This window comes from Tympanuchus pallidicinctus, unplaced genomic scaffold, assembly GCF_026119805.1.
Source record: "Tympanuchus pallidicinctus isolate F22 unplaced genomic scaffold, pur_lepc_1.0 scaffold15, whole genome shotgun sequence".
Classification (NCBI taxonomy): domain Eukaryota; kingdom Metazoa; phylum Chordata; class Aves; order Galliformes; family Phasianidae; genus Tympanuchus; species Tympanuchus pallidicinctus.
Window position 1 is genome coordinate 30,784,616 of NW_026294669.1, and position 72,089 is coordinate 30,856,704.

Here is a 72,089-nt window from a genome sequence, read left to right on the forward strand (position 1 = left end):
GGGGAGGCAAGGGGGAGAAAACAGGGTCTAAAGGCTGTCATGATGCGTCCATAGGCGCGCTCCCGCTTGCAGGACGCCCGCCATTGCAATCGCGAATATAATCTTTTATCAGAGATACCGTCCTGACAAAATTACTTGGAGATTTTCAACAGCACTAGACTTCAAGCAATAAGGCTTCCACACCAAACCTTTTCAGAAAGCTAATTAAGAAGATGGCTCCCCTCACACATGCATCTGAAACAAGCTATCTTTCCAAGCGAAACATAGAATAATAAAACCTATCTGTGCCGGGGATGTGACGGCAGGGTTTTTCCCCTCCTGTCACAAGGAAATGCCAGATGTTCATCTGGCAATAATACCTCCGTTCAAACACACCTCTGGAAACCGTAACAGTAAAATATAAATCTATCCTAGAAGAGCTACGGAGGAAACAACTCCCAGGTCACCCTGTTGCCACTCACACCGTGTCACATAACAGAAGACACAGGGACGGGATCTGGCGGCCGTGCGGCTGCAGCCCGGCGGCGGGCGGCTTAGCGCAGGTAACACCCGGCCTGCGGCAGCGGCCTCCCCTCGTACTCGTTCCTTACTTCCTTCTTCCAGCTGTTGTGTACGCATCAGTCCAACTACGCTCATCTCACACACACACTCTCGCACCCCGGGCTCCCACCCGCAGCGGCGCCCCGCGTTGCGGCCCCGCCGGATGAGCGGCGGAGGCGGCCCGCAAGCCCGGCCCCAAGGCCGATGAAGGCCGCCCGGAGCCGCGTGGAACTGCAGGCAGCGGCCCGCCAGCCTCGTCTCCCTGATCTTCTCCTTCTTCTTCTGGTCCGCCTCCTTGCTGCCCCCCGCAGGCTGCTGCTGCTTCTTGGGGACGTGGCGGGACAGCCGCTCGGCTCCCACTCGGAGCCTGGCGGGGGCGAACATGCAGCCACCGGCCAGGCGCGAAGCGACTGGCTCGCGGGGCACGCCGGGACTGCGCCAAAGGCCCCGCCCTGAGGGAGGGCATCGGCAGCGATCCGTGGGGGCCGCCATGTTGGGACTTGGCTCCCGGGAGGGGGCGGAGTGCGCCTTCTCTCCGCCGCTCGGGCGTCCCGCGGCGCTGGCTGCGGTGCGGCTGCAGGCGGGCGTCGGAGAACAAGGAGAGAAAGGGGCGCGATGCAGTCGGCTTTCCCGCTCGGCTGTTAGCAGAGGGGCGTGAGGCAGACGGCTCGGTGCCGCGCGTGCTCGAGCTCCAGCAGCGATACCGCTGCGTGCAGGGAGCGGAGACGAAGCACGTAGTGGCGCTCGCGCATCTTTGCAGCTGTAATTTTTGCTGCTGTATGTTCCTTTTGCTCTTTATGAGGAAGGGAAAAGTAACCGAGAGAACGCTAAAAGGAAAAGAGACGCTTTATCTCGTATTGCCATCTTCCCAAGTGCACGCAAGAGAACCTGCAAGGGAAGGAGTGAGGGAGAGAAAGGCTCTCAGCTACAGCCAGGTGCAAAGCACCGCGTGCGCGGCCCTGCATTGCCCCTCCTCGGGTCAGCTGGGAAACTCGGCATTCCCTGAGAACTGCCCTAGAGGAGCAACTAAGGGACTGCGTTCCACCTCACTAGGACTGAGGGAAGGAACCCGCTGCTCCGTGGAGCATTCTGACACACGTGAACCCTGGCTACCGGGGGAACTGTGCTAAATAGCAGCCCTTAGAAATAAGCAGCCTTTTCTACAAGCAGAAGGTGCACCCTGCTCCATGCACTACACAGGGGTCAGGTTTAGCATGCCAACAGCTGCAGCCTGCCTGAGAGCAGACAAGCACTACAACCAAGGCTGCCTGTGAGCTTTGCTTCCTCAGGGAGCACAGAGTCCTGCAGAGCAGCTCTTCTTCCACTGGGACAAGTTATCATCAGTGCACTCCTGCAAGGTCCATTCTCCCTCCAGCAGATACCAGTTTAGAGTCAGTTCTTCCTGTAAGTACCAGTTCCGAGGAGAAAAGGCAGCTCCTACTTGCCTAGAAAGAACCTTACCTTCTTTGTTTTGTTGGTAAGGGAGCTTTTGGTAACCCCCTCATAACATTACACAGCTGTATCCTTCCTTACATCCTGATCCATAAAGCTCCATATACAACCAAAAGCAGATATTCAAATGCTTCTTTTGGTTGTTTATTTACAGTATTGCAATATCTCCTTTTACATTCCTAAAATATGTTGAGATTTCTATTATGATGCTATCCCCCTCTATCTTTGTTTTCTATACAAAGAAGAATATTTTCCATGAGAAGAAGCTAGCATCCCACAGAGGATTTTATAAGATAAAGTGAAACATAATTGGTTAATTAGGAGACTTAATTGGTTAATGAAGGTGGTGTTGGTCTGGCTATTAGTAAGAGCTGCCTATATAATGTTATGTAATGCTATGTAATGCTCTTTTCTTAGAGGGTGGGATATATGTATGTTTGTATAGATGTATGCGTAAGTAGATTTATCTGTTGTTTTTATATTGATAAGCTTGATAGTTTATGTAAAGTTATTATAGGTATGTGAGTGTTTTGTAATTTTCTGTTTCGTTTGTTTGTTTGTGTGGTGGAGTGAGGGTGATAAGTTCTGAGATCAGTTTATCGGAGACCTGAACCAGCTTTGTATGAGAGGTTGTTCCTTTTGTTGGATGGGGATCACATCTTCTCATGTTGGGGTCCAAAAGCTTGGAAATGTCGAGTTGATTGATGTTAATGAAATTTGAGTGTTTATTTGTGTTTCTCCAGTCGGAGCAGTTCTAATTTTGTGCTTTCTAGTAGTAGTAGTGATTTGGAGATAACTATCTTAATAGTACTGGATGAGGATGATTTCCTTAACCACTTATTCTTCTCAGAGCGTAATATTTAAAGTGTATTGTATGTGTAAGTTCTTGAGGTGTGAATCATGACCTTAAGGGGAAAAAAATTTTCTAAATACATGACTTAAGAAGAAAACAATTTATTTGTATGCAAATAAATTGTCTGAAAACAGTTATTTCTTCATCTTTTGTTTTTGGGTAAGGTTGGATGAGGAAAATAGCCTAAATACATGCCTGCAAGGTGTTAATTATCACAAGCCTCATTGTAGGCATTGTCTTAAATCCTACTTAAAAGAAAGGCAGACTTTTCTTCTATGTTCCCCTATACAAAATTCATCAAAGCTGTTCTTAGGACTTAAAAGGACACTGAGTGTTTTCTGCCTTTGTGTGCAAGTGTGGGACTATTACAATGAGCTCTGCGTGCTAGGGTTTCTTCTTTATCTTTGGGCCAGTATTATTTTTGCTGCAATATCAGGTGTATAATCATTGAGTATTAATGAACTTAAAAATGACGATGCCTCGTGACACATGAAAAAAGAAGTATCTTTTGTGTTTTTTCCTTTCTACTTTTTACTTACAATGTTTTAAACTACTTCGGTGGCTTTCTTTAGCTGTTTAACTTGTCTTATTCCACAGAGTAGCTAATTGCTTTTACAGATTCCTGGTTTTAAGTCTTCTGTCCCCATAAAATGGCAGGAATTAGGCTCATGTAGCATTCTGGAAAGCTGTGAGGTTCATTTACTCACCTTTGCAGTGAGACTGAGAGTGTAGGCTGAAGCACTGTTCTCCTTGGATGAAAAGGGTTAAGTTATCACTATTATGAATCTTTTGGTCACGCGCTGGGAATGGGCTTTAGAATTAAAGAACAGTTTAGTGTGGAAGGGACCCTTAAAATCATCTAGTTCCAACCCCTGCAACAGGCAGGGACACCTCCATCTAGACCAGGTTGCTCAAAACCCCATCCAGAATAAGTGAAGTATGTGCTATGATTTTTCCAATACTAGTGAGAGATTTCTTAGTTCTCGTGTAGAGATGTAGTTCTCAAATTCTGTACATGCTCTTGCCATACCTGCTGGCTTGATTTGAAATGATGGGGATAAGCTAATAAGTAGAAGATGCTGTTTGCTTCATTGCTGCTATTGTTTTTGGCCTACTAGATCTGATGAACAAAATGAGCTATGAAGTGAGTCGAGGTCTGTGTGTGTGCGGATACACAAGTAATATATGTGTAATACCGAGCAGCAGCCAGAAGGTGTCAGAATTGCTCCGTGTTCCAAGGCAGTTGCCTAGAAAACTGTGTAGCTGGTCCAGTCATTCACCAACTGCAGACTGTTATGGAATTGCTGTGGGGGCTCACAAGCTGCAGGCTGTGCTAAGTTGCAGAGTCGCCCTCTACAAACGGATGAGGTACATTTAAGTAATGTTTTTGGAGTCATTGCATTTTTTCTTTTAAAAGGGGTTCCTTTGTCTTTTTGCACCAAGAACGAGGGACTGAAAACAAGCTTGTTCTCAGGTATTTCAGAATGTGGGAGTTGAACAAAATAATTTTGTAAGCTGCAAGATTGAGAGACAGGTCTAGCAGAAAATATCTGGAGGGTGACAGCCTTGCACGTTGTTACCTGCCTCTCGCTCACCTGCCGTGCTCTGAGAACCGCTTTGGTGTTCCTGGAACATCAAGATGGGGGTAGGAAGGGCAGGGGAGGCGTCTGCCAGGTTCGGTGCTGCTCTGTCTGGATTTGCACGAGGGTAGCATCAGCTGTCTATGTGGAATAACCTGATTGTAGCAATCCAGACATCACTGAAGGTTTAAAAAAAAAATCAATGTCACGTATTTTCATGAGGTGTAAATACCGTGTGGTTTGCTGATTGAAGAACGTGAAACAACTCTCACCTTATCCTGCATTAAATGTGTTAAAGTCTGAATAAGGAGAGATCACAAGAGTGAGTGCCCAGCTAGCAAGATCAGAGAGGGACTGCTGCTGAATATTTTAATAGTTAAGGTGGAAGTAATGGTGAAGTTTGGATAAATATTATGGACCGTACTGAAATACATAGCTTGGTGAATAATGAGAATGATAGTGCTGTTTTATGGAGTAATAGGATCATTTACTGAGCTGTGGTAATAGAACATTAACCTTCTGAGTAGAAATGAGTCTGTGCTTTCCAGAAGAAGGCAAGTGGAGTGAAAATGAAGTCTCTGTTAGTAAAGTTCACAGCTGGAAAAACAAGCTGTTAATCTAGAGATTAAGTTAACTTAGTTTTTTTTTTTTTTTGCCTTCCTAGGTAAAGTTTTGGAAATTTTAAGTTGCGTGCAAGTTAGTTATTTGGATTTGGGATTAAAATCTCTAACAGCCTTCAGTGCAAAGAAGGTTGTGCTAATTGACTGTCCTGTCAGAAGCTGCAGAGTCTCTTGTACATCCCGGAGACAGACTGTGCTACCGATTGCTAGGCTCCTGGAATGAGCTCCTATACAAGAAGTGCAGACAGCAGCTCTGATCCCTGACCAGTAGTTACTTGGTCTGCTTCTCACAAGGATCTGTGTTCCTGGATCTCTTCTTGAGGTAGGTTCTGCTGCCATTTGTTTGTTCAGTGGACAGAATTTCATCAGGTGTCGTGCCTCTTTGATCTCTGCTGCAGTGAGTCACAGATCTGGAGTGTGTGGTTACAGAACGGCTCAGCTACTTGTCCTTCCTTGCTATTGTTAAACTAAAAGCTTACTTTTCATCTATCTATATATATATATGCACACATGCTTTTAAATGCAGAGTTAACACACGCTTGTGCTACTGACATCTGTAGTGGTGACATCCGTGTTAGACACCAAACTTCTTGTAAAAGGGTCCTGGAAAAAGGAGTAGGAAATTAAGAAATAGTTTCAAAATTCAGGAGACTACTTTCTTAATTGGAATGCCTACAGTGTGACAATTATGTGTCTAATTAGTGTATACACAGCTGCCAGAATAAATTAATAATTGCCCATAGCAATTACAATTCTTGTTTCCACCTGGAGACCTGGAAGAGCTCCTGAGTTAGAGCTTACGAGCAGTTGGTAGGAAATGTTAGTGGGCATCCTTCCACCTTGGTGTGTTTTGGTCATCTGCAGATCTTCCGAATTGCCTTTTAGAAGGATACGACACAATGTACAAGTGTACAACATACTAAAACTAGACTTTTTTCGAGCAAGGTGCTCTGCTTGCAGTTAAGTAATTCTTCATTCTCCACTTGACTCTGCATTCTGTGCACCCTTTTGTGGTATGAAGTGGGGGAGAAATATGGTTTTGTTTTGAAAAAGGTTTTACTCCCATCTCTTGCTTGTGGCTATTGGAATTGCAAGGCAGTAAGTGGTGAAGAGTGTTTTTTCCTTTTTATGTCTCTGTAGTGATGTCTGTCAATATAGCAGAAGTATTTCACATGGAGTACATAAGAGTATCAAGAAACTTATTTTTGGTCTGTGGATTAAACTCCCGTAATGGACTCCTGCAGAGGTGGATGCTATTGTAGATAGATTCCAAGTTTTAGTGATTTTTTTTTTTTCTTTAAAGTGGATCTCAATTGCATTAGAAGTCAGGATAGCTGAAGAACCACTGAAGTCCTTATTGCTTTGTATGGCGTTTGTGACATTGCTGAGTTCTGACTCTGTTCTGTGAATCTCCGATGTGATTTGAGCTTGTATTTGATATTCAAATTGCTTCACCAAGGTCTGATTACCAAGGAGCTGCCTTTGTTTTTAATTGTACCTTTCTTGGAGGGCACTGATTCTCTGCCTTAGGGAAGAACGTTCTCCTCACTGTGTTCTCCACGGCGTGTTGTGGGTGAGGAGCGGCAGGCACTCCGGTAGATGGCAGTAGAGGCCTTTTCTGTAAGTGGAAGGAGGCGCTGGTGCAGGATGGTTGTGCAGCAGCCGAAATTTGGACGTGTGAGGATGACAGTAACTGCTGGAAGAGAGAAAGCTCAGTTGAGCACATCATAAGCATTTCTTGAAGTGTTCGGGGGAGTCTGTGTGTGCACATCTATGTCCGTGCAGTCCCTTGTGTTCACGTAGTGACAGAGCAAGGTATCTGCCTCTTAAGGTGCTTTCTTTTGATCTAAGCTAAGCTGTGGTCAAGTTGCTACAGGAGAGCTAAGAAACCTAATGAATAACAAAAGGTCTCCATCCAAGTGTGGGAATCGAATGTTGTTTTTGCATTAGAATTAGATAGTGTTATTTTTATTTCACGATCTCTGCTATCATAGTTCTTTATGGGAGTCCTTCTACTTAACTTGGGGAAGATCTCTGATAAGGATATCAGGATATTCTTGCAGTGTGTATGACAAAGAATACATCTATACACCTATATACAGAGTGTGCGTTCCTGGGAAGGTTCGTGTAGAGGATAAGTGATGTAAACTTATCAGAGATCTTCCCCAAGTAGAAGGAGATCGTGAAATAAAAATAATATTATCCAATTCCAATGCAGAAACAACATTCAATGCCTACAGCAGTACAACTGAGGATGTAGAGGAAGAGCTGGTTCAGGTAATGTAAATGAACTTCTTGCTGTGCAGTTAGGGAAGTATGAACGTCTGTCTGGATTTACAGAGTGTGTAGGGGAAGCACTGAAGGAAGTACTGTTGGAAGAGAAACGTGTGTAATTCTTAGAAATCACTACAGATATATGGCAATATTAACCTGCTTAATGAGAAGGTAAAACACTTAAATACGAGTGCACGTGAGTGTCACGTATACAGGAGGGGAAGAGCAGTATGTATGGCTGTTCAGTTTTCACACGTGTACATCTGCACTAATGTTTGAACATGCAGATGTGGGACGAAAAACAATAGAAACAATAGGTGGTAGCAGCAGCGTTTAGTGCGATTTTTGCAAAGCACACTTAAAAGTGATGGGAGGGGGACACACTGTCCACTCTATTGCTTGCATTGTTTGTGCTGCCAGAGGAAACAGTTTGTGTTTAACTGAAAGCCCAGGAGGAATGGCAGGTTTTTGGATTTGTTTTTTTTTCTTTTTTTGTAGCAACTTGTTCTAATTCTTGGTCAGTTTCAAGTAACTTGTCTTTAAATTTTTAGGACAAAACATTTGGTCTGAAGAACAAAAAAGGTGCAAAACAACAGAAATTTATCAAGGCTGTGACTCACCAGGTTAAATTTGGCCAGCAAAATTTGATTCCCACACAAGGAAGTGATGGCTATTTTATAGAGTGTAGTTTTTGAAAAAGATCAGTTGATCTGCCAATGTTTTACAACAAAAGGCAGCATGGATACCGCTGTTTTACAAATACCTAACTGGGATACAAAAAGCTTATAATTCAGTGACTTGTCATCTAGCAGCCTGATGGATAAGCCTACAGTATTCCCCTCCCAATTGCCCCAAACCCCCCGCACTTCATTTTACTTCGATCTAATGTGGTGTTATTGTGGCATCCTGCTCTGCCATTGAAAGAATCCCATTCTGTATGCTTAATGCTTGTTTTATCATGCCCTCTTGCTTATCTCTGTGAAAGGGAGAGCTTGGTACTTGCTGAAGAAAATCTATGGGTTCAGACTTGAAAGTGTGTGGGTTTGTTTATGTAATGTGGTTTTAACCTGTTCAGAGCAGCTCTGTGTTCAGAGCTCTGCATAACTGGGTTACTGTGCTCACTTGGTAGAGCAGCAGCGCTGCTCTGATGTAGAACTGCAGTGTGAGATGACTCACTGATGAGAATCAACGCCATGATTGGCATCGGGAATCGATCGGATTGATCATAGCAATGAAGATTTTCCATTTCTGAACTAAGAAAAATATCATTAAACTGATGGAAGCTCAAGATGAGCCTCAATTCTTAAGCACAGGAAAAAAGGAGTTGTTGCTTGATCTTACTGGTATTTGAGTAATGCTTCAGGTTGTTTAAGGAAAATGAGCAGTGTTTCCAGCATCGCAATACTGAATTAATTTCACTTTATTTCTCTGCGGTCTTTTTAGTATTATATGCAGAATAATTCATCTTATCTAGATAGCTTTTCCAGCTGATTTAGGGAGAACAACTAAAGGAGGGCGTACAAATCTATTTTGCTTTGGTACTCTTTTGAACCATGTTATCAAACACTGTTGTTGACAGTCTATTTTAATAACAAGTTTTCTGTGATCTAAGATCAAAGCATTAGTTGTTTTTGCTTTCTGCATACATCCTGCAGATAGAAGTGATCAACAGTATTATGTGTGCTGTAAATTTATAGGTATACAGACTCGTATGTATAGATATGCACATACCTGCATTTGAAACTGTATGGGAACTGCTGAGTCACAGCCTGAGCCTCTGATTGATCACCTGAGGTGAGCACTGAGTCAGGCAGAGGAGCACAGGTGAAGGCAATTCAGCTGTGCTACCGGAAGGGATGGAGCCTGGCTCCACCTCTCCTAGACCTATTTAAGAGCTGGCTACTAGGGAGAAAGGATCTCTTCTGGAGATCAGTTCTGCTGGAGTTTTGTGAGTGAGACCTGGATGGGGGTAAGCCTTCTATTTATTCTCAATTTGTTATCATAGAATCACCAAGGTTGGAAAAGACCTAAAAGATCATCCAGTCCAACCGTTCACCTATTCCCAATAGCTCCCACTGAACCATGTCCCTCAACACAACATCCAGTCTTTCCTTGAACACCCCCAGGCTCGGTGACTCCACCACCTCCCTGGGCATCCATTCCAGTGCCTGACCACCCTTTCTGAAAAGTAATACTTCCTCATGTCCAGCCTGAATCTCCTCTGCCGTAGCTTGAAACCATTCCCTCTGGTCCTATCACTAATGACATGAGAGAAGAGGCCGACCCCCAGCTCACTACAACCTCCCTTCAGGAAGTTATAGAGAGCGATGAGGTCTCCCCTGAGCCTCCTCTTCTCCAGGCTGAACATTCCCAGCTCCTTCAGCCTCTCCTCATATGGCCTGTGTTCCAGACCCCTCACCAGCTTTGTTGCCCTCCTTTGAACACGTTCCAGGGCCTCAATGTCTTTCTTGCAGTGAGGGGCCCAAAACTGGACACAGGGCACAATCACCTCTCTGCTCCTGCTTGCAACGCTGTTTCTGATGCAAGCCAGGATGCCTTTGGCCTTCTTGGCCACCTGGGCACACTGCTGGCTCATGTTGAGCCGAGCATCAATCAATACCCCCAGGTCCATTTCCTCTACGCAGTCCTCCAGCCACACCGCCCCAAGCCTGTAGCGTCGCCTTGTTGTAGCCGAAGTGCAGGACCCGGCATTTGGCCTTGTTGAAACTCATCCCATTGGCTTCAGCCCAGCTCTCCAGCTTGTCCAGATCCCTCTGTAGGGCCTCGCTACCCCCAGGCAGATCCACACTTCCAGCCAATTTGGTGTCATCTGCAAATTTACTGAGGGTGCACTCGATGCCCTCATCGAGGTCATCAATAAAGATATTGAAGAGGACAGGCCCCAGCACCAACCCCTGGGGAACACCACTCACAACCGGTCGCCAGCTGGATTTGACTCCATTCACCACCAATCTCTGTGCCCGGCCCTCCAGCCAGCTCCTTACCCAGCCAAGAGTGTACCCATCCAAGCCTCATTAAATATGTTGATATTCTGTATCCTACTATCACTTAAACTTCTATAAACTGCTTCTTCCATGCTCTTTTTCTCCTGTAACTTGATAATGAATGTTACTACAGCAGAATAAAAAGCAGCGGTAGTTATGTCCTTCACAGTGTCCTTAACTTCTATACTTTTAGATGCACAGATGCTGATGAAGCAGGAAGTGATCTATGAAGGTCACATTCAATCCTGGAACTTTGCCCCTGCTCCCTTGGGTGCCATCTTGATTGTCAGAATCAAATTGAAGGAGCAAAACATTTAAACAGGGAAGTGGAAATCAATATGTCTTTAAAATCAGTTAATGGTAAAACATAGCACTTAAACCAGAAAACCCCAAAATCTCACCAGTGAACAGCAGCAAAAAAAAAAGTAAAGTAAGTCAATGTGTGTTCTTCATTATTAAAATCACTCTTTGAAAGAGACAGATGAAATAAAATGTAGAGATGCATTATCAAAGGATGTCTTAGATGGGAAATGGGGATTCACATCCTTATATTGCACCCTGTTTGCTAGTTGGCATTTTGTACAACAGGAAGATATTTGTTTGACTGCTTGAACAAATAGGTGCTGAGTGAAATACTGGGTATTGTGTTCTGTGTGCTCTGTTGTGGATGTCCCTGCTGTGGAGCCATTCAAGGCAAGGGTGGGTTATGCTTCAGGACAGCCTGACCTAGTGGTAGGCAACCCTGCCCTTTGGAGATGAGTTGGAGTTCAGTTATCTTTAAGGTCCCCTACACCTCAGTCGTTGTAGGACTTTGAACTTGTTCTTCATGTCTTTATTTTGTTGTGCTAAAATAGCCGGGATGATTAACTGTAAAGCAAATGAATCCTAAGAGGATGATGGAAGATGTTAAGAAATACGTTCATTTAATAATAACCAAACTAAAATACTGATTTCATGACTCTAGTAATGACAGCAGAAAGATTCTCTTTTGAACTTCAAAAGCTTTTGTATTACAAATTTTGGCATCATCGAGGACTCATGTCGGATCTACTGTTTTCTCCTGTAGATACTTTATATATACCTTGCTCGATATATTATGGCCAGTGGTAGAGGCAGGATGTGGAGAAAGGGTGGTTGATAGTGGAAATTAAAAAAAAGACTCAGCTACAGTGATTTATTTGGTTGATTTCCATCAGCACATCTATGTTCTAGGTTTAAAGTAGTCACAGTTCATTCATAGTGACTGTTCTTATAGTAAATTCAGCTGCTTTTCATTCATTAATGAGGTAGTAGTTGTTTGTTTACTATCCTTCTAATATTGCTTTCTGGTTGCTATTTATTTTTTTGGTCTTCAGAATATAGCAGATGAGAATGGAAAATGGGAAATGAGAATATTAGCGTTGTAGAAAGCACAAACAAGTGATGATCACTGTATTTCATTTCTCCATTGGGTTAAGTGTGTTAGCCAGGGGAAGGATGCCTTGTGATTTGTGTATTGTCAGGTAATTTGGAAGAGAGCTAAAGAGCATGGGCAACTTCAGATAATATACGTATTTTAATAAACTGTAACTGTGAAACTTTTAGGTGCTGTAGAGTTATTTAAAGATCTTATTTTGTCACGTTGATTTCAAGAGTATTACTCCACTGAGTTAGTAGAAATGGGAGGTTTTGGCTAGCTTGAGTCAACTGTAATAAGATTTCAGCCTGATAGTCAAAATGAATGTTACCTTTAAGTTTGAACCTGTACTGTTGAAGCTTCATAAACAAAAGAATTTAGGTTTTGTAACTTTTTTTTTAAATTAAATTAAATGTTTACTTACATTTGACTTGAATGAAGAAGTATGGTGTGCTATATGAATCATTTTGAAGGCTGTTTGGAGACAATTCAAGCTAGTTTTCAGAATAAATCTTCTTATCTTCTGTCTCACAACTTTCTAAATTACGGGTAACCTAAAAATTAGAGGCTAATAGCAGGGGCATGATGGTATAGCAGTGTCTTGCCTGCCAATTAGTTAACTGAGGTTCATTGTTTTGGAAAAAGGGATTGGCAGATAACTTAATCATTCTTTAACAAAACCTTCCAATATTTTTTTAAATACTCTAATGAGTTCAGTCCCTGCCTTAGTTTAAGAACCATGGGCCAAATATGAAAGTTTAGCACCTGGAGAAACTTCTGAAGGGCTGTAGATTAGGTGACCTGTAGTGACTGCTCATCCCACTTAGATTTTCCTCTGAAATGCTTTTATAACCCTACCGATGTCAAAATGGGAAGCTAGAGAGCCTTGCAACCCTTCAGCAATGTTTCTTGCCTTGTAGCAGCTATGAAGAAGTTGTCATGGGCTAGGACTTGGGCAGAAATGCCTTTCAGGGCACACCTGATCCTATTCTGTGATCTTTTGTATCTATTTTTTGTTCAGTGCCTCCAGTGAGGTGATGCTGGTTTTGTGACTGAGAGTATCAGTTCTCCCTTGTGTGGTTTTACTCACAGAAGAGTCAGTGACATAATTCAAGTGCATTTCCATGGGAATAGAGCCAGCGGTAAAAAGCTGCTTCAGCAAAGCAACTTCCTTTGTGTGGTTTTTAGTTAGCTTTCTTTCTGCTCGGGGTTCCTGAACAGACTCTCACTAAGCACCATCGTGCACGCAAATACCCATTAGAAGTCTCACCTCTACTGAAGCGTTTTCTGCTGTGTTTTTTTCCATACCAAAGCTAACACTGCAGTGACAAACTTCAGATGCACAAATAATTCAGGTCTGGTCCTGCTAGAGTTAGCTATTACTATTTGCAGTGTAACACTTGTACTGCTTATAAATTAACGTCTAGGCTAGATAGATCATGAGTTCTCCTTGGCTGATGATGTGTTAGCACCTTCTGTGGGATTTCTGTGTGTTTCCATTCCATTTTTTTCTTGCTTATAGGCTTGAACGCTGAAAAACTACCACTGCATCCCCTCCCCTCCTCTCCTTTCCTCTCCTCTTTAGAAGTTGATCATGGTTAGTTCGTAAGATTAATTTAATGGACTGAATGGAAAGATGCTGTTTAACAGTATGAGAAGTATTGCATTAGGTTTGGAGAACAAAGTTACTTAGGTTTCTTACTTGCCTTGATTATTAGTCACAAAGATGCTCCGTATTTTCTAGTACTCTGCTATCTATGATTAAGAGATGTGAATTGTTAACGTTGGTAATCTACTTAATTGGATTTAAAATGTGGTCAGAAAGGTAGAATTGGGAATTTTCCTAACCAGATGAAAATTGATCAAAGTAGAAATAGAAAAGATGCTCTGGATTTACTAAGTTACTTTACAATTTAAATTTTCAGGGGGAAAATATTTGAGCAGGAACCTTTCTTGTTATCTGAATTTACCTGCTTAAGATCAGCAGACTGTATGCTTTTCCTGCACTGATTGTGAAGACAATAAGATCAATCTACTTAGCTTCTTAAATCCTGTTTAGCACTCCTGTGGTGCTTAGTGTTTAGTAAGCCAGTGTAGTGATTAGCTTGCTATCATGACCTCCAGGTAAAGCAATAGTTTGTTGAAAGATGGTGTTACGATTTTGAAGCAGGAAATATCGATTGAAATACTTAGTTAATATTGTGGAGATGATCATAAGCTTATAAAAATCATGATCATAGTATCGCCTTACAGGCTCAAAAGGCTATCAGACTGGCTGTTTATTACTTCTCCAGTTCTAGTGTGGAGTGCTTCTAAGCTTAAAATGACTTCAAGATTGTCGAAATTCTATCTGAAGCATAGATTTTATTTTTAGCTTGCTGATAGGATGTGACAAATAAGGTATTCAGAATTTGCATTTTAATGGACATATGTTCTTATTTAACTTTGAAAGAGGGCGTTCTATTGTATGTGAATGGTGGTGGAACTTGAATATCCTGCTGAGAAATAAGCCTGTAAACACACAGAATGGTCTTGGAGCTCTATATTTGTGACGCACGTGTCTGCAAAGGGCAAACTGAGCAGTTCAGTTTCTGTTAACAGATGCGAGTATGTGTGTGTTAGCTTCAACATTACAGAAATCAAGGTAGTGTTTTTCCTGAGTTATTGTGTTTCTCTCCAAATGTACTGAAAGCATTTCCAAGAGCAGCAGGAAGCATACAGTATGCTTCAGATCTGTGTATTTTTATTTCTGTGAACAGTTGAAATGAGTTTTGTGTGTCTAGGTTACATAAGTGCAGAAGTCAGTGTTAGGGAAGTTGTCAGCATTATTATGAGATGTAAGGTGTAGAACTGTTTCTTGAGATTCCAAATGGATTGAAAGTAATGAGAAAATTCTTGTTACGTCTTGTGTGACTCAGCTATCAGGTGACATGATTTGCATTTGCTTCTTAAAATAAAAAGCTGCCTTACCATAATGAACCAAGGTCAATGTGGGAATCAAGTGTTGTTTCTGCATTAGAATTGGATAATATTATTTTTATTTCATGATCTCCGCTATCATAATTCTTTTTGGGAGTCCTTCTACTTAACTTGGGGAAGATCTCTGATAAGTTTACATCACTTATCCTCCAGATGAACCTTCCTAGGAACGCACATTCTGTGTATAGATGTATATTTTGTCATACACACTGCAAGAATATCCTGCACGAGAGCAAACCAGAGAACAAGTGATGGCCTGCCCGAGGAAGTGCCTGACATTGGGAAGGCCTGGCATCATCCCCCAGTGCTCTTTGTTTGACAATGATGACCTCAAAGAAAATCACCATATCAATAGGACAAGGGGAGCACCGAGACTTCTTGGAAACAGCAGGATGACTGCTGACTGGCACCAGATAACAAATACATTAACAAATAAATAGCAAATGTAAACCTTCTGTAAGATTGTGAACCTGGAGTATGCAGCTAGTGGGGAACAGAGGAGGGGGGAGGCAAGGGGGAGAAAACGGGGTCTAAAGGCTGTCATTATGCGTCCATAGGCGCGCTCCTGCTTGCAGGACGCCCGCCATTGCAATCGCGAATAAAATCTGCTTTTATCAGAGACACCGTCCTGACAAAATTACTTGGAGATTATTTCCAACAGTCAAGCATAAACTGTGCTGGCTGGGCAACAAAGTTCTCTACAAGAAACCTTTATCAAACTCCACCAAAAATTTAGAGGTGCCCAAATATCATGAATGCATCTCTATTATTTAAGCAGCCAACACACAGCTCCAGTTCATGTCCTAACTCAGGAATTGCCTTGTAGAAACTTGTAGTTGACTTCTGTGATTATTGAACCTGTTCTCAATTGTATAGTAACTGAATTGCTCAAAAATGATGTGTAACCTGATACAGGTATTTGCAGACAATTCTTCAGTCATTCCATAGTAACTTAAAAGAATGACACTAGTAATCATGCTTTGGATGACTTTTTACCTGTGCATTACAGAAATCACTCATGTTATGTTTGAGAATTGATACCTGAGTGCAGTGCTTCTATTTGCTTGGGAACATCTGTAATTTTGCAGTACCTGGGGCAGAGATGGTGTAAGAGATGATTCTTTTACATCATTGTGTCAAAGCTAGCTGGGGACACAGATGAACGAGTCCAGGCAAGTCCAGAGCCAAGGTTGGGAAATCCTTTGTCTGGAGAACTTAAACGGACAAGTCCTGGGCAAGGGTGGCGAAATCTTTTGTCTGGGGGACAAGATGGACAAGGCCACAAGGAGAGAGAGATGAGCTGCAGCTAAATAGCTGTGAAGTGCTCCTTTGTGTGGACTTATCTCCGGATGATGGCCATCTCAGGGGGTACTCAGTGACTCTTGCTCCAGGCCTATCCTTGTCACATAGGCAGGAGAACAAGGAGGATAAAAGGGGAACCGAAAACCATGAGGATAGCTTTCTGGCAACAGATTGCTCATGAAGAAGACCAGAGGTTTCTGGAGACAGATTGCTCGTGAAGAAGAACGGAGGATTCCTGGCTATCAGATTCCTCACCAAGTGATGTCTGCATGCTCAAGAACTCTGCTGGGCCTGCTGCCTGAGCGCTGCTGCTTCCTTAAGGATTGGCTCCGTGCCCGTCTCCGTTACCTGCATGCTGCCCCCTGCTGCGTCTGCCTCAGACCTTCAAAGGTCGTGCAGCAGGACGCTGCTGGATCCTGGTGGTGACTAGCCGTGCTTTACGCAACTCTTGCTTCTTTCCCGTCTTTTCTGTCGCCTTCCTTCCCTTCCCCGTCTCCCCGATTAGGATTTGTAATAAACTGGTTGGACCAACATATTTCTGTTTCTTAATTTCTCGCCTGGTATGCAGATATTAAAAGAACCTCATCTCCCTCCTATAAATTGGAGCGAGACAGATGAAAAGTATTGTACACGAGCTGCTTACTAAGTTTATGGTGTCTTCCACAGATAGTGATTTCTGCTTTGCTTTTTCATAGCTTATACAATTATAAGTTAGCAGAAATGCTGAGGAAAATAAGGGATATTTCTCCTTTTGTCTTTGAAGTACAGTAAATTCTGGAAGATGTCACTTGGCTGTTATGTAGCATTTTAGTTCCAAAAATATGAATACATGTTTGACTTCCCTGTAGACTCAACAAAATAAGATGAGAATTAACATGGATAATTTAGAAAAGCAGTTGAGACTTCAGTTTTGTAGTGTAGTTTTATTGGATGTGAAATAGAATATGGTTGTTCCAGAACAGCAGGCATCATTGGCGAGCAGTAATCCTTCTAGGTGATCAAAATCCTGGAGGGGATTTCATGCATATGAGTGAGTTATTTAACTGGCACAGAGTTTCTAAGCACTACAAGAGAGAAAATGCATTTACAAGGAATTGGTCGGTTGGTGCATCAAGCCAGTAGTTTGTCTAAAACTGCCAATGGAACACAGGAATTACTATAGCTGTGAGGAATGAATTCACACATAGGTCATACATTCATTCCACATTTGTGCAAATCAGAAACATGCTCTATTTTCTTAGGGTATGTTTCAGGAAATTTTCAGTATCTGTGAACAAGTCATCCAGAAATTCAATGTGTGAAGTACAGATGTTGATTACTTTATTTGGGCATTTAATTAAAAGTATTCTATATAGTAGTGTATCTTGACAGTTTTCTGGATGACTGTAATGAAGTGCTGTAGTGATTTCTTTATCAACAGTAGTATGGAGTCTCTATCGCCATAGATAGTTAACTGCTTTTTCTGTGGTTTTTTTGTTTTTTGGGGTTTTTTTAATCCAAAGCAGAGGAAAACTTGTACAAAATACAGATTGCATGTATTGTAATAATTTTTAGATTTTGCAGCGTAATTCCTGCAGTTTTGTTTGATGGCTTCTCAAAATAACTACGGTTTCAGACTGCTTAAAATAACAAAAGAAGGTCTGCAAATTGCCTCTTGTGCACGAAGGTGAGCGAGGCCTTCAGAGTAGCATATACAGGGGTACACATATTCAGAGATAACAAAACACTTCAACTTTTTAGCTAACTTATTTTTCTTTTCTGATTCAGTTATTGACAGTACCAAGTATTTTTCATAGGACATTCATTCTGAAGAGATGAAAGTCTTGTATAAGTCTTAAATATTCATTCGCTTTGAAACGTGGATAATTCTGTATTAGAGATTTAGTATGTAGACAACAGAATTTGTTTGCTGTTATATTTAGAAGCTACAATGACATTGCTTAGTATTTCAAGAGAGACATTTTTGTAACTTGTTACAAATTTCAACTGTGCTGCTGCTGAAGGTTTAAAGGAGTCAGAACGTAATTTGCTCTAATCCCTTGCTGATTATATGGATGTTATTTGCATTTACAGCCATCTTGCAGTTTGAAAATTGATATTCAAGCTGGCCAGGACTTGCGTCCAAGGTCGGTCAGGAACACTGTGATTGCATGACAGTTCAGATTGGATGCAAAACTTGGCCTTGAGCAGTCAGTAAAGGTTCTAGGATGTCTTCCAAAAGGAGAGGTTAGAGGTCACAGATAAAGAGCAGGAAACTGTAATTGTATCTTATTTAGCTCGGGTGTCCCTGGAAGTTCTGATTACATTAAAAATCCTCAATCATCTCAGTGTTTGTTTTGCTGGCAGGTACAGAGAATCTGCAGCTGATGGAACAGCACCTTCAATTTGTTCCTTATGCTGTGGAATTTAGGAGGCTCATGCACTTCAATTAAATGAAATTGCAAAACTAAATAACAGCTTGCCATCCGTCTGAACTTCTCAGATCCATTGGCAGCTGTGTGCTCTGGAAGGGGGAAGATTACAGTAGGCAAAATGGATGTGTTAAAACTGCTGTCTGTGTTCAGAGTAGGTGTGTGTGGTGCAGAATGTCTCCTGTACCTAATATCTTCCTCTCTGTCAACGATGTCTTCTGAACAGAAGTTACCCTGACTGGGGCACAACAGTACCTGTCCTCATCGGCTTCTTCGCGTACGCTGGAAGTGCTGAAACCCCTCATGCTGAAAAAAGTTTACTGTGCTCTTGAATAAATGTGGCATTTTATTTGTAATGAGATAAATCACAAGACAATGATCAGAAAACATGTGGCTGAGATGGAAATGGCAGAGAGAGAACTAGGTGCCTGGACTCAAATACACAATGTGGAAATCATCTGTTTGTTGGCTGTTCAGGCATGTTTGTTGTCAGACTCAGTTGGACGAAAACCACCCATCTGGAGCCCACGGTGTTGTCTCCCTCTCCTGTGAAATACTTGAGTAGGCTGGCTCAAAAAGATAATCAGACTTCAGTTTGTTCAACAACTGGTTTTGCGACTTGAAATGTACACGAACTGTGTTGTATCGTTGTACAAGTTGGAATTTAATTGAATCCTCATGCTTAATCCTTTAGGAATCTCTCACACCTTTTCCCAGAGTATCATGTTCAGTTCTGCTGGTCCTGCACTGAAACCCACACATAGAAACCTCAGTAACTGAGAACTTTCAGGGAGACACCAAGGGCTGCTACTCCAGCAAGGAGATGAAATCTTTGTTCCAGTGTATGATTATACAAAAATATTCACCAGTGGTTATCTTTGCTGAGGTGACGTATCTGGACTGAGCTGTAGCGAGTTTGAATGAAATGAAAGCAGGAAGAATATATGGAGTTTTGTCTCTTATCTGTCCTGCGCTTTATGAGAAAATGGAATGAAGATTTTCAGTGAAGGGAAAAAATAGCAAAGCTGTCAAGCATCAGGCATACAAAATAACTCAAGTAATTTTTTTTTTCTTTTGACAAGAATGTATGAAAGATTTTGGGCTTGATATGCATTGGAAATGAGAGTGCTGGGTCTTTCCATATTTCAGTTTTTCATCCTCAAACTTTGCTCAAAGCATGCTTTCTGTAAGTCTGAGAAAGTTATTGTCATGTTTTTAGAAGCTGATAACTTTCTACTCCCTGTTGCCGGGTGTTGCTGAGTGCACCTAAGTGTAATAATGGTTCAGCTCTTCACTCTGTACCGCTAAGACCAAACTAGGCACTACTGTTCACATTAAATAATTAAAAATTTCTGAAGTAGAGCGTGTTTAAAAAAAAAAATGCAGTGCATACATGGCGTTATGGGTAACTTCTTACACTATGTGGGGACAAATTCTTTTTCTGTTCTCATTTATTTTTTACCTGAGTTTTTGTGCCACAGAAGATTTTTTTTTAATCTTCTAACGCATTGAACATAAATTGTCTTTAATTGACTGGCATTTTAAGTTGATGCATTAAAGCTAAGGGTTTGAGTAATGATTAGAAAGTAGCGGATAGCCTTACTAAAGTATTTCTGAATGATCAAAATCTTAGGCTGCTTTAATTAGGAAATGAAACTAGCACTCAGGTTGAATAATCTTGATATTTAATTTTTAATACTCTAGATAATGAATTTTGTTTAGTAGTACTACACTAACAAGTCCTCTTCTGGACAAGTGTTCTAACCAGGAAGGTTTTCTCCTTATCAGATTGATGTTTGATTCTTTCCTCACATGGAGAAATCCGTCCGTGTGACCACAGGTATGGTGATTTGATTTTGCAGGTTCTTCCTTCTCAGGCTATTTTACATATAATTATCTTGCTTTTACAACTCAGTATTATTTCAGCTACTTGTTTCAGTGTGCTGTATTTACACCCTGCAAGGTTTCACTCAACTTCCTGCTTTGGTGCTTCTTTTCTTCCAGTGTAGACAGATGTTGAGATGATTCTGCGATCGCAGTGTAGTACATATCCCACTTAGTGCTCCTGACAGCATTAGGTAGGTAGAATGCACAAGGTACAGGAGACAGCCCTTAGGCAAATCAAAATATACATTATTTACAGACATCTCAGCTGTTCTGTGGCCTGAACAATCTTCAGATTCGGATAAAACAACAGAGAACAGAAGGAGGTGATAAAAACAAGAACATTAGGATTCATAAAATGCTTTGCATAAGTAGTAACAAACACTTTCGTAAGGGCAGCTCAGGTGATGGATCTGGACAGTGAGTTGATGGTAGCTTTCCTCCCTGAGAGACAGTGTATACCTGAGCTTCAGAGAGCTTTGCGACACGCTTTAAAAATCAGGAATGATTCCAATACTTCGCTCACGCAAGAGAGTAGTTTTTCAGTCCATATTCTTGGGTTTAAGCCTGGCAGTCAATTTTGAAAACAAAAGGACTTTGAGGGAAAGCCCCTGACATTAATAAGGGGGGGAGGGGGAAAGGAATATATAGAATTTTATTTTGAATCGCTTCTAAAATGGAGGCATGATTTACTTGTGGAGAAAAGTCAGTGCAATTTGAAACATTATCATGATTTCCTAAGCTGTGCTACAGTGCTAAATTCCTTTTGTAAAATACTTCAGTTGCAGTTCAGAGGTAGTACTATGCAGTAATGTTTCTCCAATAGCACCTTACGTAACAGTTCAATAATGGTCAGTGATCTAGTGGCATGATAGAGGAAAAATGAAACAAGCAACGCAGTGGACGCATTTAAAGCAGGATTCAGCTTTTGTTTGTGTTCCATTCCTGCCCGCTGGCTTCGGTTTAGCAGCCTGAAATGCAAGCTGGAGGATGTAGTGTGGTTCCTTGTTTGTACCCAGAGGTGTACAGTGATTACTCTGTAGAAAGCCAGCAGAGCTGGGGAACACACAGCCTTCTAAGGTGGGGGCCGCTGTGCATGTTGACAGATATATGATGTGTCGTGGAGAAACACAGCCCGGGCCATTTCGTAATTTGTTTCTGATAAACTAATTTCTAAAATGAAACGTTGCTTCCTCTGCATATAGATTTAAGCTGCTACATTGTTTTGGCAGGATAGTGTTTATACATTTTATTGTCTTTTTCTCCCTCTGAGTTGGTGGAGCACGAGTAGACCTGAATGTCTTAGTTATTAATTATTGCTGGCTAATTAATCAACATCTCCAGGTTCAGATGATTGCCTTCTGGAACTTAGCTTAATTCATCTCCATCAGGCAATACATAGGGACTTTAATTGCCTCGTGATGTTGTCTAGAATAGATCAGCTAATACCGTAAGGGTCTGATTGCATTTCTTTGAGCTAAGCAGTGTATGTATGTGTTCTGCCCTTATTCTCATTGCACACATTTATCTTAGCGGTGTCACGAGCTGGATTGAGGGCACATCATCAGAGTGCGATCAGGAGCAAGTATGTTGAAGTGAATAGTAAATTTAGGTTTGCAATGTGAAAAGAATAACCCTACAAGGCACGTTGCGTAAATTTCTGCGTGCTGACAGATGGGCCACTGGAAATGCTCCTTTCAGTGGAAATGTTTTAAAACACCAAGAGAAAAGTATAACTGTAACACTTTGCATGCTTATAAGATGAAAATAAATAAATCTCCACATATTTCACTCACTGGAATTCACTTAGCTTCATTTTGGAGTGCTGGCTATGTTTTTAAATTTCAAAGTGTATCTGATTATTTATCCACTGTTTGGGAGAAATGATTCAGATCTGTTTAATGTAGATGTTCTTTCTATTTTAGACCCAAGACATTTCCATATTATTTACTATTTTCATTTCTGTTTTGAATTTCACTGACACTAGAAAAAAATACAATCCTATTTCTTTAATTAATAAAGCCATAATAATTGCATTTTTATTACTTTCAATTTAGATGCATTCCTGTCCCTGTGGGTGACTGGTTTTGAACATACTATGAGGTGGAACACTTCAAATAAGAGGGCAGAGCAAACCTCTGTTGAACTGAATAGACTTCTTTGCCTAGACTTCAAAGGAGAAAAGGAGCATAATTAATTACAATTGAAGGAACAAGAGGAAACTAGAAGCCTTGATTTGAATGTGCTTTGGAGCAGAGCCCAAAGAGAGATAAGAATAATCTGCAGCAGGTTCAAATAAGGAAGGTGGGGTAGCAATCTAGATACATAGTACTGCTGTATAAACAGACATCAGCTCAGCGTAGTATGAGAGGAAAACATGCTAGGAAGGACCGTGGTGGGAGATTTGTGTGGCTTGGTGTCTCGGAGGACCTATCGATGTCCCTATGAGGGACTTGTGGGAGCTGTTTTGAGTGAAGAGGGAGGGCAGCCACAGCACAGTGAAGTTCCTCTCGTTTAGTGTAAATAATGTAAATGCACTAGACACTCAGCCCTTTGGTTGTATGTCTGCTCTTGTACCTAAGGAGGATCTGTATGGAAAGAGGCTGTGAAGTGTGGCCCAGCTGAAAGCCTCATGTCAAAGGCACAGAAAAGCAGAGGTAGCTGGTGGCTGCACAGCCTCCTTCCTCTTGGTGTTGAGAATCGGAGCTTCAGAAGCCATTACTGGCAGCTGAGGTGTCTAACTTGCTCCTTGGGACTCCCTGATTCTTAGGAAAAGAGCAGGAGCTGTCGTAAGTGGCAGCAATCCACAAACCCATATTTTGCCAGGTCATCCATTGAGGAGGAAGGGCAAGTGACGCTGCAATCTGCCTTCAAGGGCCAGTAACAAGGTGTATGCTATATTGATATTTATTAGTTGTCTAAAGGAATAATGAGCTTGTAGAGAAAGTAACTGTGAGGACTTGTTGACCACCAATTGACAGAAATGGTTTGGTTCACATAAAAATTAAGAATTTGACATGAGTTTCAAAGCTCATTTGGTATTGAATTGTTCTGCAGTGTTTGTTCCTGAGGTAGGCTGAATGTTGCTGCTGGATGTTGTCATCTTGGTATGGATGTGTGACAGTTTATTATTTAAAAAGCAACGCTATCCAAATATTATCCAGGCAATACATTTTTTTTTTAAAGAAGTTTTAGCACGTAACACTTAATTTTAAGGTGAGAAAAGAGCTGAGGACTGCTGCTGGTGCTTGCAGAGGAGCTTGTTTCCTCTCAAAGAACAGGGGGAACGGTCCAGGTTTATCTTGCTGGACAATTAGTATTTCTATCAAATGACAAGCCTTTAAAAAGTCATTATTTGGGAGGGTGGTTATTCAGGCACGTATTACTTAAGACACGCCAGTTACTTTGTTCGTTTTTAGCAATAGGTTAAGAACTGGAGATGAATTCCCATTTCATTTGCCAGTGGGAGTGTTCTTCTAAAGTAGTAACAGCTGTCCCCAACTGCCTGCCTTGCATCCTGTGAGTTCTGGCTTGCATGAGTGCCTCCCCCAGGTGTCAGTGATAGCCCTGTGTAGGAGGTGGCTGCCTACTGGGCTTCTTGGGGGGGTTGCCAATGTGTGCTTACCCCACACCTGTGTGTTGGAAGGCAAGTTTTCCTTTGTTTCATTATATGTTTGCCTTTTCTAATCATGACTAATGGAAATCAGGAAAAATATGTTTTTGTTTTTGCTATTTGGTACTTAATCTGATAAGGCAACATATCAAAATGATACAAATATTTCATATTTCAGAATAACAGTCTGATATGCATACACAATAACAAATTTCTAGAAACAGTTTTGAAGTGCCTGATCTTTACTGTTCCAGTGGAGACTCTTTCTCAGATTCCTGATACTCTGTCTTTGGTTCTTGTTCAGACTGTGTTTGCTGTACCTTTCTCCTCATTCTGTTTCATTTTAGTCACTACAGGGCTGAAATTTGAAAAGATAGGAAGTGGTTTGGAAGAAGAAGAAAGAAAAAAAAAAAAAAAAAAAAAAAGCAAAGCTTAGATTGAAGCAATCAAGGCATAGCTAATAAGGAATCACGTTTAAAGGGGAAACACCTGCTCATGAACAAAGGGAGTTGGCAGCAGCAAGAGTTGTGGAGAGAGCTGTCTCAAAGTATCTCCTTTTTGTGCTTTGCAGTAAGTAAACTCTGTTAAAAATGAATGCTAGTTAGTGGTACATTGGGAGATTTTTGAGTCTGTCTGAGTCACTTGGTAACTTTTAAATTATTTTTAATGTTTATTATTATTTTTGGTAATAGAGTTGTTTTAACTCTCCTACTGCAGGCAGTCCCTTAGTGGATGAGAACTGCTGAATCACGGCCTGAACCTCTGATTGATCACCTGAGGCGAGCAGCGAGTCAGCCACGGGAGCACAGGTGGAGGCCATTAACTGTGCTGCCAGAAGGGGTGCAGCCTGGCTCCACCTCTCCTAGAGCCATTTAAGGGTTGACCAGCAGTGGGGAAGGATCTCTTTTGGAGCTCCTCTCCACCAGGGTTTCCTAAGCGGGCCTACGGTATGGGTGAGTGTCTCTGTTTTTTCTGTTTTCTGCTTTGGTGTAACAGCTACGTAGCCAAGCTCTTTGTTGTACTGTAGCATCTGAATGTTCACTGATTGTAGGCTTAGGAACAGGGAATTGAAAAACATAGGTATGCATCTCTGTGTTTTTGAAATGACGAAACGGTTCTTTAAAGTAATAATAATAATAATTAAAGTATGTGAGTTGATTCTAAAAGACTTATAATACAGCTACTGTTTTTGTGTGATATAATTGTGGAGGTTTTGAGGTTGTGTTATTGCATAGGTATGAAGGTTATATTGCTCTTTATTGGGTATGTCTAGAATGTATTGCCTAGGCTACTCAGCTGAGGTAAAACCTGTTTTAATAGTACTTCACAGAATCACAAGGTTGGGAACGATCTGCAAGATCATCTAGTCCAACCACCCTCCCATTCCTATCAGTGCCACAAGCTACTAAACCATATCTGGTAGCTCCTTGTCCAGGCGCCTCAGGGACTTGTGTGGTGTGTGTTTATCCCAAGTTTGTGCAAGTCAATGATACTGCTTGTACTAAAACAGACCTGAGGCGGTTGTTTTTTCTATGTTAGTACTTGATAAGTACTTGCCTGAAGAATGTTGTGTGTGTTTTGTTGTGGTGGGAGACTAAAACAATCAGCCAGCCAAGGAAAAGCTCTGGGTCTCCTCATTCACTGATAATAAAGAAAATCGCTTTTTTAATTTGTTTTTTTTTTACTTCTTTACGGTTTTAGTAATTTAGAACACTGAAGAGCATTTTCTTCTTAACCTGAAATGATTTTTGTTTTCTAAAAAGAGCTTGAAAAAAAGGCTTTTTTAATGCTTTCAATTTGTATGGAACAATCAGCTGTGTAGAACCAGAAAGCTTGATCTTTCATTGTTTCGTTTTGAGAAAATGTATTTGGGGTATAAAAGGACTTCTATCGGAGATCTTGCAAGTTCTCTGAACCACAAGTCTGCCCACCATTAACAGTTTGCAGTTAGCCATTTGAGTTATATCTGTATGTGAATCTTCTGGCTTAAATTCCTCTTAAAGAACTTGGCAGATGTAAAATAGAGGAAATACCTACTATTGAACACTGGTAAGTGACAAGGTGTGGAATGTTTGTTGGAATGGTAAATTATAGAGACTTTATGTAGGAAGGTGTGTACTGGTTTAGGAGGAGTTCGGGTGTGCTCCCTAATGAGATGCAGGTGGGAGAGGTTGGAAGCAGTTCTCAACATTTTAGTGTTGGTTTCTAGCTGATTTATTTTTTTTTTAGTGGGTACTTGCACAAGGGAGATGAAGAGCTGCACCTTGTTAATGCGCAGATCAGGGTGTTTGTTAATGCATCTTCAGTTTTATGTAGTATTTTTTTTTTTGAGTAAGTGATTGGAGTGGGTTGGCTTTTACTGCATGGTAAGCTGGAAGTGGGCATTGCATTGGAGTTAATGTACTCTCAAGAAGGATTGTAACTTGTATCTGAATGAAATACATTCTAACCTGGTTTCTGTGAGGTAATCATATATGCATAAGCTGACAAAGACTTATTAGTATGATGCTAACGAGAACCAGAGCAACCTATTGGGTCAGCTCCAGACTGCCAGAAATGATATTCGTCTTAGACTGCAGCTGAAGTCAGCCACTGAGCAAAGTGTAAGTAAGTGTAGGATCATGTCCTGGTACTTGCACAAAATGCAACAGACTAGCTCAGGGAATTACTGAGGCAAAGTTGAGTAGTGCAAGTAGAGTGCATCTCCCTGGAGTGTTTTTCTTCTGTCAATCAGGTTAACCTCTCCTTGAACTCTTGTGGGTTTTTCACATTCATGTAGCCTATTCAGATAACAAAAGCAGATCATGTATCTTTCAGAGAAGGACTGTTGATTAGAAATGACATGATAAACTGAAATTTGCTGTAGGACAGTGAAATCTTATTACAGTAACAGTGATCACTAGTTACTCCCTGAGCTACTCGTTCAAGTGTCAGGCACTTGTGGCTTTATAGAACAGAGAAAGCTTTGTCCCTTCGAAGAGCAGCAAACAACCACAAAGGTAGTTGGAAGTCTTTACACTTGTCAACTGCTTTAGTCATGTAGATCTTGTTTATAATTTAAGTGTTGCTCTTTAATTTATAAAGGGTTTTAGAAACTCATAGCGTCATTGTTTTTGTGCTGACTGTTGTGGGTAAAAACAGGATGCAATAACTACAGACTGAGCATATTTTTTTCCTGATGTTTCTCTGCATAGAGTTGATCAAAAGTAGTCTGTCTTCACCTTTAACCTTAGTTAGTATTTCGCTGCCTACTTGGGTAGAGATCCATCTGTACAACATAAGGCCTTTTGTACAGTATTTTGAAAGGACTTATCCCCTCTTTGGCTCTAGGTTTTGTTCTGGTACTAAGAGCCAAAGGCAACAACTGTGATCAGGATAGTCCAGCTTTCTGGCCCAGTTTTACACCCTGTGATTTAATTAGATAGTTCATCTTTTCCTCCTGACCACTTGCCTGTGATCTGTGTGTGATGTGCAATTGCCAATTTATTCCCAATGCTTGCTGACCTGTTGGACAATCTCTGCAATAAAATGAGTTGCCTGTTTTACCACCTGATCCACCATCATATTCCCAGTTTCCTGTGTAGAGTCACTCTCCTGATGTCCTTTACAGTGTATAACAGTCATGATGTTCTTTGGTAGATTTACATCATGCTGAATTTGTTTTCCTTGTGTGTAAGCAATCCTTGCTCTTTCCAGATGGCACCGGGTAGTACCCCAAAAGCATATTTAGCATCCATCCATGTATTTAAGGTTGTCAAGGCAGCTATTTCAGCCTTCTGAGTGGAAGTCCCCCCAGGCAATGGTTTTGCTTCAGTTACCTTGTCAATAGCAGTTACTGCATGTCCTGCCTTACGGTTTCCTTGTCTTCACAAAACTGCTTCCTTCGATGAATGCAGGACTCCTCAGCATCGTCCAACGGTTCCTCCTGTAGGTCTGACCAGCTGGCACAGACAGTCTCCATGCAGTCACACACTGCTGGCTTGGAGGCAGCTCTGCCTTGGTGTTCTGGGTGTTCAGCAAATTGCTTCCTTCTCTTTGATCAGTTGTGCTTTATGTTGAGAAACTTGATAGCCATTTAAATCAAGAAATTCAGCAAGCTCCCAGTCCTTTGTTACTGTAGCATCCACGTACTGCAGTGAAGTTCCACTGTGAGATGGTGAACCCAAATCTCAGGCTCACGAGTTGACCAGTTCTCAAAAATCATTGGGCTGTTCTCACAACCCTGGGTATCACTGTGCAGGTTAACTGAATTATTATTATTTTTAATTATTATTTTTTTCTTCTCTCCGTATTTGAGTTTTCCTATTCAAAGGCAAATAATTTTAGACTTTCTTTTGCAAATCCAGGCAGAAAAAGGGGTACTTAAAATCCAGAACGGTAAACCCCACCTGTTTATTCCTTAACTTGGTTAATAAAGATATACACCATGGGTTTTATATATTCAACATTTCTATTCATTGCCTTCAAATCTTGTACCAAGCTATAGCTCTTGCCGTCCAATTTTTCATTTGCAAGATTGGGGTGCTGTATTTGGATTTCCATCCAATTAATAATCCAAAATCCAAGAAGTTACTTTTATTTCTTTTATCCTCCTACAATCTTGTATCCTCAAAGGGCATTGCTTTACCCTGGTTGGGCTGGCTCCCATCTTTAACTTTCATTGGGCTGCATTTTTGGCTCTGTCAAGCATCCCTGATGCCTGCAATCCTGTGTATACCCAATGTAGGATTTACGTAACTTCTGGGAGTACAACATTGCTTTTCCCAGTTTGTGTTAAAGCCAGACTTAAAATTTTCAGTCCATTGGTCTTGCATGACAAGTAGCTCCAATTTTCTCTACTGACTTTAATCTCTACATTCAACTATTCTAACATGTCGTGCCCAAATAATGGTTTTGGAGAACCTGGCCTGTATTTAATTGGTACCCCCCCAAAAAAAAGTGAACTTCTCTTGCCAGTAGCTCCAACAACTATTACAAAAATCATTTACGGGTAATAATTCTTGGTGTAGCACAGAGTAAGAGGCACCCAGAGGTACCAGAAAATAAACCTCTTTACCCTGCTTCCTCTTTTGCTTTCGGTCCTGTGGGGGGTGGAACTCTACCTGAGCCCTCCCAGGCTTCCCCTTACCTCTTCTTCTTGGTAAGGGACATTTCTGTTACACCTTGCTCAACTGTGCCTTCCTCAGCTTGTTTTTACCAAGCCCTTTTTCACTTTCCAAACTTTCATTATCACAGCCATTACTAACATCATATCTCAGTTTCTCTTCCTTCCACCAGCAGCCACTCGGTCTGTCCCTGGCTGTGCCCCTCTTGGTACAGCGGAGCCGCAGGTTAGGACTCGGCACTCGCTTTGCACTGACAGTGCGTCTCAGTCACACACACTCAAGAGTCTCAACCGACCCCAAGGAAAGAGTTAAATTCCCTTATTTTGGTCCATGCACGAAGTTACCGGGGTCGCAATGGCCACCACCAGTGCCTGCCTGCCCCTTGGCTTTCGCAGAACCCTTTCTTATCAGCCGTCCCAAGGAGTCACCTCACCGCCCAGACAGAACCGCTGAAATCAGCGGGGTGCACCTATCCTGTGCAGGGCAGTAGGGAAACTCTCAAAGAGGCGATAATAATCCCGGACGAGCCCCCAAATAGTTGGAAATAATCCAAGTAATTTTGTCAGGACGGTATCTCTGATAAAAGCAGATTTTATTCGCGATTGCAATGGCGGGCGTCCCGCAAGCAGGAGCGCGCCTATGGACGCATCATGACAGCCTTTAGACCCCGTTTTCTTCCCCTTGCCTCCCCCCTCCTCTGTTCCCCACTGGCTGCGTACTCCAGGTTCACAATCTTACAGAAGGTTTACATTTGCTATTTACTTGTTTATTTATTTGTTATCTGGTGTCAGTCAGCAGCCATCCTGTTGTTTCCAAGAAGTCTCGGTGCTCTCTTGTATTGATATGGTGATTTTCTTTCAAGTCGTCGTTTAACAAAGAGCACTGGGGGATGATGCCAGGCCTTCCAATGTCTCTTCAGGCGCTTCCTCGGGCAGGCCATCACTTGTTCTCTGGTTTGCTCTCGTGCAGGATATTCTTGCAGTGTGTATGACAAAATATACATCTATGCACAGAGTGTGCGTTCCTAGGAAGGTTCGTCTGGAGGATAAGTGATGTAAACTTATCAGAGATCTTCCCCAAGTTAAGTAGGACTCCCAAAAAGAACTATGATAGCTGAGATCATGAAATAAAAATAGTATTATCCTATTCTAATGCAGAAACAACATTTGATTTCCGCACCATATACCTCTATAGAGCCTCTATATACCTCTATATTTCCGCACTATATACCTCTATAGACGTAGACCTCTACGTCTAAGACACGTGAGCTGTTTGACCTTTTGGTAGCTCACTGCTGCTTACTTCTCTCACCTAGTGGAGAGATGCCTATTGACTTGTAAGTAGGGTCGCTTCTTCCACTGTACAAAAGAATCAAGAGGTGTCAGTTAAACTTAGAAGGTAGTAGCTGTGACCTGGTTTGTGGCTGTGAATATTAGGTCTCTTTAGAAGGTACGCCTATTTTGTGGTCTGTAAGAAAGGGAATTCACCTTGTTACTAAATGCTTGTAGGCTCAAGTTACTTGTTCAGGTGGCCAGAAGTCCCAGCGCCTTAGAAATAACTGAAGAAGCCAGGGCATCACTTTAAAATCAGGGAGGGAATTCAAAATGAAGGCAAACCTGGAAATGATTTCCCCATCTCCCAAACAAACCCTGTGGGGGAGGGGTAACTTACTCTTTTTTTTTTCTGCAACTTGTTCTAAAAGATGTCGTTTATGTTGGTTAGCACCTCTTTCCAGAAACTCGTTTTTTATTTTATCTTCAGTTCCCCCTGTTTATTTTCTCATAGTGTCAAAAAGTCAGTACGATGCTTTTGTAAGGAAAGTAAAGATAGAAGCATCCTGAAGTATATTTTCTGGTTTGTTTTTTTAAGTGCCCTGTTCAATGTGGGAGGGAGAGGAGAAGATAGAAAAAATGATAGCATGGCTACTAAAAAGTTGTTCTAACATCTTATGCTGTTTTGATTTCTGAATTTGATCACAATCCAAGTAAATTGCAGGCCTTACCTCCAAGTCATGGATGACAAATTCAAAATCACCTGGTGTTGCTTGCGCAGTTCCTTTCCAGGAAGCACTAATGCTGCATCAGATACCACTTAAGTTTTCCAGGATAGTCAGAACTTGATGGCATAGATGAAAATGGCAAGTTATTGCTATGCCAACCTATTACAACTAATACTTCAGTGAAATGAATCCGTTATGCTGAACAATTTCTGTGAATTTCTGCCGCAAATTCTGCACCAGATGGTCAGATGTATTGATTGGCTTGAACAGCAACTTAATATAGTCACCTTCTTTTGGGACAGCAATGCCCAGGTTATGTTTCTGTGATTATTAACTCACAGCGAAGCCCATTTCAACTCTTCCCTATCGTGTTTCAGCCCATTTATGGCATAATATTTCTGCGTTTCATTTTGTCTGTCCTTAATATATTTGCTACACAAATTCACAGAAGGCTTTTATGGTGTTCCTAAGTGCCTGATGTGCTTGTGGAAAATGAAGATGGCAGGCATGGATGGATGCCTTAGGAATTGTGTTGTGAATGTTGTTCCCTGCTTCTCACCTGGCTGTAATGCATGGAAGTACTTAACAGAACAGTTATTTACCAGCTTAAGTCTGCTGTACGGAATGTGAGAGATGAATCTCCTGTCTGTGTTCACCGTGGTCTTATTTCATGAAATATTTGTGCTGATAATCTTTGCTACTCAGGGACACGGAAAGATAAACCAGGAAAAGAGGGAACAGTCCTTCTGAACTCTCCTGAGGCAGTAGGGAGTCATTACAGTTTGTGTCTGGAGATTTCGCAAGGTTTTGACATTCTTGATCTTTAGCTTGTAATTAATGGACAGAGCTGCTATCAGCTTCAGAAATGGTTTTCTACTCACTGACCAAAAATAGCAGTATTCTTATTTGAAACCGCTGCCTTTTATGTGTGAAATCAATTGCACCAAGAGCATGTTCTTCTCACCAGCAACAAATAGAATCAAATTCTCTCATGTCATCAGATTTGTTTGAAAATGTTAGCACTTCTCTCTTCACGACACGTTTGCTGCTTATTAAGGGTGCACTGAATTTAATTGCTTGAAATACTCTGTTTGAGGAAAGAAATGCATCTGGCAATTGTACAATTACTAGTTGAGTGTGGTTGCTCTTAATTTTCAAGCTTGGATTTCCTAATGCAGTAAGTTGTCGTAAGCTAGGAAGATGAAAGCAGCAGTGTTTATACTGAAAGTGCTTTTAGAAAGACTGTCATTTTGTCTCTTGCTGTCACTGCTTGCCCAATGTATAAATGAAAGCTTTGAGGTGATACAGCTCTATCCTCCTATTACCTTCTTTGTATAAAGAGAGGTTATAAAGTAGAGGTTCTGGCAGTTGAGTCTTCCTTCCTGTTGAATAGAGTGCATAGAGATTGTGCTAACAAAGCAGTTTCTTGCAGCTGCTGTACTGCCTGCAGTGCAGTGTGTCTGTAATGCAAGAATTGCCCATCAGTGAAGTCCTGCATTGGATGACTGTGGGTGTATTACGGTGGAAGGGTTTGCTGACAGCTTCATGTTTATGTGCTTATAGAGAGCATCAGTGGCAAAAGAGCTTCTGAGCAGGACGTGTGTGCATGTGGCTTCATTTGCAACCTGGTCCTGCTGTAAGTTGCTGCAGGGTCCTCCAGCCCTTAAGAATGCGGTGTGGCTGCTGGCTCCAAGTCTGAGGGACTGGGGGCGGTGAGGTGGAAGCACGGCAGCAGGACCATGCTAGAAGGGGCTGCTGGACACAGCAAACGAGATCTGGGCCTATCTTTTCTATGCTGAATCTGAGAGGTGATGGTAGTGTAGTGTGGATGTGCTGAGAAGGAAATACTAACCTGACAGCTTATTTTCAGTTAGCTGCTCTTGCAATAGAGATGCTTCCATCGTCTGTTTGCTGTGAATGCCACTCCTCAAGTTGAAAAAGTGAGACTCCTGAGCATGTCTAGGTGTGATGTACGTGTAATGGATTTGTGATCTTAATTTCTAGGGCTTGATAGGAAGAATATTTATTGAGGATGAAAGCCATGCTATTCTTTTGAGTATTCTTTTCATTTTTAAAAACATCAGTATCAGAGGTACCAGGCTGTGCTTTTATTCGTTAAAACCTGTCTCAAAAGAAGACCAAAAAGAAAGATGGAAACTGTTCAGTTAAGGCAATTGACATTTGTGTTGTGGTTTTCAGTGGCTGTTGGTGCAGATGAGTGACTCATTAAGAAAAAAGAAACACACACAGGAAGACACCTTACAAACCAAGCAATCTCCTTTCCCTCTCCCCTAATTCTGGGAGTTTGCTCAAATGTCCTCAGGCTTCTCCTGCTGTGAAGGAAGCTTAGTAGAAGGAAGCTTAGTATTGTCTCTTCATAGCAAGTTCAGGAAATGTTAGATTGCTCTGATTATGTAGAATTAAGTGACTTCTGCTTTGCAATAAGGAAATTTATCTGATGTTCCTACTTCTGCAAATTGCCTACCAGCCTACTAAAATGGGTGTTACTGAATGTGAACTTCTCTTCCAAATCTGTAAGGTTTATCAATAGTGTTATTTCATGGAGCTTGTCTGTTCCCAGTAGTTTTCATGAAGCTCCTGTAACCATGTGAGATGAGCTCTTTAAAGTGAGAGTAATTGATGTTCATATCAGTGGGTTAATAATACAGGTATCGTTGCTTCCTATAGCAAACTGTGAAATGGAACGGCAGTAGTACAGCTTGAACATCTCTGGTAGCCTCGCACAGGAATGTCCTTAATACTGCTTTGTGTAACTGCAGTTGTCAGGTAATTGGGTATGACAATTGATCTAGATTACTTTTCTTTTACAAGTTGCATGTCAGATTGTGAGAGGAGCAAACCCTACACTGAGGAAATGATGACATCTGGGAAGTTTTATCTGGCTTCCTGAAAAAAAAAAAAACAACCCACTAACTTCTTCACAGTACATTTATTTTAAATAGCAGTAAAACCCAGAAGCCAAACATCAATTGACTGCAATAAAATACATTGATGTGCATGTAAGACAGCTGTGGGTTTCTTCTAGATGTGTGTAGAGATAAGTAGATGTGTATTTCAGTGTAAGTATCCATGCACATAATTGTGCTCACGTGGTTTCATATTTACTTTTAAAATTAGGGCAACCAAAGGACTTTCTAGCTGGTATAATAGAAAGAACAGTAATAAGTTCCTTGTAAAAATCTGCAGAAGTTGAAATATTTGTCCTGAGGCTTTGCTTTTTGGGGAAGACATATAAAATATTGGCTAAATTCTTAAGCAGGAGTTTTTACAGAGATCAGTTGTAATGCATCACTAGAAATTACCCGATAAACAGCCCAAAAATATTTTTATCTGGTTGGAAATTGCTTAGGTCTGGTATGGTTAACTTCTGTGCAGTTCATGAGTCTTAAAGATTTTCTACTTAAATGATTGCCCTTGTTTGATAGAATTATGAAAAAAATCAACCTGTGGAGCCTTTCTCCCCTCCCACGTAGATTTATTTTAGTTATTCTAAATGCTATGCATGCTAGATCTAACACTGAAAGTGAAATGAGTTTTTCAAATTTCTGCTGAAACTTTTTCTGTTCAGCTTCTGTTGCTTTCACTGGAACTGCATGCACAAGAGCATGAACAGATTCGTTATTGTGAGCCAGAACTTATCCAGTTTCTACTTTCCCCTTTCTACTCTTTATGTCCTAACTCTCTATTTCCTATTGTACTTGCAAAATAGCAGTGTTTTTTTTTTTTTTCTTTGCACAGGAGCTTTAAATCATGCAGCACAACAAACTCAATGAGGTATGAATTCGTGCACTAGGGGATGTGTATTATTTACAGCCATCAAACCAATGGTTTCACAGTTGTTAGTAATTACAGAGACGCACAGCTACAGCCCTGAAATTCTTCTTTTGCCCTGTGTCCCTGAATTCATAGTTCTTGAAAGTCAGAATGAGTTACCGAGCAGTTGGCATTTGATAAATATGAGCCTTTATTCTTACAGGTCACTGCAGGCTTTGCTTTGATAAATATCTAGGAAAACATCCCCGTTATTCATTCTTCAGGAAATGAAATGTGACGCTGGGTGTTGTGGCTATCATTGCTCCCCACACGTTTTCTTTCTGTTGAGAGAAACCTTGGTCACTTCATTTACTATACTGCTAAATGCTTTATGAAAATGTTAACCTTGTCTCAGTGGCTGTGCAATTTTATTCAGTTTTAAAATGTTCTGTGGATTAAGCACTGTTTCAGAAGAAAATTCAATTTCTGAAATACTGAATTCATTTATTTAGTGCTCAATTCTTTTTCTTTAATAGCCTGTGTTAAGCCTTGAGTACAAGTATGTGGTGAGACCATATGAATGAACACAGTCAACATAAAAGATTATTCTGGGGATTTCTGTTACAGTTTAGCAGATGCAGTATTTTTTGAGTAACTCCATTAAAATTGCTATGTGATGTCTGTTTCGGTACTCTTAAAAACTTCTTTGTTAAGTTGCTGCATTTCTTCTCTCTTGTCAGCAAGTGGAACAAATGGAAGAAGACGCTAGGGCATGATCCCTTTGCTCCCATGTGTAGGTCACAAGGAGCGTGAATTTGGTCAAGGGGCTGTTTTGACTTGTCTTGGTTCCCAGCTTTCCTGAAAGAAGCCTGTGTGAGAGGAACAAGCTGCTGGTTTTCACTGACTTTGAAGCTTAGCCTTGCATTGGAGCAGAAAATCACTGGTTGTTTTGTCCGTTGTGTTTGTTTATAATCACCAAATTGTAAAAGATGTTGAAGGTCATCCAGACCAACCATCTGTAACCAGGATTTACCACTAAACCATGTCCCTCAGTACAGCATTTAAATGTTTCTTGAAGATGTTGCTGCTTTGAAGGACTGCTTCCAGGTTCCTCAACCTTAATCTCCCTTATAAAATAGCGAGTCTCATTAAAAATATGAGATGCTGCGTGTTATTTTGTGATCTAATTTTTGCTTTTAAATTTGAATTCACAATTTTCAGCTTGTCTTGAACTTTGAGTTTTCTTTCTTGAACTGCCATTCTACAACTATTTTTTATATGTGTAATCAGGACAGCATGAATTACTGGTAGCAGAGATCAGCATTGTGGACTTGTTTTTATTGCAGAAGTGAGAACTGCACCTCATCCTTTTCCTGCAACTGAGTTTACCAAATCTGAGTGAAGAAATACGAATGCGAGAGAAAAAGAAATGCTGATCTCTCCTTGGAGTCTTCTGAGATAAAATGCAACTTTCAGGGGCTCAAGCTAATTCTGTCTAATTCATAGAGATGCAGGATAGTCAGTTTAAATTTAGAGTTGAGGAACAAAGTTAGAGTTAGAAGAATGGGAATATCTAAGAGGCAAGACGGAACAATGTGTGTTAAGCATTTAATTGTCTGTTTTCTTCAAGTTTTTAGCCTGTCCCTCCTCAAGATGTTGTCTGGCATCTCCTTTATCTTGACAAGTGGAGCTTCAGGATTTGGAATGTTTCCCTTGAATGATCCAAGCAGTAGTGCTTACAGAAACATTGAAGGTAATCTGTTATTTAGCTGTTTTGCTGGTACTTTTTCTTTAGTGCGGTTGCACTGAAGTCATAATCTCTATTCATGTAAATGCAGTGGATGGTGGCTTAAATTAAATCTCTATGGAGTCATTAGAGGGGAAAATTAATGAAAGCAGATAATCCAAATTAGCTGTGACTGAAATTGTCACATCTTAAACAGTTAGCAACATAGCAGATTATTTTCATTGGAATACAGAACCATGTGCTATAGTGTTGGGAACATCTAACAGTGTTTAAGGGGCTGAAGTGGACATGAAGCATTAGATGTTCTGTGCAATGACATGCTCTTGCTTTCTTAGCCTCTCCTAATGCCTGTGTGGCCTCCGTACATGTTCTCAAATTAGTGATGCTATTTCAGGTCCATCAGCATGTCACCAGTAACACAACAGAAACCTTCTAGTTGTGAGGAAAATTGGGTTTAATGAAAATGGTAGGTGGTAACGGGTAGGCGTTGTGTGCATAACTGTTGTGTGCTGTGGGAACTTGTTGGCAGGATGGGAAGGTTTCGTGGCAGATGAACACAAGCCCTCTTTTTCAATTCTACTTAGTCAGCCTGGGGCAACTGTCCTGTAACTGTCCTGGGGGATGTCTCAGTGGTCTTCATATGTTCCAACAGCGGGGGGGGCTCTTGCTATGAGGAAAGGAAAACATGGACAAGGTGGAACACACTGCAATTCAGGGATGTTGTTCCTAAGTGTGGAGATTGATATAAACCTTGTGCTGTTAGAGAGCTAATCCTACAGTTTTCAGTTCATTTTGAGTAAAGACAGGATACGTGAGGATACATCTGCAGTCTTGCTTTTAAGAAAGCTGCTAACTTGCAGCGTTGCTTGAAGAAGGTTCTGGTGGGGCAGGAATAATGTTCAAATCAAGTTTTGGAAGAAGGACAAAGATGGCACTGATAACAGAGAACAAAACACGTGCTGAAGTGTATAAAAGCTGAAACTGAGGTATGACAACCATTTTACAGTTGAAAGCAGTTCAAAGTGACATGGCTGATTGTGGATCATAGCTCTTAAATGTGTTCATAGCATTAATAAATTGGAAGGGCGTTGCTTTTTAAGCGAAGTTGGAGACAAAAATGAAGTTGGGATAGGACAGTACAGCGTCCCAAATGTGCATCACTGCTTTACTAATGCGTGCTCTAGGAAGTAACAAGGGAAGTATAATTGATATGTTTCTGACAAGGAATTTTGTTCCAAGCTTTTCCTGTTACTTTTATTTTTTCCCTCCCCAAAATGATGCTAAGATAATATGTCCTTTATTCTTCTCTCACCTCTTTGTTTTCCTATGGTCTGTTTTATATGTCCATGTAAACTGCAAAATGTGTCTATGTAGAGTATATAAGCTGAGATGATACCAGGTTCTTGCCAGTCAGAGGAGTTACTGGGCCTTTTGTTGGAAATAGTGCATATAAAGGTCCATAATCCCATAGCTCTTACAGCAGCTTGGTTAGATCATAGTTACCTATATCCATCTGCAAAAGAGGTCAAGTGAGCTGAAAAAGGTTTAAATTATGCATGAATATAGAAATGGACTCTGAAGAGTACAGCTATTGCAATAAAACTGTGGAAAGCAACATGATATGTTGGAGAAAGCCCCTTGGGCTGAGCGATGCTTATTCGCTTGCCTCCTGGCAAGGGGTTTTAACTGAGAATTTAATTACAGCGTTTAAAAGGTTTATTTGTTCTAGCCTGCGTTTTCCTTGGAATTGGAAGCATGTAATTTCTGAGTCTTTCTATGCAGACCTACAGGCTAATGTACCATACACTTAAGGGTTGAGTTGGTGTTGATATTGTACTCAGTGTCTGAGGATCTGAGCTATGATAGTTGTTGATGTGATCCATAGATGTGCAGGGTGTTTGAGATGGATGTGTTAGTTCACAGTTCAGGCGAGTCCCAGTCCTATCCACTGGCACTGTGTGTGGAAGGAAAGCAAGTTTAGAAATGAACAGTTAACAGAGATACCACAAACATGAATATTTTCCATAATGAAATAATTTTGAACACAAACGTGGAATCTAGATTTGCGGTGTTAACAGGTAGCAAAGGTAGCAAAATTGCTGCACATAGCATTAAACATGGAGAGTGCTTGAAATGCAATGGCAAAATCCCCATAGCTACAAGAGGCAGTGAATTGAAGAATATCTGGGAATGATTGAATAACGTGGGTGATGGGAAAAGGGGAAATGTTGATACTTGAGATTAAGTAGTTGAGCTGGAATGTGCAGGAACTGCTATCAGACTGAGGAGTTGTTCTTAGAGGTACTGTGGAGCTGATCCTTTTCCTATGTTGGGGACTTAGCTGTTTTAAACAGTCAAGGGCTTGTTAATTCAGGTATTAGACTATTACTCTTCCATTAGAAGTGAATGCTAATTCTTGACTCAAGTCTAGGTCTTACTTTGGAGTATCTCTATCTAATACAGATACGATTCTGTTAATATTGATCTACCTTGGGGTGCAGCAACTGTATTTTCAGGAACAGTGTGGGAGAACTTAAAGAAGGATATCCCTGTAACCCCTCCCATCCAAAACAAACAAACAAAAGAAGTACCTTCCATTATGAACAGCGATTGGAAATGAGTTCTTCAGGTTGAAACTTTCATCAGTTGTGGTTAACAGGCACCTTGTTATATTTGAATAGTAAGAATACTCTAAATACTAAGAGATGTAAAAACTGGGCCAGCTGTTCCCCTTTTTTTAATGGAGTTGGGCCAAATTTCAAGGGAAGTTAGAGGTAAAATCAAAAAGCAACCTTCATAAATAGAACAGCGTAAGAAATGGGGAGTTGCATCTCATCAACCTTTCAAATCAATTTAATTAATCCCCTTAAATGGGAACGTGTCAAAATTCATATTAATTACTCAGGAATAACAAAACCTTCCAAAACCAAGCATCGCTGCGTACTTCTAAAAAGAAATAAAAATAATAATAAAAAAAAAAAGCTTCCTGTCAAAGGGGGAAATTGTTAGAAGTAATGAACTCGTTTTGCCTTTACTGCAGAGTAACACAAACTAATTGCTTGGAGCACCAAATAATTAGTTTGTAGATAGAGTTGAGAAATGCAGGTAATTGTGATGTGTCTTTGAAGTTGAGTAATATTTTCTTCTAATCATTAAAAACAAACATGCAGGATGCTTGCAGCTGGTTTTAATGAGTTTACCTGAATCTGCCATCAGTCAGAGTTTCTTCTTCAGCGGTGTATCCAGCTGAAGGATAAGTGCATACAGACAGTTGTCCTGGAGTCAAAATTGAAACAGCAGGATTAGAAGCTTTTGGATGAGGCACAAAGGTCAAGGAAAGCTCAAGGCCCATATAACTAACTGCAAGAACTATTACTTCCTCGTGTATTTATTTATACCCACAAAACAAATTTGAAGTGATAGGCTGCATTTATAACAACTTAAAACTATCTCCACAGTTAGTGATTCCTTGGTATTAATGAAATTTCAGCCCAGGATCTTCACACTATTTAAATGTTGGTGGATTGTGAGTTGTTTATCATGTTCTTTTGAGTCTGTTTGTGGAACACATTCTTTTATAAATGCAGCTATACTTGTCCCATTGGTATTAAGGGTAACTCTATTCTTGATAGATATCAATGTAAATAATAATCTCAGTGGACCCTTAAAGCTAGTATTTTGGTCATGTGTTTAAAAAAAAAAAAAAAAACAAAAAAAAAACAAAACAAAACAAAAATAAAGAACCAACAAAGAATGGAGGTGTATGATATGTCCTATTAGGAGTGACAATTAGGATGGGTACATCTGGTCAGTGCATTCCATTGAGCAGATCATTTCTATCGTTTACTTGTTGAGCTGGTACTTATTGGGAAGCTCTAGAACAACTTCCAGGATCTATGTTGAGAGGACTGTATTTATTTCCAGATGATGTGAGAGAAGGCTGTTTCACTCTGCCCCAGTCATAGCTCTCTAGCAGTGTGGTAAATTGAGGAGAGTAACGCTGACAAGTTTGGGAGCTGATGTTTAGCTCCCAATACTCTCTGCCTTCATATGTAAACTGTTGATATGTGTTTTAACAGCAGTTGGCTAGAATCATAGAAGCACTCAGGTTGTGAAAAGCCTTAAAGATAGTGGACCTAACCATAGACCTAAAGAACCTTGACCTAACCATGCTGCCCGAACTCTAACAAACCTCTGCTACAGCAGTCAGCCTTAGTGCTCAAGTGGTGTTCAGCTGCTTTCATGACAGCTGTATGGAGACTTGCAGCATCATCCCTGACGTTACTTTGTTCCCATGTTCTAGGCTGAATCAAAGCAGGCATGGCCAGCAGGTTGAGGGAGATGATCCTGCCTGTCTGTCACACTGAGACCTCACCTGCAGTCCTGTGTCCAGATGCGGCTTGCTCAGGACTTGTTAGAGTGTGTCTGGAGGAGAGGCGTGAAAATTATCCTATGAGGAGAGGCTGAGGGAGCTGGGGCAGTTTGGCCTGGAAGAGATTGGAGGAGACCTGATAGCTGGCTATCAGTATTTAAAGGGGAGCTGTAAGAAGGAAGGGGAAATGCTTCATGGGGGTCTTTTCTAATAGAACATGGGGAAATAACTTCAAACTGAAAGAGGAGAGGTTTAGAATGGGTGTAACTTCCTTAAGAGTGGTGGGGCACTGGAAGAGATTGTCTGGAGAGATGGTGGAAGCCTCATCCCTTCAAGGTCAGGCTGGATGGGGCTCTGAGCTGTATGTGCCCTTGTTCATTGCAGGGGCTTTGGACTAGATGACCCATAAGGGTTTCTTCCAGCTCAAACAATTCTATGATTCTATACAATGTCCTTTCTCTGCTGATCCTCTATTTCCGTGTGTCCTGAATCAAGTCCCGTGTGTTTCCACTATGAGTCCATAATGTTAGAATCGCTGTTCTGCAGTGATGCAAATCTTCCAAGCAGTTTATGCACGTTTAAATTATTGATTTTGTAATTACTTTGTACTTGATTAATTCAGAGCACTCCATCTCCTTTCTGGATGTAGTAATAAATTAGTATATGTGATGTGTTAGAGAACAGGAAAAATTGAAATCCTGTTGGCCAGGTCTATTCTTAGGCACCTCTTAAGTGGGAAATGATACTGTAGTTCCTGGTTTGTTTTAAATGAGAATAGGAATGAGGTGGATTGAAAATGATGTCTGCCTGCAGCAGACTATTGGCATTCTACCAGTGAAATGTTCTTTGGGGCACCTGAAATCCTGGGATTGGTCTTTTCAATTGTTTTTTTTTTAATTCTCTGTAGATTTTTCTGACTGAAAGCAGCAGTAGTGGTGTTTGTCAAGTTATGTTCTTTCATGACCTCTGGCTTCTTAAAAGAGCGTGTAGAGTTTTTAAGCAATTGTATTTGTGCAGTTCATTATTTGTTATCTTCATCTCATTTAACAAAACCTGCCAAAAGCTCATTTAAGACTCGTCTATAACCTTGGCATGGCACAAACATGAGGCACTTAAGTCTTAGACGGGATAAACTTAGATGAGTCTTAAGGCTCTACTTGTGCTTGACTTTGAGAACCACTTAAGTAGCTTGCTGCGTTTTAATATTTGAGGATTGCTTCCATGCGGTAGTTGCTGTAAGGCAGAAAAATACACCCTGTTACCGAGCCTTGCATCAAATGGCTTTGGCTAGAGCATCACATAATTCCTGCACTCTTTGTGTTGAGTGACAATCAATTGTAAATGTCTGCGGTTTGCTGAAATTGATTCTTTCTTGCTAGCCTCTGGAGTGAGATCATCTGTTGGTTTTCTTAGTATTTCTGATAGTTACAGTTAGGATTGTGAATGACCTAATACTTTGTTTCCCATTAGCTATCTTTGTAACAGAACTTTTCATGGAATCTGCAATTTATACTTTTTGTTGGAATGCTACTGTTAAGTGCTTACATGTCCTGCAAGAAGTGCAGTCGTGGGAAGATGAATTTTAGTTGACTGTAGCAGAATTCTTAGAGTCCTAGAGTACTGCAACAATTATTTGCTCTCATATTTCTAAGTAGGAGAAAGACAGGTTGTGTCTCCCATGTGACGCTGCTGCATAAGCTTTTTGAAGAGAGGTTGCAAGTCTTAGCGAACAGTAATACAAGGGCTACTCCAAAAGTAATGCTTTGTTTTATTGTGTTAAGCCCACGATGTCAGATCAAATACAGGTGGAATGGTAGTAGAGGTTGAATCGCCCCATCAGTGTTCTGTTACGCTTTGTTGCTGAGTTACAGATGGTAGCAGAGGGGCAGAGTGACAAATCGGTGGCTGATGCGGAAGCAAGTATGAAGCAAAGGTGTGTCACTGAACTCCTTTATGCGGGACAAAGTGACACTGATTGACGTTCGTGGATGCTTGCAGAATGTTTATGGAGAGCAGACAGTGGATGTGGTGTGTTTCAGCAGTAGTGACAGTGGGTCACTCTCCTGGTGCAGATTGCTAGGAATGTGGCATGCAGGCTCTTGATTATCACTGGCAGGAATGGGTTTTTAACGGTGGTGACTATGTTGAAAGAGTGTGTTTTGTAGTGAGAACTTGCTCTATCATCATAACGTTATTGTGCACTTCGTAAATAGCAGGCATTACATCCAGAGCAACCTATGCGACTGCTTTAGGCTTCCTAAGTAATTTTTGTGCATGTGCACTCAAAACAAATAATCCAGCCAGAATACATAGAAGAAAAATCTGATAACTGTTGCATCTTAAAATGTTCTTCTTTTTCAAAAGTTCTCGTTTACTTTGCAGCTAGATGTGTGTCAAGTGTCAACTGTTATAAGTAACAGTAAGTTGATTTACCAAAGCCAAATTCAGAAATTAAGGAGTGGTTTAGACTGACAGTAAGGAAGCATTCCCTCTGTGCTCTTGGCTTTTCTGGAATGTTCTAAGGGAACTTGAGTTCTTTGAGATAATGACAAGTGTGTTTTTAAATATGGATCTGTGGTGTAGGAATCCTTTTCTTTTCTGTATCTGTCTTATTGTCTGTGAAATCTGTAGTGGCCCCCAGTCCTGTTTTACTAAATTTGCATACCCCTCATTTCAGAGGCCTTTTAAATTGATAATTAGCAGGTGATGACCAGACATTCAGGAAGGGATGGATGTCACCTGGTGCTATAGGTAACTGCTTTAAGTGGGTTAGTCGTAGCATTCCAGCAGCTGCTGTTGGGCTGTCAGTAGGCATCTGTAGTAATAGATATCAGAACTGAAATCTTGGGGGCATTGCTTTCTTCACAGCTTCATTGTAGTCCCAAAACTCATCAGCAACATCAAAGAACTCCAGCTGTAGCTTGCCAGAAGATGCCAGCCTTGCTTATGTAATGTCTGCAAGAAATACAGCAGCAGTAACCTTCCCACAGGTGCGCTGTGTCTCTCTTAATCTTGCTAAATTTCTTCTGGTGCTCTGTAAAAGAAAACACTTCTGTGAAGCTTTGTCTTCAGGCTGACAGGTGCTGGGAAATTACTGCAAGCACTGGCCTGGGTGTCACTCACAGTGCTGCCTCTTTGTGCTCCTTCAGACAGCGAGTGCGAGGGAGCTGACAGGCTGCCTGGGTAAATGGCCTCCTGCAGTCCTACTGGAGAGCTAATAATCAAGACAGAAATCAGTTTTATGTGTACCAATCTGTTGTCTGTCACGTCACCTTTTAATAGTGGTAATTTAAGGGAAATGAAGCCATTCCTCCTAAGCACCTGCAGTTACGTAATGATAGCTCATAGGGCAAAGATACAAACATGCAGCAAAGGCTTTTGATGTACCTCTCTCCCTTCCAGGAGTGAAATTTATGTTGCCAGTGAAATTCCCCTTTAAGGATGCTCAGTGTTCTCTGAATCCTGGTCAGGCTTGTTAACAATCCCTGAAAATGTTCATTTTGGGTTCTCAAATGAAGGCGATATTGCTTAATGTGAAATTTACTTACAGGATAACATGATCTTTGTCCTGAAAACACCTCTGCCTGTATACATTTGTTTCCTTCCCTCTCAATTGATCCTGACTGTGATAGTAGTGACTTGAAGGTCACTCTACAGCAGCACGGTTCGTATCTCTGATCTTTAGATTGCCTTGTGATGTCAGATCCAGAGGGGTGGCTGTCAACTCGTAGCAGGCTGAACAGGATGGATACGTACCGTGTGACAGAGGCTACTGAAGCTTCCATTGACCTACAAGTTGAGTCAGTTCTATGTTTTATGGTTTATGCAGTCATTAGCTTTGAAATGCATTATGGCATGAAGAGACACTTCAGACTATTAACAACTAGGATTGTGTTCATTGTACGATGTCTGTGCTTTTCTGGACATAGATATGTAGTTCAGGAGAGCAGTAGTGGTTGCATGGCTGCATTTGGAGGGAAGTGTTGCTGGAAAATAGGATGCTTTGAAAAGCTTGTGTGCTTTTTGCTTCTTCATTATTTGGATTTTTATTGTAAGCCACAGAAGTCAGACTTGTAATTTCTATAATGACCTCCAGACTAATAAATATTCCAGTGACTTCAGGTGGCTTGGAGAGAAGGGAAAAAGAGTCAAACTCTCCTGTTGCTGCTTTTTTTTTTTTTTTTCCTTCCACTGCTGGGTGTTACTGAAGGATTGTTACAGGTCTGTGTAGGCAGCTGAGATAAATTGAAATGCAGCTTAACCTCTCTGGAGGGAAATGGTGTTTTCCAACATGTTAGTAAATTAATCGAAAAGCAAAGAATTGTGTTCAGAGGGTGAAGGTGGACTCTGTGGTGACTCTGAAGTTGAAGTTGCAAGTTCTTGCTTTCCATTCTAGATAGTTCAAACCTGTAAGTATGGAGAAACAGGAGCAGCAGAGTGGAGGAAAAAGTTGTTTCTTATTTTTTCTTCTTTCCTCCTGTGACTATTCCCTAATGGATACAAGACAGTAGATGAGAATTTCTTTTGGGAAACTCAGCCTGAAACTGAATTAGGAAAGTTTTTCTGTTGCACTTAGGCTGTCAAAACCCTCTTGGTGCATATTCGCTACAGGGTTGGGGTGACTTGATTTGTGCTAGACATCCTGCTGGTGAAGTTAGCGGAGGAAAAATACAACCAAACAAACACAATCCTGACAAAATGGATATGCCTTTCAGGCTCTCTGTGGGAATTTGCAGCATAATTGTAGCATCTTCTTGTAAAGCGTGTTATTTGAGGATGACAGTCTCATCTAATGTTTCTTTAATTTCAACTCAAGCTTTACAACAAGACAGTAGAAGCTTTGGAGGTGTGTGGAACTCATCACCCACAATTATCATAATCATCTCTGCTTGTAACCTTTCCTTCTCAAAATAAGCATGCTCAGCTTGTATTGCTCCTATTTGCTGCTTCCACATGAAAGGATTCTATCTTACCTGACTTTTGCTAATTACTGCTTTCCTTTTTTGCTTTTCATGGTGTAACAATGGGTACTTACTCGCTTGTAGTATCTGGCTCTGGCTTGTAGTATTTCCATTCTACTTGGAGTATCCAAGACTCAAGGCCAGCATGTTGTTGCAGTATTTCTTTTGAAGAGTGAGGGAAACAGAAGTTTGTTAAAATATTAATTATTATTATTATTCTGTTACAGTATTTTGTAGAAATGTAAGCATTCTGTTAAAACTCCGCCACTGCTTGAAATGGGAAGTGATGCTGCTTCTTAATTTTCCACGTCTCTTCTTTGAATGCTTCCATTTGAGCACTGTTGCTCGTAGGAAGAACCACGGGGAACCTGCATGCCTTGCAGTTCTTATGTTTACTGCTGCATGTTGTTTTCCAAAGTGTACTATATAATAGATGAGCTATCCTTTAATTAGAATCAATATGATGCATTCTGATCCACTGTATTGGCTGTATACGCAGGGTTTGTAAAAATGAGTATGGTTAGTCTTAGGAAGGATGGACAGACAGACATGCTGTGGAGGATTAAATAGTTGAGAGATTTTAGGTCAGATCACATCATCTCCCACCACAGCAGTACACCAGTATCTCAAAGTACAATGATATAAGCCAAGTACTTCAAGTTGTCTTGCAATCCAAATGCATCCTTCACTACAATCTAAAAAGAAAATAGGACTACAGAAAAGGGGCAAGCCAACTCTTCAGATTTAGAAATAAACAGAAAAAGGTTTTTTGGAGGAAAAGATGCTGATGAGAAATCCTTGTGGCTGAGATGAATTAAAAGTTTTTTTTTTTTTTTTTAACAGTATCAGAGTTGTATTTGTGCAAATCTTTATTAGAGGCTACAGGTACACCAAAAGTGCTAGCCTTTTCTGTCAACTTCACTTTACTTCTCAGATAGCTGAGTACTTGGTGGTATGTTTTGCTGTCTCTAGAGTATTTGAAATTTACTTAAATGCAAATGACTTGCTATGGGTTTTATTCTGCACTTGTGAACTCTTCCTTTTATCTCGGTTACTTTCCCTGTTAAATTTATTGGGTTTTTTTTGTTGGTGGTGGTAGATGTTCTAAATTTTTTTTTCAGTGGAGGTAAAGGATTATGGATACCCTAAAGAGTAGCTCGGAGTGTAAAAGGTATGGCGTGTTCTTGTGTAGAGAATTTTCAGTACTGTGGTTTAACTCCAGCAGGCAGCTGAGCACTGCACAGCCTTCCTGCTCGCTCTAACTTTGTGGGTTGCGGGAGTGAATCAGAAGTAGAAATTTGCAGGAACTCGTGGGTGGAGCTGAAGGCTGTTTGCTAAGTCAAGCAGAAGCTTAAAGCAAAACTAAGAGGTCATTCACTGCTTCCTGTCAAAAGGCAGATGCTCAGTTAGTTCCAGGGAATCAGGGCCTGTTGAGTTCACCAGCTTCATGGGAAGACAAACACCACTATGCTGAATGTCCTCCCTTCCTCCTCCTTTAAGTTGTTTTTTGTTGCTGAGCCAAGGCATGGACCATTTTGTGTCATCTGTTCTGGTTCTGTCCCCTCCTACCTCACTGCAAAGGAAAAGATGAAACAGGTTTGGTTCTGTGCAGCACTGCTTAGCCACAACTGAAACATCGGTTTGGTATCAGTGCTGTTTCCATCAGTGTTCTGAAACACAGCGCCATATCAGCCTCTGCCGAGAACTTGAACTCTGTCTCAGCCAAAACCATAATACATTCGTGCAGTTGTCAAAAATAGATATTTTCCAAAATTAGTTCTTGTGGAATAATCTGTCTAATCTCTTGGAAACATAGGCTCTGTGGTGGCCAGACTTTTTGGTAGTGCGCCCTTCATTTTGGATCATGTTTATAGGGAGATAACTATAAAGAAATGCGTAATGAAATCTTAGTATAACAATTATACTTACACCCCAAAACAAGTGCTGTTTTAGCTGATGGGGAAAAGAATATAACCATCATCTTGGAGCAAAGTACCATTTGGAGCATAGAGATGTCTGAAAAATGGCAGTAGATTGTGCTGGATTTTAAATGGCTAGTGGTAATTCTGCTTTCCGTTCAGGTACTCTGTAGTCTTCCTCTGTAGAAATAAAATGGCTGAACAGCAAGCTGCTGCTTCAGAACTTGCGCTGTGTTTTAAGCATTAGAAGATAGCGTTTGAAGTAGTGCCACTTAAATGGATGGTTCCACTACCTGTGCTTCCAGCGGCCATCCAACACATTTAACTGAAAGGACTGGAACTGGAAAGAAGCTGGTTTGCTGCCACTGCATTAAATGAAGGTGCCAGTTGCCTTTTAGCCAGTAGTAGTGATCCTATTTCTGTTTCATTTCACTTTGTCTTTCTCAGTTCCGTGCTGTCATCAAGAATAAAAGGCTCAGGGGCAAATGCTCCACAACTGTATCTGCTGTATTTTTCCTGGAGGCTGAAATTTGACTTTCAAATGAGTTAAAGTTTTAACTTTTTATCTCATCCTTAAAGTTTTTATAGCTAATATAGGTTGTTATTGAAAGCTGCTTCACAGTGAACTTAATAAATAAATAAATAAAAACAGTCTACTTCAGTATGAAATAAGACAGAAGAGCCCCTTCCAGTTAGTATAGAGCTATTAACAGCATTGTTGAACTTGGAGAGAATAATCTGCCAGATGTAATCTGGGAAGCTAGCTCAAAGACTGCACTATAAATTAACTGTATTTTCTGCAGATGTAATTAAAAAAGTGCTAAAGTTGTTACGTTTGTAACATAGCCACTAAAAATTAATTCACCTCATTTTTCATTTTCACTTACTCGAGGGTTTTCTTTTAAGCAATAAATAATGAAACAATGGAAACCCAACTTCAATTTCTTTGTCACCTTGAAGTTGTCAGAGCTTCTTGGAGTAACTCAAGACCTAGAGTTTATTCCAAGGAGTTGGCTGGCATATTCCTTATGCAGTACTCAGTGCTGTTTTGATTACAAACATCATCTGGCACAAGCGTCCTTGATTACGTAACTCACCTGAAATATGATTCTGCAAATTGCTGTCTACAGCACCAGCAGATTTCCAGTAGCAGAAAGATGCTTTAATCAAGCTGATGACAGTGTATCATATCAAACATGGCTTAATATGCTGATAAACAAATGCAGACGTTTGAATTCCTAGCAGATAGTGTTATATGCTTTGAACAGCTCTTCCCAGGAGCCTGGTAGAAGCAGACCTGTTTTCCATTCCTCTTGGGAAACGTAGGTCTTCAACCAAGGAAGTGTTCTCAGCACTGTTAGTCATAAATGGGGCTGTAGTGCAACCTCAGGCAGTAGCTCCAGTTAATTTTCAGTTGCTCCCCTGTAGGGTAGCGTACTGAGCTGCTCATGGCAAGGTGTTCCTCTCAGCCTGTACTGTAAAAAGAAAATCATGTCCCCTTCCCACAGTGTTAAACTTGGCAGTGTTGCGCTAACTTACAGAGGAGATTGATGTAAATGACCCAATCCAAAATTTACTGAGCTTGAGTACTCTTGTTCTCCTGGGCTGTGCTTGAACAACTTCTTTTTGAGTTTTTAACTTACTGGCCCACATGCATACAAGTAGTTTTTAGTGTGCAAGCAGATGAGACAACTCTCAAGCTGGCCAGCAAACCTTAATCCTGTCTTGCTTTCATCTCAATCATCAGTGCTCAGTTGTATTGCTAACCACAATCATTGCTGCTGCTTAGGTTTATGAGAACCTATCTTTAGAGGGAAAAAAAAATCCTTTTGAGGTAAAAGCTCTTCCCAGGATGAATTATGTCACAGCTAATTGAATGGGCAGCTGGGAAGTCAGCATATCTTCAACAAAATGCTCCAAATTTCAAGCTCTGAAATAGTCTGCAGGGTCTTAAGCCACGCAGATATTTTTTGCAGTTGAAAGGGAGTGCTGGGGCAATTAGTCTGACAGTTTGTTTTGCTGGCTTATCACTTTCTGATATCTTTAAATCCAGAATGATGCAAGACAAAATGGGAGGGCAAAGTAATTTCTTGCAGTCAAATGAAAAGGTTGTTGCACTTAAAAAAATATGTGCTCTTTCTTCTGTAAGATGTTAGCTGGATGTATTTTAGTAAACACTGTGGTCTGTATTAGTTCTCAACTAAGAGTACGTTCAAATTTATGTGTATTTCTTTGTGCTGTAAAATAATTCAGTATAATAGTGATGGAAAAGAGATGTCAAATTACGGTAACTTACTGCCTCTCTTTTTAATCCAATTCTTGTCCCTGTTGCAGTGGTCCTCGGTATTATTTCCAGTAATTCTCTTCCTAATGTATGATAAGGGCTTTCATCATCACGCTGCGGTTTTCAGTATCAATGTTGGGTTAGAAATAGGATCCCATTATTTTCTTTACCCACTGGATGCTCACAAGATAGTGTTTGCTTTTTGTATGCAAACGGTAGTTAGCAAGAAAGCAGCTCTAAGACCTGTGCTTTTTGGCAACAAGCTACGTAGTTGAACTGCGTAGTTGCTACAGGATGACTAAACAAAATGTGCAAAAAGTGTGCGGAAATTCTTAGGTTTGGGATGGTTATGCTGTTACATGAATAAAATGTGACTTCTCTATTTGTCTCTGACATGTTGACAACTTGTCATTTTTAAAATAGGCATCTAATGAAATCAGTAAGATGTGGTAGGCGATAGCAGTAGGTTTAATGGCCGGATCATGTCCCTCAAAATTAGTATGACTTGTCACTGCTTCTATCCATTTACTTTATGCAGTAAATGTAAGATCAAGTGACTGCTATCACTCTGGATGATGTAAGGAAAAGTGACTCGGCAGGTCTGAGAGTTTGTTCTAAAATAGTGAAAATGGTTTTAACTCATATTAGAAGTTTTATTGGATGTTGCGGAACTTCAAGTTGTCAAAGATATTTCTTAACAATTCCGGGTTTTAATTTGAAGGAAATCCAATGAAGGAGAAATGAGTATGCTGCTTATTTAGGATTACACAGGTGAACGGAGATACTTTGTCACTGCTTAATGTTCAACAGTTCCTGCTTGTTTTTGACTAATTCTCCCTGAGAGAGAGCTCCTCTTCCATATCTTCTCTAGGCTGGTAGGATGCGGCAGTGCCACGCTAGGATCTTTTCCCTTAAACCATTTTTGATGTGACTAAGCCAATCTGAAAAGGTTGCAAAATGAATGTGATGAAATTATCTGTCCTCAGTGCAGGAAAATGGATCATTTGATTCAGGTGCTAGGAATAAGTTTAGTGGTTTACTTTGTGTTAGGACTCAGTTGAGCGTTCTAAGAAACGATGTGTGATTTTTTTCTGTCACTGTGATGACTGGAATTGTTCTGTAGAAGCAAACACTTAAAGAAGTGAAGGAGTAGACCCAGAACTCAAGTGTCTAAGGTATTAGTTCATTCTGTAAATCACTGTAGGTCACCATGCCATACGCACTGTACGGGTGGCATTCTTCCTATCGTGTGGAGTTGATTTTCGTTTAGTGAGCTAGATTTTCCTGTGAGTTGCTTCCAGGAAAACTAGCTGAACTGTTTCTGAAACACTTGTTATTTCCTTCTAGTTTCAATAGGTTGTCTCAGAAGTCCTTACGAAGGGCTGAGGTACAAAGTTACCATGTTCATGCTGTTTTTGTCTTTGGATCATTTCTCTTTTTAGAGCAGCCAACAGAAGTATTCTAGGCAGTGATGCTTGTATTGAAATGCTGTGTATAGCCCTTAAAGGAGGTTGTTATTAAAAATCTGAAGAATGTCTTACCACATTTGTGAAGAATAATGGAAGATGAAGTGATTTTGCAATGATTTATGCACCTGAAAGAGAAAGAGGTTTATTTGGTAGCAGTGATGTCACGTTACCTAGCAGTTACGAGGTTCAAAACAAATTTGTTGTGATTGTTTGGTGCTCAATTTTCTTGCTGCAAATAGGCCTTCTGTGGCGGGAAAGTGCTGATGTCATGAGCTTAAGGACTGTGTAGCTTTATCCTTGATGCACTGGGTTATAGCTTTCTCCCTGCTTCTGGCAGGTTTGTTGTGATTACAGGGAAGCACTTGGTTAGTTTGAAAACATGGGATAAGGATATGTGAAGTTAAAATTAAGAGGCTTATTCTTGCAGAATTAAAACACAGAGCTGATTACAACTCTATACGTATATTTGTGTTTCTGCAACTTGTACCTTTTTTTTTTTTGTAAGAACGTAATTTCATTAAAAAAGACTTGACATCCAAGTGCTTTTTCTAATCTCTGGGCTGTCATGGTGCCAGGCAGTGCATTGGTACCTGCTTAGTTGTTTACTAACCACAGTATATTAATGGTAGTGAATTGTGGTTTTGTTGTCACCAATGCAGTATCACCATGGAAACTCCCACAAGAAATACGTACGGATGAGCAGCAGATCTCAGGCGTGATCTGGTGTTGCAGGTCACAAGTGGGGAATGCTTGAAAAGCTACTGAATGCATTGTGTGTCTTGTCCCTTGAAGATCAGTAGTTGTTTCTTTTTCTTTCATAGCTTTGCTGTTTTAGGCACTTGTTTAGTCATGGATTTCAGACCTCATAAGAGATGAGCTCAAATCCTCTGCAAACTAAAGCAAAGTGTAGCCCGATGGATAATGTGGAGAAGAAAGCCCATCTCAAAACTGAGCGGAAAGTAGAGGCCCATCAAATGGCTGGGGCCCTCCTACAGACCTAGCCAGAAACAAAATGTGATTAATTTTAAGTGATGATAAACTACTGTTACGGCAACGAGTGGTTATTGTGGTGGTTAATCTATCTCAGTTTCAGCTTGGCTTTGTGTTTTCCTTCCCTACTAATGTGGTGTTGGTATTGACTCTAGAGGCAAACGGTTTGCAGATAAAATAAGAGCCTATTACACGAAGTGCTGCAGCAGGCAGATTCCAGGGCAGATCCAGTTGGGAAACAACGCTTTTGCTGTTAACAAGCCCAAATTGTGTGTGACTCATGCAATATGGCTGGAGATGGGTCTCAGTAATTACACAGCTATTTTCCCTACAGTGATATCCTTGGTAGTAGGGCTGCAGCACATTTCGGTGTTGATTTCCTACTGGGGCGTGTTTACGTTGGGGACTGTGTGCAGGCTGCTGTGTGGACATGAAATTATTCTATTGGTTTGAGGATTAACGATGTTAAATTAGCTCGGTCATTTACTGCGCATTTTGTTGAGGTTCAAGCTGTTCAGGCTGTTGCGGTTAACATAAGCAGCCCACAGTGTTGCCAGTTAAATGCGAGTTACTCATCAGGGATCCAGAGTTCATTATTGAAGGGAATAGAGCAACTTTACTTGGTGATAAAGTTGAATTTGTTGGAAATACTCTGTTCCCTGTGTTATTTTAGAGGCAAAATACAGAAAGATTCACAGAACGGCAGTGCACCGCATTATTTGTTATACCTGTTCTGCCAATGGAAGCACTGATGATTGAAAGACGCCTTCAGGACTTCGATTAGCATATGAATTGTCTCTTAGTCATTAACGAAAGAAAAAGGTTAAGGTCTAAAGGTGAATGTTAAGTGTTAAGAAGATTGTTTCTGCTTAAATAGTAAACCTGCTGCAGAAGAAAGTTGTCACCTGTTGCAGTTCATCAATCGATTACCTCTTGCACACAGATCTAAAATAGAAGGGTTTTCTTTCAGCATCACCCCAAGTCTGTCACTTACACATTTTGTATTTAATGCAGGTACACAGAGGTATTTAATGCAGGAACTACTTTTGGGCTTAAGAAATTGCCAAGAAGATGCTCTCCCCCACCTCTTCCTTTTAGTGTATGTTGTGGAAGCATGATGGTAACTTTTGATATGGAGTAGATTTGACTTCAATTTTCAAAAAAATACTCTAACTTGGAATGGGTTTTTGTAGCTTAGCATATATAGGTGGGGTTGTGAGTCCTGCATTGTGCCAGGTGTGCCACCAAAAATAAGCGTAGTTTGTGTCCCAGTATCTATCTTCAGTAGAGAAGTTTCACAGTTTCCATGACCTGAACATTGGGAGTTTGCTTTTCTTACCCTTCAGTTTTCACAGTGATTTCCAATTTAAATAAATATTATAAGCACACTGGTGGAGGAAATGAAAGGTTTTTTGTATGCCAGAAGCTTCTCATCGCTTGTCCATAAATTGAGGCATGGCTATTGGGAACCATGGAGGGAAAATGACATGTAACTACAGTTAAGACACATAGATGGTTACTAAATAATTAGTCTAAAGCAAGTGATTGCTTTATGACCAAAAGCTTTTAAATCTTCTCAATTAAATTTTCATGTTGATTAGTGGCAATCATGAAAAAAATGAAGTATGAAAAGTTTTGTTTGATTCACATGCAACTAGGAAGCATCGCTTCAAGAGTAGGGTAAAAATAAGGGTTTTATTACTTCTATTTTAGGTTAAGTTCATTTAGTACCGCGGGAACTGCAGTGGAAACGATGAGCTCATCTCATCTGCTGAAGCGAATAACACAGCTTGCTCCTGTAGCAGTTGCTGCCGAGACATCAATGCAAGGAAGGCAGATAAACTTCTAGATGTGTGCAAGTTTATCATTCAGTGCTTAAACAGTATGTTAGAACATACCTTGCTTGAAGAGAGATTCTTCACTGTGCCAAGGCTAAATCTATCATTTGTGTGACCTGAGGTCATCTGAACTTAGGACTGAAGCAGGATAGCCTCGTTTTGGCTCTTGGAGCAGCACGAGTTTCATCAGAAGTTAACTAAATGTGTAACTGGCAATCAGGATTTGAAGGAGACTGACTCTGCATGGCCAGAAATGGTTTGGCACTGTGAGTGGAGCTATTATATCCCCAGTGTTTGAAGCTGGACAGAAATTGTCTGTGCTTGTTCCAAGCCAAGCAGATGTCCTTTGCATGCAGTTAATTAGTGCTGTGTCAAGCCCAAGCTGAGATCTCAGCAGTGCTTTCTAGCTCTGAAGCAACGTTGTGTACTCCGCATTTGTGTAACTTCAAACTGGTTCAGGGTATTAGAAAATAGTTGATTTGCCTGCTAGTATAACTTTGTCCCGCCAGTCTGACTAAAATTATTGATTTTTAGAAGACGGATGTGGTAGTAGTTGATTCAGAGATCTTGGGTTTTTTAAAGTAAAGGTTCAAGGGCTTATAGAGCAGGAGAGTTTGTGGGGGTAGCCTGAATGACTTCAGTGCAGCCTATCCATATGACAGTCAGCTCTCGTGGTCGTCTTGTTTGCCAGTTGGTGTTGAAATTCAGCGTGCACTGGAGACTCTCCTGCCTTAATTGTGCAGTTGCCGCCAGGCAACGTCTGGCGGAGTGATTGCATTTATAACTAGATGTAAACCTTGTTGTGGACAAGGGACTAGATCGAAGGGATTCTCTTTCAAATCTCACTTGTTCATTTACAGTGACTTTGTAGCGCGAGGGTACCGTGCTATGTTACTGAATCTTTCCTTTTGAGTTGTGGCTTACAGCAGGTTTCCCAAGCCGGTTTGTCATGTTGTAGCAAGTTGCACTACTTCTGACTCTGAAAATAACCTCAGAGTATTCCACTGGTCTCACGCTTGCACTGTAGTCAGGTATGTCCATTGCATCAGAAGGGCATTTTTGTTCATGTCAAAATGTATTTAGAAAAGCATACAGTGAACTCAAGAAACCCAATGACTGTATCTTGGGAAATCACGTTTGAAAGCAAAGCTGGACGTTTCTAACATCAGTTAAGATTCCTCTTTTCTCAGAAAGATTCTGTGATGGACTGCAAGATGGAGCAAGCTGAGCTCTTAGCTAAAACTTCTAATGGACTTTCTAATGGAAGATGTAATGAGATGTTATTTATAATGGTTAGTTTTAACACAAAATAATTGATCTCCACAGCACATACTATGTGGGAACGTTTATACTTGACTACTGAAGCAGGCTGTGTCAGAATTGGATTCCAGTTTCCTTCTGTTTCTACAACTAGTCAGCTGTGGGTAGCTCACGTGGCAGGGTATAGAATTTTGTTTGCGTATCACAAGGTTCTCCCTGAAACTGCCAGAAAGTGGGATACTGTTGTGTGCACAGAATGTTTTCAGTGCTTGTCTCTGTGTTAATATTGACAGTTATTCAGTGATACAGTTGGTGTAAATTGGTTTGGTTTGAATGTGGTACTTCCTCTCTTGTCGCACTTAATTCTGAACATAGAAGAAGGTTCAGTCACTGAATACCACAGATCACACTTCCAAGGAGGATGAGGTAGAGAAGTAATTAGTGATCCTTCATTTAAATACGGTTTAAGTCATAGTGCTATGCTCATTCATTAATTGACTTTTTTTGTCTGATTAAGTTAGCTACTCATCACTTGATGGGTTTTCTGGAGGTGCTGAACTGTGGTGACAAAAAGGTTTTGAGTGACATCTTACATGTAGGGGGTATTCATGCATGCCAAAGATACTGGGGGGGAGGGGAGGAAGCACCAAATAGCATGAGCCTGATAACATAATAGCAAAAGGAGTGGATGGATGGAGTAGTGTGAACCAAAAAAGAAAAGAAGAGCAGTGAAGGGTTAGAAGGAGCAGACGGTGAAGTGTGGACAGCCAAGTGGAACCAGAAAGTGGTAGATTTCTAGTGAGAGATGAAGAGCAGCTGAGAGCATTACATGATACTGAAAAGGGCTCGAAGGACAGTTTTACATGAGAGATGGAAGAGAAGGGATTATGTTGAATGATGATTCATTTCAAAAGAAGGTGATACTATAGCAGTTTATTAGCAAGTAAGCCCTGTTGATATTTTTAAACCTAACTGAATAGTTCTATGCTGCCGAACACATTTCAAGGAATATGGGTAATTATTGTCAGAAATGCAGGTGAAAAAGATGCTGCGTAACATTCGAGTGGAATCACTAAAAAAAGAGCCTGTTGCTACATGTGAGAGAACATGGAGAACATAAATAATCTATATACGCAAAAAAGCCATTTTTTAAAATTGGAGTGAGTTTCTTGTTAAGAAATTGTCTACTTTCATGAATTTTTATTTCCCTGTGCATTTCATTTTTTTTTCTACTTGCTGAAAATGCAAGTTGAGGAAAGGTTGTTTTAGCAGAAATTGGTGCTTTTTTGTTGGATCTTTGTAAGTTCAAACAAAAAAACTGTCCAGTTACACTTCTCAGTGTGGATGACAAGATCCAGCAGTACTTGTTGTATTATAGCCTATGGGAAAATGTTCTCTGCTTTCATAAAGAGAGGAGCAATGCTTAAGAGAGACAGAGGTAACAAAGGTAGTCTTGTTCTCAGAGATACGGGACGTCTGCTCCTGTTGAGATGCTACCATTTTTGCAGAATGACTTAAGTAGAAAGGTTTAAAACGGAGTGCAAATCTGAGTGAGTGAAAGGAAACAAAGCGTGAAGAGATGTTGGTATGTGCAGTTGAGAATAAATATTAAAACAAAGGGCAGTGATTAAGAAAACCAAGGGACAAAATAGGGGCAGATCATTAGGTTGACTTAGTTCCCTGAAGTGGGCTTTTTGGTTGTCAATTGGTTTAAAAGGACAGCTCTATATTGTGTAAGTGTTCATTTTCTAGCACAGTTGCTCTGGAAACCAATACTGAAAACCATCACCTAAGATTAAGGGAAGACAAACAGGATGAAGCATGTAATAGCAGTAAGAATCTTTAAGAAAAGATTTGCAGCTGCTCACAGTAAGGAGAGTAGAACAGAAGTTAAAACAAAGCTGTGTTTTTTGGCTTAATCTCAGGATGGCACTTGGTAAAACTGTCTTGCAAGATGCTATGTGTAGACGGCCATTGGCTAGGCCGGAAGTGGAGTGGTTGAGGTCAGAATGGATATGGAGTAATCGTAGTTCAACCTCCTGCTCAGTGCAGATCTGGATCTGATCACACGCAGACAGGTAGATGATGACCTGAATACTTGGTAAAAAATGAAGTTTCTTCTGATCTATAACATACACAGAGGAAAGTAAAGCCACCTGAAATAAACCGTGGAACTGCAGACCTGAACCTCAAGTAGTGAAAAAATATCTGTAGGTCATGGAATTCTTTATGCTGTTGTGATACATTGTTTTGTCATTTCTTCTTTTACCTTTGTGTGCACTGACCAGAACAGAAATTACTCGATGTGTGATACCTGTCTCAAAGCTATGGGGAAAACAACCCCCAGCTACTGAGATTACTGTTGCGACCTTGCACTGCAGATGGGCTTGCATGTCCTTGCTATTTAAAATCAAGCCTGTATATAGTTTTACACCATTTCCCTTTGACGTTTGGTGCCCTCTGTCTGTGAAAGCAAAAAAGACAATGTGGCAATACTGGACAAATGCTGAGAAAATTAAACCGAATTAGCTTCTCTCTTCTGTTGATAGTAGACTGCTTTCAGTCAGTTCACAACTCTGTTACCAACTTAGTTTATTTTCATGTTTCTGGTCAGTAAAGGTTTCTCTTGATTAAGCTGGGAATAAGTGGGAATCTGCTATGCTTTTTTAAAAAAAGAAATCATGATGGTAGAGGCTTCTCTCATGCTTTATTGTTGTTCTTAGTTGTCTGTCGTATTCTCAGTAATATTTTTCAGGTCATTGCGCTGACCTGAAAACACATTGTGTTAATCAAACAGGTGATGGACTTAGTATTCAGAGACTTTTTTGCAAGGCCAATTTGTCAAATTTAGGACTTGTTTGGTGGAAGGATCTCTTGAGAGAAAGTCATCACCGGATGAGAGCCAGGGAAAGCTCTTGAGTAAGTATAGAGTTGTTCTTGGAGATGGAATCCATGTGATAATGAACTTGGACCTTGTTTTTTCCACCACTGGGAAAAGTGAGTTAGCAGCATTTGTAAAACACTTGCTTCATCCCTTCCTTCCTTGAAATAGCAATCCTTTCAGGCTGCATTTTCACCTTCGGTATGTTTCACGCTCTCCAAGTTTGTACACGAGTTGTTTAGAGTTGTTAGAAGCTGAACCAGGGAGGAAAACAAACTAAACAAATCTGTTTAAACCCAGTGGGCCTATGAAAATCTTTGCTTCAGCTTTCCACAGTTCCATCTGCATGAATATCTCTGCAGACTCTCATATGGATTTAAACTTGACATTATCTAATATGTCTTGGGAAAAATTCTGTGCAGATATTTTGTTTTTTTTTACTTTTTTTAAAGAAAAACAGGCATTGCATTGCATGAATAAAAAATAGCTTATTTGACTTACAACAGGATAGTGCCTGATAACAAACTCATTTGGAGTCGATACTGTTAATTCTACATGTGAATTCTTATTTCAAACTAAGATGCTACAGGTTCTTTTCTCATTGCAGGCTATCGTGCATTAAAAATAAGTGTATTTGCTGAGTGGGGGAGAAACAGGAAAAGCCCTCGATACGTACACTGCTCACAAACCCCTACCTTGCAAGTTTTTGGTAGAGGTCATTGCTTTGCTGGAAATGAATAGAATCAAATCTAGTTAAAGATGAGCGCGTGTGACTGCTGCTTAGAAGTTAGTTTCGATCCAGTTGCTTGCCACTTTAATTCAGCCCTTGCTCTCACTTTGCGGTACGCAATTATTTCTCATCTGAGCCCCCGTGGCCAATCTAGACTTTGAAAATAATCAGACAGAACAGTGTGCGATTTGAGGTCCTGACAACAAGTACAGAAATGTTGTTTTATGCTTGAGGGACCTGTGCGCAGACCATCTGCTGCCTTTGCAATTCCCCTGATGCCTGTCAAAGCGTGTATGCATGAGAAGGCAGGGAAAGGAAACAGAGGTATTAACGAGTCTCTTCGTACAAGAGCCTGAGAATCCCCAGCATCTCTGGTAGGCATCACTTTAAGCAGAGCCATGCCAAGTATTGGAAGTTCATCTACTGCATGTAGTCCCTTTGGGAACAACCTCTCTATGTATTTTATTGTTAATATTATAAAGCCTTACGTGTTACATGCAGTCTGATTTAGGCAAACGTGATCAAATTGTACTGAATCGTGGAAGATGTTACATGCTACTAATAATATATTAACAGAAAATTTGGTAGTGTTCTTTGCTTTTTGTGTTATAATGTTTCAAGAAGGTCTGTGGAAGGTTGAGCTTAAGCTGCTTATAAACTTACGCCTTGCCCATTTACCCCCTAAGGAAAGAAAATGACAGTGTCTACAGAACTTAAGAACTGTACTACTGAATTGCCTCAGAGATCTCCTGTGTTTTATCTGAGCGAAACAGATATGTGGTATTTAAATCGAAGTATAAAAGAATTCCATCAGGATTATATTATATTTCAACGAGAAATGAAATAGCCAGATTTCAAGTACCCTCAACTTAAAACGTTGTGTTATTACTTGGATGTGAGCTGTAGTTGAGCCTAAAACATACTGCTGGTATCTAAACTTCAAGGAATATGCCATTATGCTCTATTAGAGTACACACAAAAGCTTAAGCCTTAAAAGCCTTATAAAGGCAAGGAATCAAGAGTTCAACATATTCCCTTATGAGCACATGCTGAGATAAGGACTTGAAAGCTTTTGTGTATTATTTGGTTTGGGGATTTGGTTGGTGAACAGATATGAACGGGGAATTATATATAAAAGCTGCCATTTTAAGAGCTGACTTGTGGAGAAAAATGAGGTGCGTCTTAAAGATGAAGAAAACCCTCTTTCCCATCTACTTTATCTTTGGCTCAGGCCATTTCCTTGAGAACTCTTCCTCTTTGAGACTTCTAAATCATAACGTGCTAATTCATCTCTGTAGAAGGAGATGAGCAATTTCTTATCCTCTACTTGTTAATGATGTCTCCACAGCTCTTTAAGGAGATTGTCCATTCATATTGTTCTTTTTCCACATGCTCCAGGACAGAGTACCTTTGCTATTTGAGACAATTAGACTTAATTTAAATGAGACATCTTTGGTGCTATTCCAGTGGAATAATGATCCTATACCTTTTTTAAGACTTTCAATATCATGTACATTCACTTTTTATTTTTGTAAATCAAATAACAAACATGATTTCTATGCCCTTTCCAAAACCTTCACTGTAGAATGCATTCTTAGCAATTCTGTTTATAGTACTCAGCACCAAAATGAAAGAGGGGTCAGTTTTGCTTTAAAATTGTGTTTTAAAGTAGTAAACTATATCTGGAATTCTGCAGAAACAAAAGCATCCTTTGTTAGATGCATGCTTGGGTACTAGTGAGTTGGAGATGAGGGAACGGTCAGTGAAATGAAAGGGGAAGGTAGGATTTCAATTTCTCAAGAAATAAATAGGGAGAGAGGATCGTCAATAGACATGGGGTATGCAGAAAGAAAAGTTAAAAACAAATATAGTTCATTCAAGTCTTTCCTCTTCATCTCTGAACAACACAAAGAAATCCCAGAACTGTGAGAAAACACCCACTTTCTGAGGTCTGTACAGAACTAGAGGACTTGTTTTTTTTAATGTGGAACTTAATATTCTTTGCAAAATAATTCTTCATCAGCTTGTCAGGCCTCTTCAAATGAGGAGACATCTTTGTCAGAATGTTTACACTTAGAAAGCCTTAGTTGAAAATATCCTTTCTTTTTATCATCTAGTCAAAATCTTCATGAGCTAGACAAAAGCTCCCAACTGCAGAAGGCTTGTTCCCAAACCATGGCAGACTCCATGCTGATGATTTGGTTTCATCCATTTTGTTGTGAACACAGTTGATTGTAAAGTTTACAATCCAGAAAGGAAAAAAAAATTGAAAATGTTACAAACTTCTACTTCAAAAAAAAAAAAAAAAGTTCTTTCCATACAGTGGTATTGAATATTTTTTTCCCCCCTCAGCCTTCTGGCTGCTATAAGACTTAGGTAAATAATATTCTTTAGGGAAACAACAGCACTGAGTAAAGTAAAATCTGCACACCAGTGTTTCGATCAAATCCCATGTGAGCAATACAGACTGCAGTGCTGTCTTCTCTCCCTCTTACAGCTGTGTGTATTTTCTTTAGCTCCAAACCAACCTTCTTCCACAGCACCGTAACCAAAGGAACAATAATTCTTACTATAAAAATACTCTTTAAAAGTGACTGTCTTACCTTTACTGAATTTTGTCCCTTCTTGTGTTCTGCACATTAAGGCCATTTCATTCATCATTTACAGTATCAAGTCCTTCATGCTATCACTCCTATGATTTTCTGTCTTAAAATTTCATTTGTAATGGAGAACAGTCTTGAGGCAGATGTTCAAGAGCTGTGTGAACCAACTAGTTCTTCACTTACCTGCACAGTTGCTCATTCTCCGTTGTAAATGCTTCCTTACTGCTTAGCTATTTAATCCACCTGCTTTTATCCTCTTATTCATCAGTTTGCTATGCAGTTTTACTTAAAACTGTTGATAGTCTTTTCTGTCTGCTCACCAGCTTTAGGACCCAAGGGAATAATATGCAACTGGATCAAGAGATTTTCAGGGTGGATATTAAGAAAAGGTTTTTCACGAGACGTCAGTGGGCATGGCCCCAAGTCTGTCCTAAACCAGTTGATTGAAATGCTTATGTTTTCAGAGATGCAGTGTGTGTGGTTTATTAGTCCTGCGAGATCTTCTAGTCAGCTATTTTGATCTTGATGTGATCCTCATGTGTTTTCGTGAGAAATGAATCATCAGAGCTCCAACTCTGCGTTCAACAAACCTATTGACTTGGTTGCTCCAGGCCTGTTTTACAGTCATAATTATTTCAAAAGTGACATGGTAACAGAAATCTGACTCCTCATATGCTTTTTACACTAATATTTTGCTGTTTTTACTTTTTGAGTATGTCAGACAACTTTGATGACTCAGTTATTTCAGCTAGCAAAGGCAAATGTTACAAAGTAGAGTACACACTAAAGTTAGAAACAGGAAGTAAAACAAGCAGCTACTGAAAGAGGCAAAACATAATTGAAACACTTAATACAATGGTTAGACAGGTGTCAGGGAGAAAAAGACTCCTACTGGTTGGTTAATTTCCATAAAAAAGAAAAACTAAGACCGTGTTTGCGACTATCTGAATATTAGTCCAATTATTTACACAATTATGAAAAATAAGTGCTTTTAACCTGTTTCTTTCCCCTGGAGATATCCTCTTGAAATAAAATTCTGAAATGAAAATCTCAGTTCCTATTGACGGCCATCATTTATTCATCATATGCATTATGAGCATCACATGCACGGTGAAGGAAAGCCTGTAGAACAGGGTCTGTTACTTGAATTCAAAAGTGATTCAGAGTCTGTTTTAAATGTGGATAATTAATCTTGTGAAAAAGAAATAAAATTGTTCCGTAACTAGTTCCTTTTAGTGCTGGAATTTAAGGTATGCTGGGGAACTTCATTTGGTAAGTAGTTCTCTTCAGGCCTTGTTGAATCTCTTTAGGTTCGTGTGGACTCTCTTCTCAAATCTGTCCAGATCACTTTGAATAGCGTCCCTTCCTTCTGCTGTATCTACTACATGTGATTTTTTTAAGTTGTTTTTAATCTTGCTGTTCCATTGGATTCTTCCTTTTGCTTTTAACGTGGCATGCTATAGGGTATCTGAGCAGTCAGAATGTGACTGTGGGCAATTTGGCAAGCAAACGCAGAAGTGATGCTTTCCTCTTGCGTTTACAGTCGGTGAATGTTACAGTGAATAAAAACAAGCAGGACTATTTGCAGCAATAGCAAAATGTAAGCAAACACATAGAGAATAGTTATCATTCCAAATATGATGTAAAAATCAATGTGATGCTTATACAGCCAGGACATACAGTATGGTGATGTTATTGTTCTTCACTGCTTGGTTAGGACCAATGATGCGACTCCGATTTCAATAGAATGTTCCTTAACTACTGGGTTTACTCCACTATTTCATGATAACCCCTCTGTTGTCCTGAAGATGGAAACGTTGCTTAATGCCAAGACTCTTATCTTGTGAAGCTGAACTATGTAAGCTTTTGTTCAATACTGAGAGATGATAATCAAGTGAATGTGGATACTCTTAGCGATCCCTTACAATTTTGTCAGTCTATTCAGCTGCAATGCACAGTAAGCATGAACTCAGTTGGCTGCTCTTACAAAGGAATATTTGAACTTAAATATCACAAGAGAACACTACAAACAGATGGTATTATATTGTCTGTTATGAGCTTGTGTGTATTATTATTATTATTAAATGGCTGTAAATCCCACACGGTGTTAGTGCAGGTGATGCAACTATCTTGTGTGTGAATACATTAACATGTACGCATATTTATATATTACAGTGATACCCAGTTTAGCAGAGAACTTCATTGTGTGTTTCCCTGTGGGTGGGCAGGCAGGGACATCGGTTGCAGCCTCTGTGGTTACTTTGGTGTGTTGACACTCAACATGCAAGTAACATTTTTGGGTATGCGGCGCATGTATGAAAAATGAGACCTGCAGTATCTCAGATATGCATGAGACCATGTGGGAATCTAAGATGGGAGAAAAATGTAGGGGTTTTAATCTTTATTTGGAACTTAGGAAGCAATTTGCATTGGTTGTTTTTAGGATAGATTTTGTTCAAATTGTTGCATGGTGGCAGCATACTTTTGGGAGAAGCCTGGCAAGTACTGTCTTGTGTTGGAGTAGCGCTCCTGCTGATGTCAGGTCAATGGATCCTACAAAATCATCACCAAAAAATCTCAATTGTAAAACAAATCTGGCTGTGCTTACCTTGCTTTGGTCTCACTCAAACTGCTGCTGGGCATGGACGCGGAGCAACAAAACTGTGTTTTCTAAATTCACGTACAAAAATGTTTTAATCTAATAGTATTGGAAGTCTGCCCTTACAAGGAAAAAACTTTCAATATAAGCCAGGAATTGTAACCGGGAAAGTTGTGAGTAAGAGATGATTTGGTAAGACTTGTACAGTTACCTATGGGAGTGCTAGACACATGAAACCTGTTTTTCTTGTAAGCTTTGTGTTAGAGGAATTATTAAGGTTAAATCCTGCAGAGGTTCCTCAACTAAACAGAATTTTCAGCAGTTGTTGACAGGGCAGCTATGATGGAGGTAAGTGTCAGGCTTGTCAAGCTTCAGTGAAGGAACCCGTGGTGGTCTTGTGGGTGGCTAGAAACATGCTGTGTAACTTTGCTAAAGCAAGTGGATGTATCTATATGCATTTTTTCGAGTGAGTGTGTCTTGTACTGGATTTCATGTAGTAAATACTAATGCACAGATGAAATGAGAAATTTTTTCCTGTATTCAGTTGCTTTTATTCAATAAGTTTTAGTACAAGTTCTGCATGATTGAATTTTATATCAACTGGAGTGAGTTTCAGAGCAGCTTGCTGTAGGTGGATACTGAGAAAGCTTGAGAATGCTGTGATTTGTGGTTGGTTTTGTAGGTCATGTCCTTTGGTTGGTAGTGACAGTCATTTCAAACCTTGCATCTGGGTGTGTGCAGCTGCTCCAGAGTGAGCTGAGCTGGGCTTGGGGTGTGGATCATGGTGTGCATGTGCTGCCAGTTCTTTTTTTATGGCCTCCTATGGGTTTAATAGGACTGAGCTTTTAGGCCTCGTCATCTGCAAATGAACTCGGAGTGTAAAATAATGGAAGCAGGATGCATTGTACCAGTGCTAGTACACTTTCCTGCTGCTTCGCTCCATTGCAGTGAGCACAAAGCTGGTGGTTGAAGGTGTCTTAATTACAACAGATCTACTGAGCCACAAGCTGTTCACTTGTTGATATTGGTACATGATGCTTTTATGCTAAGATAAGAATTCACTTCCTTAATCACGGATTTAAAATAAAAACACCTTCCATGAAGTTCACAATATTCAACTTCTTGTTTGCTCCTAAGGGTGGATTATTGGGCTGTTCACTGCTACTGTCAGTAACATGGCAACAAAATTGATCAGAGCAGTGGTGGGAAAGTTCAACCTCTGCTGCTGACATCTGCCTCTGATGTCATGGGCCAACAGAATAAAATAGGAGACATTACTTTGGGAGTGGACTTAATATATCCGTGTTGAACTCCAGATGTATTAAAGTTAGTGTAGTCACTGGCGGAGTCTGTTGTATATGCAAATGGAGATGTAACATTTGTTTCCTACTCTGTTGTATGGTGGAAGGTGTATTTTGTAAAATCAGTTCTCCATCTGAAAAAAAAAAAAAAAACACTCACCGATGACAGTTAGGTAAAATGAAGTTTAAAAGCTAAGTTGGCTCAAGAATTGGGGAGAAATAACCTTCATACAGTCCTTCAGCTCATAAATGACAGGAAAATCAGTGCTTCTGAAGAGTACTGTGAAAGAAACTTGAGACTAAAAAGAGTGAAAATAAATGTTGCCAAATATCTCCAAAGAGATACTTTGAGACCAAACTTGTCCCTGTTCTTCATCCCCAGGTGTGTTTGGAACTGGGCCAGTTCAGTGTGGGGAAAAGGAGGCTGGGGGAGCAATAAGCTGTCTTCCAATGTCTCAAAGGTGCTTACAGTGAGAGTGGGGTCTCTGTCTCCTCTCACTGGTGACAGGACAAGGGGAAATGGCCTTGAATTGCACCAGGCAAGTTTAAGTTGGATATCAGGAAACACTTCTTTACAGAAAGCGTTGTTAAGCACTGCAATAGGCTCCCCGGAGAGGTGGTTGAGTCACCATCCTCACCATCCCTGGATGTGTTTAAAATGCGTTTGGATGTGGTGCTCAGGGATGTGATTTAGCAGTGGGCTGTTAGTTAGGGTAGTGTGGTTAGGTCATGGCAGAACTCTAAGGTCTCTAAGGTCTTTTCCAACTAGAGTGATTCTATGATTATGTGATTGTACTTAAGTTATGTGAAAGACATGGGTTAAGGTTTCCAGGTGTCGTTGTTTTGTCCCTTCTTGCGTGAAAATAGCTGCTGGAAAATTGCTCTCTGTGGGCTACGAGATAGCAAAAGCTTGATGCTTATAAAAAGAAATAGGGACTAATTGCCAAAGATACAGCATGCAATCAGTCAACTGCGTTTCTCTTTGTAATGAGTTTTTGCAATGCTTTCATGACTGTGTTAAAGTTAATTACTTAATTATCTACTATCAAATAATTATGAGCATTATAAGTGACTACAAAAGCGTTTTGTCCTAGAATTTCTTAAGTGTTGATAACAGTTGAGTGTTGCTAAGTATATGCTTGCTACCATGTTATAGCTGTTGGAGAAAATAATTTTCCAATATAGAAGTTAATAGTGATGATCTAATATGGAATAATTATCTTTGAAAAGCTCTTACAGGCAGAGCAGCTTTCTATTCTATTACAATTACCTATTTAGAAAGCGACTTTCTGTTCATCCTCATCATATTAAAGGAAGACTATATTGCAGACTGAGCGTAGCATGTCTTCTAAAGAAAAATGAGTGAATTGATAGCCTTTATAGGCCTGCTGTTGTCTGGTCTACTCCATTTTTAATTTCTACTTGCTCAAGTACAGTTTTCTTCAGCTGCTTTAAAGGCTCTTTAAGTGGTCATTCTGTCAATCCAGTGAGAAATCTACCTCAAATGTACATACATATTTGCCCACTTTTGTCTTTGCAAAAGTAAATGAACAGAACTTCAACTTGTTGGAAATGTTTGTCCCAGCCTTTGTAACCATGGCAAATGATGGAAAAGTGCGGTGATACCCAGCCTGCTGTGCAGCCCTTGTGATAGGCTGGTTTGCTAGAATATTTTATAGTGGTAATAATATATATATCATGCTTGTTTTGTAACATGCTTAAACACAAATCAGATGAAATTTAAAACAGATTTAAATTGTCTTAATCTAAGTTAAAACTCCTGTGATTCATTGATCCTGATACGGTGTGATGTGAAGCACGTTTGCTAGACCATTGAGAACGGTGGTGGGATGCTCATGTGTTGTGAAAGGGGGCTAATGCTGCAGATACTGCTACAAAACCCATGCTTTTTGGATAAGTCTCCCCCCACCCCCCACGTATTTCAAAGTTGAAACAAATGCCCTGTTCTTTTAGGGAGCTTGATTACATTTTGAACACGAGTTTTGAATTCATTGTGAAACATAAGAGTACATGACTTGGCTTAAAAGAGAAGTATCTAAGGTGATACAATATGGAAGATGGGATTGGTGATTTGTCATGATAGACAAAACTGTTTTTGCATTGACCTCATTGTTTCTTCAACTGCCATGCTTCAATAATACTTGTATTTGAATTGGGCCATCCAGTCTCTCACAAAGTCCTTCAGTTTATTCTTAACTTAGATAACTACACGAACAATTTGAAAGGGAGAAGTAGTATCCAAGTATGGAACAAATTTATCTGACCTACGATGAGATGGATCGAATTTGGTGCTTTAATCTGTTACAGGTAAATAGTGATCACAGACTACTCCTCTACTGTGATGGTAAAGGTTTCTGGCAATTAGATAACTTCAAAAGTGCCTTACAGGACTTGGATAATAAAGAAATGTGTTTCTTATATGTTAGTGGAGTAGTGGTTCCTGTTTCTTTGTATGGTCATGGTCCGTATGGAAAAAAATTACATTAATTGAAAACATAAGTGAGTTTCAACTATTTTAGCACACATGGAGTTACAGCAACTATTATGTTAACTTACTTAAGATGAGGAGTAGTGCAGCTAACAAGAGCAAGAAGGTGATTGTCCCTCTGCACTTAGCACTGGAGTGGCCTCATCTGGAGTACAGTGTTCATTGTTGGGTCCCTCACTACAAGAAAGCCAAGGAGGCCCTGGATCACCTTCAGAGAAGGGAAATGAAGCTGGTGAGGAGACTGAAGCACAAGTCTTACAAGGAGGGGAACTGCGTTGTTCAGTCTAGGGAAGAGGAGGCTCAGAGGAGGCCTTACTGGTCTCAGTAGCTCCCTGAAAAGAAGTTGGGGTGAGGTGGGAGTTGACCTCTCAGGTAACAGCAGTAGTACAAGAGGGAATGGCTCTTCGTTGTGCTAAGGGAGGTTTGGGTTGGATATTAGGAAACAATTCCTCTCAGAAAGATGGTCAAGTACTGGAACGGGCTGCCTAGGGAGGTGATGACAATGTCCTTGGGGGTGTTTAAGGAAAGGGCAGATTGGTACTGAGGGGGCATGGTTTAGAGGGCGGCATTGGTGGTAAGTGGATGATTGAGCTAGATGGTCTTAGAGGTCTTATCTAATTTTTATGATGTCTTGGAGATGTTTTGACCCTGAGATGTGACCTCTATAATGAACATCTCTAGTCATTCAGAGACTTATTGAAAGAAGTAGCTTGAAATGCTTCTATGTCATTCATCTGCTGGTAATAAAGTGACACCATTAGACAATGTGAAGTTCTAGTTGAACAAATTTAAGTGCAGCCTCAATGCTGAACTAGAGTCGTGTTTAAGGCAGTAACAGATGTTGCTGTAAGGTGTGCAGTAGCTGAGTTTAATTTGTTAGTATATTAGATAAACAGAAAATAGTAGGCTGTATTTGGAGGTATAATACTTGTATTAGATTTCATGAGTTGTGGTAGGTGTTTCATTTATTCTGACTGTATTTATTTTGCCAGAGCTGCTCAGATTTAGTTTATTATACCCTCCATGAAATGAAAGAGAAATCTAGTAGGTCCAAAGGGAAGAGAATGTTATAGGAAGTCAGTGAGATATGTTTTGGTTTTATTCTGCTTGTGTTTACGTGAGAAAATTGATTGTAAATACGTATGTGTATTGTCTTTTGGAATCTGTGCCTAACAGCTTTTTTTACTAAACACAACAGAAGTGCAAGTTACAAGTACTTAATGTTAAGAGCTGTTAATGGTTATTCGTAGAAACGAGAATGTGTTTAATAGAACTTGAGCTTAAAAATCTTACACAGCGCATCTAAAATTTCATGAGAAGAGCATTAACGAGAGCATTTTTACTGAATTTTGCTGTTAAACAGGCTGCAAGAGATAGCAGTCCTTCTGAGAGATGCCCTCTTCAGATGCTCTGGAGAACAAAACCAAAGGAAGGGCAAAAATGAAATGTGGGTTGTCGTAATAAAATCATATGTAATTTACATAGGGGTAGTCATGTAATTCATATGAGCTGCTCCTGCTCTTAGCTTGTGTATGTAGCAGTAAAATGAGACATATTTATTTTTCTGAACTTACTTGAAAAATGTGCAAGTCCCTACTGCAGATTTTAAAGGAAGCTGAATTCGTACTTTATCTTTGTTTTGTAGTTCACATTTCTGTTTTGTGTTAAGCATCAAGTAGAATTACTAGACAGAAGTCAAACAGGTCTGAAGTTTGAACCCTGCTATTCCATTTGTTACGGTGTAAATTTCCCCTGCCTTCCTTCTCTTTTCCCTTCTCTGTTATAACTGTGTTTCCATACATACAGTGTTACAATTTGCCCCAGTGTAGATGCAATTATAAACGAATGTGATTATTGTAAGAGCAGCTTTGTTTATTGAAATACTGAAACTCTCTAAGAGGCGTAAAGACCCTGTGCAGGTTGCCGGGATTATGACGTCCCGATAGTTACAAGGTGTTGTGTAATTGAAATCTGCATCCCTGCTGAAAAGACCAGAGGAGTTCTGTGTTGACTGGTGATCTCCTTTTCTGTATCCAAATTCTATACTGTTCCCATGCTTGCTTAAGCCACTCGAGGACAAGAATGCTGAAGTAGGCAGACCCTGAGAGAGGTAGTTTTTGCAGTAATATTAGCTGCCTTTTCTTCGAGTCTGTTGATTGCAATGGCAGAGGCAGATTCCTGCCCTGCTAGGCAGGGGGGTTGGAACTACATGATCCTTGAGGTCCCTTCCAACCCAGGTGATTCTGTGATTCTGTGATTCTGTGATACGAAATGTAGCAGTTGAGATTCTGGATGAGTTGATGAACCGTATTTCTACTTGACACCTCTGCCTAACAGATGCATAGGCTGGGCAGAGATGTCAAAGTAGTCATGGTCTTTAAATGGTTTGGAGAGGTTTAGGTATTTTTATACTGCTTTTTCATTAACTGCTGTTTCTTACAGTTATTGTTCATAATAATCTAAGAATGATTTGCAGCACGAACAACACGTCCATCCTCTGTGTGATAAAGAAGATTACTGTTTTACACTGTTCAAGATGGTTTGATGGTGGATTAACAGATCTTTCACCTCTGTGGTGCTAATTTACAGTCATCATCTGTAGGGAAATAGCAAGTCATCACAGACAAGTGTAACATATGGTTCTCTATAATATAATTTACGTTATGCACTACCCTTTATCTTATACCATATGGTTTTGATTTAATTTTTAGCCATTTGTTATGCTGGATAAGTTTAAAAACAGTTACCTAGTGATTTACTGCTTAAAGTGAATGAAAAACATTGTGCTTCGTCCACTGCTATCCTTGAACAACTGCTTGTTATTGGACTTGTTGATCAATTGCATTTCATTTAGTCTACAGAACAGCTTCAATTGATTCTGGTTTTACCTAGGAGATACTAAAGGGTAAATAGTTAAAGGTCATTTTTGTTCTTTTCTTCATTCCGAAGAAGTTCTCTTTTGAGTTTTGCACTCTTGCTTGCAGTTGTCGGTACTGTTGAACTATTAAATGTGAGACTATTTGCTAGCATAAGGTAAAAGCTCTGCAACCACCAAAATTGGGGTCTCAGTGTAGGTTTCTACGAATGTGTTTTGTTCAATTTTGGAGTCAATTTTGGTGTCTTTTTGAGCTGTGACTTGGAAACAAATAACTAGTTCTACTTGCGTTACTTGGGCATTAATGATTAAATGTGCTCAATTCATTAACACTAAATATGAAAATTTTGCCCTGCGCATTGTGTACAACTTGAAGAGTGGATGTAGCAAACCACAGAAATGTAGGAAAAGATTTTTCTTTTTTTTTTTTTTTTTTTTTTTTTTTTTGAATAAATACACTGTGAACTTTTGAAACTGCTTTAATCATTAAGAATCAAATTTACCTGAGTTTAATCCCATTTGTAATTCTTGGCTCTGGTCCTTTACTCTTCAATATCTGTAGTCATTTGAAGTAAACTGTCCATTAAAGCTCTCTCTACCTTCTGACAAATTGCATCAAGTGGTTCCTCCAGGGAAACGCAGCCTTGAGTGATTGTGTGAAGTTACTTTGTTTCTGTGACACACGTAGGCTGCCTGAATTGAGACATGCGTGCTTTCTTGGTAGTAGAAATGGAAGCTGTGTTTTCCAGTTGTGTCGTACTGAAGATATTACAAGCTAGTAGTTTGTGTTAAGATGGCTTTTTCTCACAAATAATTGTAAGCTGCTTTGTGTTTTGTCAATGACTTGAGCAAATGTGACCGCAGTGCAATTAACTTTATAACCATGCTGCTGAGACTCACGTATGGATTATGTCCCTTACTTTGAGTGTGAATTAACGTAGAAACATTAGAAACAGACATGAAA

General features: G+C 40.3%; 1 long non-coding RNA gene across 1 annotated transcript; it reads left to right on the top strand.

Moving 5' to 3' along the window:
- The first annotated feature begins 24,818 nt into the window (after positions 1-24,818).
- Positions 24,819-35,030, top strand: LOC128076929 (uncharacterized). Its single transcript, XR_008204733.1, has 3 exons — positions 24,819-24,862; positions 34,773-34,808; positions 35,011-35,030. It is a non-coding gene; the product is annotated as an uncharacterized LOC128076929 (long non-coding RNA).
- The last annotated feature ends 37,059 nt before the right edge of the window (positions 35,031-72,089 follow it).